Below are 72,089 nucleotides of genomic sequence, written 5' to 3' on the forward strand. Positions count from 1 at the left end.
GGTGAAAATCTGAACTGTCATTGCACGAGGGTTCAGATGAAGACATTTCAAAACAAAGCATCTTCTGTAACTTGTGTCTGCTCTGCCTCCCAGCCTCAAGCTGTTTCAGAATGGGGGTGGGGGGAGGGGAAGGGAGCAGAAGGAGTTTGGTTGGGGTTTTTTTCAGTTGGCACTGGAGGGTGGGGTGGGCATATTGGAGCCTCTCCCTCCCCCCCCCCCCCCAGGTGGCAGGGGGCTCTAATTCACCCACCCCACCCTCCAGTGCTGGCTGGGGAACCCCTAGAAGGCGCTCCCTCTGCTCCCTTTCCCTCATCCCATTCTGAAAACAGTCTGGGCTGGCAGGGATCTGGCAGGAAGGAGGGGCTTTTGCTAGGGGAAACCAGCTTTAGGCTTACAGCCAGCAGCTACATTCCCCTGTCCCCTGGAACGAACAATGAACTTCTGTTTGGTCCGTGGGATTGTTGTAACTCAGAACAGTTCTTTCAAAGCCTTCTCAGTTATAATGGGGAGCTGCACTTCTGTCTACACCCCAAATGCCAAGAAAAGCCTATATCTTGCAGGGATAAGAAGAGGTAAGGAGTTAACCCCCCAACCCTCCCACCTTAGCATCAGCTTCCCTACAAATTATGCCTAGCTCCAATCTTGGAACTGCTGATATGCCCTCATTGCCTGTCTTGCACCCAGTGCCACACCTGATACCTGAAGCCCCAACAGGGAAGGTACAGGATGCAGATGGGGAGACAGAGAGAGACAGAGAGTTAGGCACCTATCTTCCTCCATTATGTGCCCCTTAGCTCCTGGGGCTTATGCTACTATGAAAAGCTATGCTGTTTGGAGAAGCTCCATGGTCCACATGTTTGACATGGCTGCCTTAATCACCTGCTTAATTTTAAGAATCTAGGTTGTTTCAACTGGCTTCTGGAAGCTATACATTTAACAGCTTACTATAAATTTAAATTAGACTTACTGTCCATTTCTGAAAATGTAGTCCCTTAAACTATATTATTTTTAGGTTAAATAATTCTTAAATTTTTCAATCTCATAATATTTAGCAGTTTTACTTGATGGTTGTTTAGTTCATATTGTATGTACAGTATTGTAACTAGTGACTTCATGGGCAGCTACTGACTGTGTTCCAGGCAGATAGCTTGTGTGAAAAAAATTCCCACATTTTATCTTCTGGGAGATGAATGGGGGAAAGCCAATAGTTCTGTAATGTGTAATGTTAATTTATGTTCCCTACAAATGTTATTCTTACTCTTCTAGACCCAAAAAATGTGGCATAATCAAGCTTTATTTCTTTTCCATATTTGTGTGTTGATTTAAGAGGCCAATGCCCTCACTTAAAAAGAACTGTAATTTTCCCAGCTAACTTTTTGTATTTTATTTATTCATATAATGTCAGAGCCATTTATTTTTTGCTTTGGAAATATGTTGACTTTCTGTCCTTTCCTTCAACACTAACACTTTCTCTAACCTAGAAAGGATTCCACAGCTTTCAAAACATAGATAATACTACAATATGGACTTTATTTTGCTGCTTGAAGTCCTGTGTGTATGGCAGATAAACTAAAAAACTGCCATTTTAGCAACAGTTTAGCTCACCTCCTTTTTCATCTCATAATAGGATTAAGTTTTGCTCGTGGCTCTATGGTGTTTCCTAGCACCTCCAATTTCACCTTGTTCTTGAAAAAGAGGGAAATCTTTGTGGAAAATATGCAATGTGCTCATGCAGAACTCCCTTAAGAAAAAACATTTTGTCACAGCAGATTGTCCTGCTTTTGCCACCTTGAGTCCAGTGCCAATCAGGAAATGTAATACTCAAGTAAGGAGAAAGTTCAAAGAAGGCAAGTATAGCAGAAATAAAATTAAGCACGGTTGAACACATTCTATTCCATGAAAAATCCCTGTGAAGAATTAAGAATATTTTATTTTTAAAAAATGTTTCAGTACTAATGGCACGTTATGCCTCCATTTCTCTGTGTTACCCTAATAACAAAGTGTGGCCTACTCATGTTATTATAGTTTTAGAGCTGGAATAACTTTCTGACAAAGCCCCTTGTAAAAGGGCTAGCAATTCTGATGTCCAGATACCAATTAGCCTAACTAAATCATTTATTAAATATTTTGAATGTGCTATTTATGTGAAGAGTATTCTTACCCCTTACAACTTATAGCTGTGCTTCTAATGATACAAAAATCAAACAGGAAATTAAAAAAAAAAGCCCCAAAACCCTGACATGCCATCTTTATATATCATAAAAAATAAAAAAGGCTGCGACACTAATATTTATTTTCTTCTTTTCCAGGTCACCTTTAACTACCTTCATCCTGCTATAGTAGCTGACCTCTGAAATAGAGCAGTCATCCAATGACAGCCTGCTTCAGGCTAAAATTCTTTTTCTATTTGAACTGCAACGTTTTCATTAATAAACTCTTTAAGGTCACAAATCAGCAAGCAAATATGTGTGTTTGTGTCAGCTAAAAGTGCCATAAAAATGTTTAAAAAGTGCACACACTATAATCATATGAATGTAATGGCAACACTATTTTGCAGAACTACAGAATGTTGAGGGCAGAACAATGGAGGAACTATTTTGAATATCATTTTAAAATTTCTTTCTGGCTCTTTTTCTCCATCCTTCCTTGCTCTTGTGTTCAGATGCTTCATAATTCTTTGGTCCTGGCTCCTAATCATATGGAGGATAACAACATATTTCTAAGCAATGTCATGCTTATGTCTTTCATTTCCCTCCTTTCCTGGAAACATAATACAGAGGTACTTAGACTTTGTCCTTGATTCCCTCCTTAGACTTTGTCCTTGATTCCCCTTACTTAGACTTTGTCCTTGATTCTTTCAGTGATCACTAAACTATAATTAAACAAACTTGGCTAAAGAAAACCTTTTAGTACAGTCCGACTTCTAGTCAATGATAAAGTAAGTCTTTTTATATTACTTGGCTGGTTTGCCTCAGTTCAGTCCTGGAGTAACCACATCAGTAATCAGGTAAGCTGTATCTCTCTAGGCTGGCAAAGGTTCCAGTTTTGATACAATTTGGAGATATACTTACTTATTTACTAAGGGCTAGTTCCACAAACCCATTTACATGCCTAAGTCCTGTCTAACAGATGTTTTAGGTACCTAAATCCTAAATTTAGACCCTTAGAACCCCTACTTCCTAACTATGAGAGCACCAAAACTTAACCAAGCTTACATTTCCAGTCTGATGCCTAGAGGTCTGCTTTGGTCACTCCCAAAACTATCAGAGCCTCAACAATGCCAAACTGCTAGCTAACTAACTTATGCTTAAACCTTGTCCTTACCTCAATATTAGACATTCCCACCCACTATCTCACTTGCAGACAGAGCCCTTGGATGTCTTCAGGGAATTATACATTATATATTTTGGGCCTTCCACAACACTCAGCAGATCATGGTGTTCCCTTTACCCAGAAGCTCAGTGGCTAGAATGGAAAATTCAGTTCAGTTTCCTCCTCTGGTTCAGGAACTTTATCCCAGGTAAATGCTCTGACCACTAGGTTTTAGGTATCATAGCCTGAGGCTACATCTACATAAGTAGTGGACTTTACAGTTGTTATTGTGCAGTCATTTAGTACTTGCATAAGTATTTCCAATGCTACTGCCCAGCAATGCTACTGTGCAGTAGCAAGGAGCTACTGTGCGGTAGCGTCTCATGTAGACACATCCTTGTTTACTGGTTCAACTTTGCATGGAATATTTAAATAATAATTGGAGCAGAGAGAAATAGGAAAAGTCAGTGCTACTCTATGCTTTGTTGGTTAGTATAGTCATTTAGGAAAGGGGAACCTGGGTTCCATTAAATGCTTAAGTATTTTATATCAAGTATTCACTGGAGCAGGGAGTAGAATCCAAGTCTCCCTTCTCCCAAGTTACTGCTATAATGCTGGACTAGAGACTGAGGCTCCTTCGTTTTCTTTCTCTCTGACCTATGAATATTTAAATATTCTTTTCAAAGCAGAAAAGCATCAACAATGGGAGCAGAGAGACTGTTACCCTAATAACATTGAATTCTGGTGTTACAACCTTCCCCTGGGAAGTGGATGCACTCTGGCTGAGTGCTCTAATTACTAGGTACTGGATCCTCCTCTTCCTCCTACCATGTTTTACAAGAAAAGGCTGGCAGAGATGCCTAACTCCAGGAAACAGTTCAGTATTGTGAATCTCTATTGAAAGTTTTCCAGGAAAGTTTGGTATTTAAGTTGAGTTGGGCAGCTTTTAAGACACATAGGTATCAATTTGGCAATTCCTAATGGCTAGCTTAAACAATTCCTGATCCTGTGCCTGCTATTCCCAGGTGCCAAACTCTCCCCATGCATGGCATAGGGAGTCTATGCACTGTTACGTATCTAGGGCTGTTCAGTGGCAAATTGCCTAAAAGTTATGCATTGCAGTACTGAACCTAAGCCCCAAATGATTTAGACCGACTCTTTGGCCAGTCTCCAAACTCAAGAGGAGTTAGCATCTAAATGCATATGTCCTTTTGTAGATCTTGCTCTAAGAACCTAACTAAGACTTGAGATGTAATACATAATTACTGAAGTGTAATCAATATTGTTTTTTTCAATCAACATAAATTACACCAGGATCAAGAATAGGCAGGCAGTCAGCTTCACTTAGGGCACATGCAGACATTCTCTGGGCTGGATCTATGATCATGCAGCTTACTTTCAGCCACATGATCATCAGTCAGATCCCACTTGTGCACACATTTTCTGGTGTCAGGAGCCACACTGGCAGCACAATCTAAGTAAGTAAGTCAAGGTAGAGGGAGGAGTTGGTGGGATCTGTGGGAGGTGGAGCTAGCAGGCTCCCAGGGAGGTTGTCAGGTCCCGGGGCAGGGGGGTTGGTGGGATTGGAGGGACAGGTGTGTCCACAGGGAGAAGAGAGTTCATGGGTTGGGTGGGTGGGCAGAGGAGGAAAGGGAAAGCACAACCTTATAGGGGTAAGTGGTTTGGCTTTCCCATTCCCAGAGCTGCACTCCAAACATACACACACATTTAGTTACATGGGGCATGGGTTAGGTACTTAGTTAGGTTGATCTAGCTGTAATATCTACATATCCTATGTAAGGGCTATTATTATAGTGCTTCACCAGGATGTGGAATGGGAGGAGGTAACAGTTCACTTAGCTTGATATGTAGATATATGACACACACATTAATGAGACTTATGCCAGTATAATTTACCCCCACTTTTTCCCAGGATACTTTTATATTGGATATGTGCAAATTAGACTGAAAGGATATATTTTTTTCTTTTTTCACGTGAATGTGGAAAAAGTGGTCCCACTGGTGTAAATGTGTTGTGTATCCAGGGCCAAAGGCCATCAAACCCATATTATGTCTGTATGTGGGGGGAGAAGAAGGGTTCAGACTATTGGGCCAGATTCAGACAGAACTTAGAAATGTAATGTTCTATTTCTTGGTAGCAAGGCTGACTTTTTAAATTATTTTAAGTTAGAAATAAATGGATATTTCTTACGTAAATAGTTATAAGAGTTTTGTATCGTATAGAATGATTACATGAATTGGTTGTATATGTACTGGCATTTCTAGTATAAATAGGGAAGTATTAACAATTTTGTTAAAAGGCACTTGTGGGAGACCTCATCTGTAATGCTGTGTACAAGTTGGGGTCACTAGTGTTCCAGTAAGATGAGTTCAGATTGGAACCATATCAAAGAAGGACTACAAGGATGATCAAGGGATGGAAAGGCTATTTTACGTAAGGAGACTAAGAGAGCTTGGCTTGTTTAGCCTAGCAAAATGAAAGCTAAGAGGGGATATGATTGCTCTCTATAAATACATCAAGGGGATAGACACCAGGGAGAGAAAAGAACTATTTAAGCTAAAAGGCAATGTTGGCACAAGAACAAATGGGTATAAACTGTCCATGAATAAATTTAGGCTGGAAATTAGGTTTTCATCCATCAGAGAACAGTGAGGTTCTGGAACAGCCTTCAGGGATATAAAAGCAAAGAAGCCTAAACCACTTTTAGAATGGAACTGATCAGTTTATGAAAGCAATTACATGTCATTGTTGCCTGCTATATCTGGAAACTGGATTTGAGGGCCCTGAGTCCTATCTCTCTTTTTTCTATATTAGTTTAGTTTACACATAGTTAACTAAACTAATATCATTCATTTACTTAACATAAGCATCACATTCTCTAAACATGCTAGTTGACAGGTTTACCTATTCAAACGAATTAATTATGACTGGGTTCAGTGGGGCTAAGGATGTAACTTGATATGTTTCAAGTGTGTCTATAAAAATGAGGTGCACGGATACATTTGTGTGTATATATTAGAATAGACTGCTTTTCACCACTATTCAGTTTCTTTCCAAATAACTATTACATTATCGTGTGAAAGTTTAAGATTAGAGCTTTCCAGAACTGGGCCTTTTAAGAATCACATTGGAAAGGAAAGCCAGATAATATAAGCTTCAAAGTGTACTCTCCCTCTTGAGAGAAAGGGCAGACCATCTGAATACTGTGTATCATTCTGGCCTGTCTGTTCCATAGTTTGGAGCCAGACATATGGTGACTGGCTGCAGGCAAGATCCTTCAAGCTGGCAAAATGGGAGCTCTTGGCTGTCAGTTCATCTGCCCCTTTTTCTGTAAGTTCCAAGGAGAATCCGCTCTCTCTCCTTGTAGTGAAGCCTGAGAGAGGTCTTGGCTTTTTAATAATTCCTATCTGCTCCAGCAAGGAAAACCATCGGGCACTAAAAAAAGCTTTGAACCTGAGCCAAATGCAAACAAATTAAGGAGTGAAAGCAGAAGAGTTACATCTGTCAGGTCAAGCTGGGTGCAAAATGTCTTAGGATTTGCTGGAATGGAAAGGGAACTTCTCCATGCTGAACTTCTCATGAGAAAACTGACTGCCCTTCCGTATCTTCCTCTCAAGGGTCTGTGTGAATCAGCTCAAGTGGTATTTGGTTTACAGGAAGATTGCGAGAGAAAAAAATAACAAAAGGCCTGTGAATTCCAAGGAGATAAAGATGCTTATTATGTAGCTCTTGTATTACTGAGTTGTATTTTCTCCAAAGGGCAAAACATTAGCACAAGCAGTCATCATTAATAGCAATTTAAAGGCATTATTCTCTTTTCTGGGGATAGACTTTGAAAACTGACTTAATCAAAAATCCATTTCCTTTCAAGTATTTTATTGCTGCATTATTGATACCATTTCCTTTTTTAGGGCAACAGTTACACATACATACCATCCTTCCGTTTCTCCTTAATTAGCTTATGTCATCTTAGGATCTCTTCTAATTGCAGGAAAGGAGAGGCTAGATAGGGCTTTTTAATGTTTTTCCCCAATTGGAAAAACCAGGAAGTATACTTATATTGAGTATGTTTATATATATATATATATATATATATATATATATGTGTGTGTGTGTGTGTGTTCACATATAGGTAGATTCTATGCCCTCCAATATACTTAAACATAGGACCACATCCTTATCTACTGTCACTTGAACAATGACCATTTACATCACCTAAGAACCTGAATTTTTAAAAATAATTTATTTCGAGTCAATGGTCTCAAAGCTTGATTTATATTTGTAATATATGATAGGTCATTTGTGCATGCATATGTTTAGATATCAAGGTAATGCGGTGTGTGTTTGCATATATCTATATTGATATCTATGTAGTGTGTATGTATATACACACACATGCATGCACACACACCTCTTGATTTTGCACTCTTGCACTGTGTAACATTTGTATCTGTGAATTGCACCTTTGAAATGAATGGAACTATTTATAGATTAAGATGCTGTCTAATGTAAGTGTATCAGAATCTGGGTCATTAATAGGTAGACATTGCTAAGTGAATGTGCATAGCCTGTGAAGGCAGGCAAAGTTCTTTGAGTAGATGTGATATCTTTTATTAGACCAACTGAGTAGTTGGAAAAAAAATTATTGGCAAGCTTTTGGGTACAGTCACCCTTCTTAAGGCATGGGGAGTCTCTGCTGTGAAGTATCATACATCCTGTGGGAGCCTTACACTACTGTGAAATTTAAAGCAGCCCTTTCACAGTTCTCATTACCACTGACGTAGGATAGCACAGGATCAGATTGCTGCAACCTGCAAGGCTACTCTTCCCCTAGGTTGAATAAAGTTCAGACAGAGAGGAGAGTTAAGCCCTGAATACTTGCCTGAATTTGTCACAGTATTTGACACATTTTGGGAACTGTTCATGTGTTATGCATTACTGATATCATAAAGTTTTGGAAGCCAGACACAAAACGTAATGCTATTTTTACTATTCCCTTTGATAGTAAAAATATTTCTAAGATTTCTAAGGAATAAATACAAAGATATTTTTCCCCCCACAAATAACTCGTATAAAATACTTCTAGTGGAAAAGGTCGATGAGACAGATTGTTATTCTTCCCTGGGAACCTGAACAGTTTAGTTTCCTCTGTGAAGCTGTGCCAGCCTGTTCAGAGTTGCTGTTAGGGTCATCCAAGGTATATAGTCTTGCTGCAGCCTCAGCCTTCCAAGTAGCTTTTCTAATGTGGACTCCTGCTCCCCTGAAAAGTTTCAGTGAACAAAGTGCCTTGGGCAGGCATAGGGATCAGGACTAATAGCAGTTCTGATTGCAGAAAGGGGCCTCCTCAGCATCTAGGATCTCCTTACTAGCCAAATGTATGAATTGGGTGTGACAGTATTCGAGGAAGAGCTTTCCAGGAAGAGGAAGAATGATTAAGAATGGTGGGGACCTCATCAGAGGGAGCTAACTCAACTGCTTGAGTACATGAACTTTGTGAGGTAATCAGAGAAAAAGGATTGAAGAAGCTGGCGTTCCCCATCTTTCATGCTGTTTCTGGTAACTTCACTAGATTTATGCAAAGGCAACAGCATTGGACAGTATTGTAACCTTGTACTTGGTGTAATCTCTGATTAAAAAAAGGAAAAAAGAACCATTTCTATTAAGAGAAATGACCTTCTCACATTAAAAATGCTCTACTAAAATATACTGGTACAGAACTTATTCTTGAGCATGCAAACCTTGAAGCTTATGCTTTATTGAATCTTGAGGTCAGTTCACAAGGCACATGCAGGGGGTCACTTGGTTCTTGCAATTACCTCGAGGCTCAACTAAAACTTTGATCCCCTGTCCAGAAATGTACCTAGTTTTTATTTTAGATTTCTCTCCCATAGGGAGAAGTTTCTTTTTTAGGCTGTAGGAATAGGCTGTTATTAGAGACAAAATTGTTTCCGCTCTACTATTATAAAATCAGTCTCAACATCATCTTAATCTGGATTTGTCAAATATTTGCCTCAGGGAGGAGAAGTTGGTGCGGTGGGGGAGGGAGAATGCAAATGAGTGAGCGCTGTAGGACAGATAACAGATGTGTGCTTGTAGCAGCTTCTCTTTCAATCAGAGCCTGATTGACTTAATTCACTTTTGTTCACTCAGAATCTCTGCAGGGGAGAAATATACCTACATTTCCTACAAATCACAGATTCCTCTATCCAATCCTTTCAGTCGAATCTATACAGATCTCTCAAACCTTCGTTAGGTACTGGGGACATCTGTGGAGGTTGAAGGTCTCTGTGTTCCAGGACTGGGGAATGGCGGCAGGATTGTTCCATGTGGAATACTCCAACTCAAGATAAGGATAACTTTGTAACTTATAATATCTTCCCTCTTCCAAGGTACTGCATCTAGGAAAAAGGAACCAGCAACACACCTATAGGCTGAGGAACACCTCTCTTGTCAAAACAGTGGCAGAAAGGGATCTTGGAGTCATTGTTGACTCCAGAATGAACATGAGCCATCAATGTGAGGAAGCAGTCAGTAAGGCTAACCACACCTTGTTGCGCATCTACAGATGCATCACAAGCAGGTCCATGGAGGTGATCCTTCCCGTCTATGCATCTGGTCAGGCCACAGTTGGAGTACTGTGTCCAGTTCTGGGCGCTGCATTTCAGGAGGGATGTGGCTAACATTGAGAGGGTCCAGAGGAGAGCCACTCACATGGTCAAAGGGCAGTGGGGCAGGCCCTACGAAGAGAGGCTAAAGGGCCTGAATCTATTCAGCCTTTACAAGAGAAGGCTGAGAAGGGATCTGGTGGCCATTTACAAACTCACCAAGGAGGACCAGCGGAAATTGGGTGAGGCTCTGTTCCCCCAGACACCACCAGGGGTTACTAGGAATAATGGCCACAAATTGTTAGAGAGAAGGTTCAGGCTGGACATCAGGAGACATTACTTTACAGTTAGGGCTGCCAGGCTCTGGAATGGGCTCCCAAGTGAGGTGGTGCTCTCTCCTACCTTGGGGGTCTCCAAGAGGAGGCTGGACAGATATTTGGCTGGGGTGTTATGACCCCTGCACTCGTTCCTGCCCAGGGCAGGGGGTCGGACCTGATGATCTGTTTAGGTCCCTTCCGACCCTAAGCACTATGAGACTATGAGACTGGATTCAGGATTGGCAGGTCTATGAAAATGGGCTTCATGTAATCTCTCATAAACTCAGTAATACCTTTCCCTTCCCTGCTCCTGATAGCTGAACAGTAAAGGTGGTGTATCCTGGGTCACTCCATATCCCTATGAAAAGTGAGGTCAACTCCTTTTGTCATTGGAGATCTGTAAGGATGGTAACAAGGGAGAAATTCTTAGCAAAAAACAAAAGCAAGCAAACCAACCCCAAAAGGAAATGGAAATATATATGAATATTGTTTTGCACCCGCTGTGCATTTTTCTAAGGCCAATATCATCCAGCTCAGTTGAAGGTCTACTTCAAGAATCCCTCAATATTACATATACATTGTAATTTATTGTAAAGCTTGTTGAAATCTTTAGGTACTTTGAAGGAAAAGCAATATCAGCTATGATTCAGCCACAATCTCCAAGTAAGGAAGAGTGTATAAGTTTTATTGCCTCAGGAATAATGGGGTTCAGATTGTGATGGAGACACAAAGGGTTACACTGTTTCACTTGAAGTGCTAAAAGACAGTACTCATCTGTATATCTTCAGTTTTGGTACTTAAGTGAAGGTTGCAATTCAGCATGTGCATGGCTACTGGACATGTTCCATAGGGCTGTGCTTTGGCCAGGTAGGTGCATGATGTCTCAGATATGCACATAAGGCCAGGCAGTCCCCAAATTGTAGTCAGACAAAAACCACAGCTGGGAGGTTTTGTTCCAGCTACAATGTAGCCATCCCATGTTTTAGCCTAGAGCTGTTCATCACTGGAACACACATGGCACCTGCCTGTTGAATCCAGGTTAAACATTATGTGGGCTGCATGCTGCAGGGTTGGACCCCCAGGTTCTCCCTGCTGTATGGGCTGCAATAACAGCAGCATGGAGCCATCCCCATATCCTCAGTGGATGGCATTTAGCTCTTGTACAGGCTGTGGCGGCAACACATGGCTTCCTACTCCCTTCTTGTTATGTATGCTGTGCAGGATGCAGCATGTAACCTCATGTGGCCTGCACAGCCATGTGGCAGGGGGAGAGCTGGCTGCTGGGGGCCCATGGATGCTAGTTGGACAGCCCTATTTTAGTCCAATAGCCTAGTAGTTAGGGTAACTGTCTACACCCCACCTGCACTTTTACTCAGAGGGGACTATAACCTGTATGTTTTTCTTCCCAGGAAAGCTAACCATCAGGCTACACATTAGGCATTATCCAAACTTCTCTCTATCTACTATGAAACTATCCCTCCTTTTGAAGCTGGCCTTTAATATTCATCAAAGGAAAAGCACTGGTAAAGTTCCTGCCCCTTGCAGATACTTGATTGTGATCTCTTCCTCATACAATCATAGAACTGGAAGGGACCTGTACAATCATCAAGCCTGGTCCCCTGCTGTAGGCAGGAAGTATTGGGCTCAGATGAGCTCAGTAAGTTGCCTGTCCAGCCTTGTCTTGAACATCTCCAAGGAGGGTGAGTTTACCACCTCTGCTGGGAGCATGTTCCAGATTCTGGTGACCCTTACACAGAAGAAGTCTTTCCTTATATCCAACCTGAGTTTACCCTCTATTAATTTATTTGTCCTCATCCTCCCTTGAGGATACTCCTCACCCTCCTGAATAGTTGATCTCCTAGTTCTTGATTCTCCCCCCTGAGGTACTTGTAGGCTGCTATCATGTCACCTCTCAGCCTTCTCTTCCTCAGGCTGAACAGGCCCAGTTCCTGGAGTCTCTCCTCATAAGGCCTACCCTCTATGCCCTTAATCAAATGTGTGGCCCTTCTTTGTACTCTCTCAAGATTATCTATGTCCCTCTTGAAGTGCGGTGCACATAACTGGGCAGAGTACTCCAGCTGAGACTTCACCAACTCTGAATAGAGGGAGGAGTACCTCCCTGGACCTATTGACCACATAGCGGCTGATGCACACCAGAGTTTTATTTGCCCTTTTGGCAGCCTCATCACACTGTTGAGTCATATTCATCTTCCAGTCGATCGTGACCCCCAGGTCCCAGTCAGATGTTGTGTCAACCAGTAGGCCACCACCTATTTTATAGTTGTGGTTAAGGGTTCTTCCTACCCAGATGCAGGACCTTGTAATTCTCCCTGTTAAACCTCATCTGATTTCATTCTGTCCATACATCCAGTCTGTCAAAGTCCTTCTGGATCTTTTCCCTACACTCTGGTGTGCTCACATTTCGCCACAGCTTGGTATCATCTGCAAACTTAATCATTGTGCTTTGTACCCCTTCATCCAAATTATTAATGAATGTATTGAATAACATGGGTCTAAGCACTGATCCACTGGAGATGGCCCTCCCTCTCTGGGAGTGGCTTCTGAGCCAGTTGTCCACTCACCTCACTGTAAACTAGTCCATCCCAGTACTCTCCAGTTTGTTAGAGAGAATCTCATGGGAGACCGAGTCAAAGGTTTACTGAAGTTTAAGTAGATGACATCAACCTCATGTCCCTCATCCAGATGGTAAGCAACCTGGTTGTAGAATGACACAAGGTTTGTCAGGCATGATCTGCCCTCCACAAAGTCATGCTGGTTGCTGTTTACCACCCCATCTGTTACCAGCTTGTAGTTGATGGCCTCCTTAACCAACTTTTCAAAGATTTTACCCAGGACCGAGGTCAGACTGACTGACCTGTAGTTTGTGGGGTCATCCCTCTTCCCTTTCTTAAAGATGGGCACCACATTGGCCTTTTTCCAGTCATCTGGGACCACACCTGACTTCCATGAGCCTACAAATAATTTGGCCAATGGTGCTGCTATAAGCTCATGCTATAGTCTGCAATGTGGGTAGTTGTATGGGGGGTAGAAACTGAGTAATCTTATATCTCTTCACTCACTTCCCTGAAATTGCATATACAGTGAGACACAATTTGCCTCTGAATTAGTATTTCTTTTGTTGCAGTACATGAATCATCACAGCCTTTGTAGCACATCTATAGTTTTAAGCAAGCCCTCTTTTCAAGTAGCCACCCTTTCTTCAAGAAGGGTAGGGAAGTTTGAAGTATGCAATTCTAAGCATTATTAGCAGGAAATAGTTTCCAGAATATTTTCTCCTCCTGCCCCTTCGGATGATTAAGTAAACCTTGTCTCTGTTCCTCGTGTATTTAATTGATTCAAGGTGGTCTGTCTTGAATAAACATGTACAGAGGGGGGAAACTGAAAAAGAAAAAAATAATGACTTTGCTAGAGTGTGTGGAAATTACATGATGAAAATGAAAGTCAAAACGAGAGTTAAAATATATTGCTTTCAGAAAGCTGCCTTTCAAGTTGGCTTTCATTGCCTGAATCAGAATATTTCCAAAAAGGAGCATGAACAATTATTGAGACTTAAACTACATGCTTAAACTTCTTTCTTCACTGTCTGTGCTCTTGCTCTGTTAGCCTTGTGCAATGTTACATGCTTCCAGAAACAGAAAAGCATAACAGCTGGTCCCAATTATTCTAAGTACAGTGTGACTACATGCACAAATGGCAAGCTTTTCTATTTAGTTCCATGGTTTAATGAATGAGTTATTTTAAAAATTGACTGAGATGTTTCTATTCTGCTTAGACATTTGTTTCTGTTTAGTCTTATCAGTAAAAGCTCTGCTCACATGATCTGTGTGATCAAATGGCCAGAACGCCTGAGCTGAAAGAAATGTCTTTGCAGACATAAACAGGCACAACAGAATAGGTTGTAGCTGATACAAAATAACAAAAGCCAGCCAGACAAAGTTCTTCCTGAAACTAGACCAACATAGTTTAATAACATTACAAATTAGGACATCTGCACAGTAAAAATACACTTTTTGTTTCAAGTGAAGGCAGCTGAAACATCCAGCATTTTGGACCCAAACGACCTATATCAAAGTCAAAGACTCCTGGCTACAACACTTTATTAGGGCAAAAACTGTATGCTCTGTATTGTCCTTGATAAAGGTCACGTGGGACTAAATGTCAGACCTTTTCAATCTGTTCACGTGAAGTAAAAACCCTGATTTCTGTACCAAAGCTGTCTCAATTCATTTAGTGTTTTAAGGAATTTATTTGGGTCCAGTGTGCCCAGAGGAGCTTTGTGCTAGCTTGTAACAAATGAGATACCAAGTTTGGAGCAGCCAGCGCCCGGGAGCACCTGGTTTATTCGTTAGGGAATACAGTCACATTATTATTCTACTTCTGTTTAGTAGTCACCTTGCCCTTTAAGAAGAAGTCAGGTGAAAGGTACGAGGACAGCTTTGAGAGGAAGTCAGGCACGGAGATATTGTGGTGAGGAGCATGTCATTAAAGCATATATAGTGCTTTTTAGACTGTCCTTTATACATAGGTTAGCTTTCCTCGGAGACCAATTTGCTTTTACACATGACACTCACTGAAGCCCTATGCAGGAACTCTCCCTCTCTGCAGGAATGGCCTCCTGTGCACTTTCTCCCTATGGCTCTACCTGCCTTTCTGACTTCTCACGCCCTTATTCACAGAGTACTTTACTTCTGAGCTTCTGTGGTTTCTGTTCATCTCTCTAACAACAACTGTTGCTATCTCTGTATGATGAGATTGCCTCAAATCCAAGAGGTGCATATCTTTTTTACCTGCTTTTTAGAGTCCCAGCCTTAGCCCCACTTCAGATCTATGGTAAAAAAAAACCCCCAACACAACAAGCTGACCTACCTACTAGACAGTTATCTGGAATTGCATGAAAGATTCAGATGGGAAGAACTCTTTATCATTTATATAAATGTAAATAACATATTTTATTTAGTTTTCTGCCTCTTGTCATCACTCACCCGTGATTTTGTCCCTAGTATGCAATGCCAGAAGGGTGAAGTGGGTATATCCTCAGGTATTCAGTGAATGTATCTTTTCTGTGTAGCCCCCAAAACAGTGGATGCTAGAAATAAGCCACATTTTTAAGCTTGTAGATGCTATAGCAGACAATTTTTGCTGCTTTCTGGTTTTGATAAGGACTTGTTAAAGCTTCTCTTTAAACTTTAAACTGCAGGGCTTATTGGCCCAGAGTTTATCGCTCCCAAGCACTGAATCAACATGTGTGCCTGTGAGCATCACATGTTGAGCTGGGCCAGAGCAACCCCAGCTGGCAGAGGGCCCTGGGGATCTGGGATATTTCAAGTATTCTTCTGTTGCAGAGTAAATGTATTTCCTCTAGCCTAATAAAGGCACACGTGTAGATGAAGAGATGTTTGCTGCACACCTAATTAGTCAACTGTGCAGTAAACATCGCATGTAGCTGTGCCCTCTGGGTTTGTATCTAATTGAAACAATTTAGTATCCCCAGGACCAAATTCTAGTGAAAAAGGAAAGAAAAATTCCTACCCAAATCAATGTAGGGCTGATCACCTACATTCCTGTCCAAATCAATGTAGGGCTGATCACCTGCTCAACCTCTGTTTAAAACAAATCAAGAGAGCACAGTTTCTGGCACCTAACAAGCCCTTGAGCTTTAGCTGTATGACAAAGCAGGATGACTGCATCCGTAAAGAATGCTGGCAGAGGTAAGTTCTTGTTAGCTATTGTTTTACAAGATAAAAGATTTTAAAAGATTTAAAGAGCTATCTTTTAGAAATCCTCTGTGCAGTCAGGGAAAATAAAGTGGGGGGCCAGATTTGAGTCTGCTCTTATTAAACAAGTTATTGGTAACACTTACATTCAAGTTCAAGCAAGGCTGACTTTCCCTCCACTCACAAACTCTAACCAAAAAAAGGTTCGGTTCAGCTTTGATTCAACAGATGAGTGAAGAGTTAGAATGAGCAATTATTATTTTGATCAAGCTAATGTGCCTAATTTGGACTTGCAAATTGGCAGTCTCTTAGTACAACAAAATTCATTGCCTGCAGCTCTGATGCACATTTACCAGCTACCATAATTTCAATAAGGCAGCCAACAATTCTCTTGTTATGGAGTGTAAAGTGGATTGACATGTTGTAGTAGCAACATAATAGGTCTCCCGATCATAAGCAATGCCCATAAATAAGATCTCTAAAGAGGGCCAAAATGGTTTTGATTAGAAGTCAAGGAAGCAGTGCAAGTTTGGAAGAAAATGATAATGGGCTTTGAAGTTCCTACTATTAGCTCTGCTAATTAATCACTTTAGCTAATCACTTCATTTCTCTTTATTCCTTCTTCCCCCTTTCCTTTAGGAATGATTACTTACTTTACAAGGGTGGTGTGAAGATGAATTACCGAATAGCTAACACCATTTTATGCTCATTGTATGATTTTCAAAAATGATCCATGCCAATCTAACTTGGCTTTCATAGGGAATTGGGTGAGGTGTCATTAATTATGTTTTAAAAGACTGAATAATCATCAGTAAGATGAAGGGCACAAAACCCTTTTAACCATTTTAGTGAGTATCAATTTTTTAGAGAAGAAATGTCTGAAAAGTAAAAAGGATTGCTAATGAAATATAATTGACTTTTTGGTAGTCTTTCAGAGAAAATCTTAAATCTCCCTTTTTTTAGAGGGGACCTTCCTAGTCTGGTTTCTCTGTGCCTTCCTGTTTAAACATAGATGCTTAAATAAAAGTTTTTTTGGGCCCTAGTCATTGCTGGTGTAGTTTGAACTGATATACACCAGCCAGATTGTAGGGTTTTTTTCTTAGAAAGAATAAGAGTATAAAAGCTGCATTTTTTTCTCTTGCAACAGGATGTGACCTCTTCCCTTCAATCTCCATGAAGACAGCCTGTCTGAGGGAAACAGTCAGCATGACAACTTGTCACTCACTGAGGCAGAAATCTTGTTTGAGAATTGGGCCAAGATCATCTAACCTTCAGGCCAGATCCTAACTGAGCAACTATGAAAGTATGTGTTAGATTTTTTGCATTTAAGAGGGAATTTTTGCTACATAAACCAAGTTCATGCTAGCATTTTCTGTGATAATAAAAGAAGGCTACTGTATGACAAGGCATTTGATACTTAAAAAAGTGGCCACACAAAAGCGCATTGTGAGCGTATCTGATAGTGCAGCCTTCAATAAGGATATTTCCTTTACAAAAAGTTCTTTTTTCTAATAACATAAGAGAGTGAACATTGATTCTCTGTTAAACACATAGTTACACATATTTTCAAGTCAATTAAGAAATTCCTAACATTTTACATTTGCGTGCACTAGATATGGCTGGCTGCCTAAGGTCATAGTTATGTGACAAGTGCTAATATTTAATACTCTCATGGTCTTCTATATCACATTCCAAATAAAAAATCCACTATATCTGAGAATCATAAATAACTGTCCAATATAAGTATATGTTTCCTAGTGTGGAAGGTTAGTACTTGTATTTACACAAGTACTAACCTTCCACACTAGGAAACATATACTTTCCTAGTATAGTGCTGCAGGTTTATTAGTTTACTCCAGCCTAATAGCTCTGCATGTGTAGACATTTACTCTGCAGCTAATTAGTCTACTCTGAAGTAAATGTCTAGTGTAGATGTGCCCGCAGTGTCCAAACACTTTTCTTTGATATTGTTAAGCAGTAGACTTAAATGCAACCATTTTCAATGGTAACATTATAAAAAAGGCCATTTTTCTCAGGCTGTACATCCATTTATGGTAAATTAACATGATTTAAGAGGCTTTTCAGTGTGGATTTTTCAAAAGTTGTCAACATTAGCCTTTCTCTACTCCATAAAAGACAGTGGAAGTCTTACCACTAATTTCTGGAGGAACATTTAGGGCAGTTCTGAGCAGTATTGAAAAATCCCACCCGAAATACAGTATAATCTAACCTACAGTTTATTGCCCTTTTTTTCTACATTGCCTCTTATCTTACAATAAGATTGCAAACTAAGTTAATCAATGGGGATCAAATGCCCACAGTTTTGTGACTTCAACTGGAAACTTGTGTGTATATATCATTGGTTGTCCAAATAACTTTACAATTTGATTCTATGTTAAAAAAAAAAATTAGTCTTTTTTTCTAAGGACATAGGCACAAAAATAAGCTATCCATGAAGCAAAGAAGGGCAGAGATTTATAGAATGTTATCTTCTCCAAAGTTACTTCCCTTATGTATACTTTAATCCCATGGTAAATGAAAGCTACCCTTTTTCATTAAGAGCACCAACTTGCAGCCTTCTACTGCGTAGTAGTGTGCAGAGCAAAAGCCGTGTTAATACGCTACTGTGCAATAGTATTAAGCTACTGTGCAGTTAGTGTCTCATGTAGATGCGCCCACTGTGAGTTAGTTTTGATTTACCTAGTGGCGGCATCATGCATGCAAAAAATTACTGTGGACTAGCTAACATGCTGTGAATCCTCACCCTTATTTCTGTTGTAGTCACTTTTCCATGCGCCCTTGCCTTAAGTCAGTTAGAGGCTCTGGACTATATTATCCCTTGCCCATTTATTTCGGTGCATCAGAGGGATACGATTTGGTTGCAATGCTTCAGCCCCAGAGTTCCTGTAGTTTAGAAGTATTTTCATCTTGGGCATTCATTTGGGCTTGGTTAGCCACATATGTTTTTGTGTGTGACAAAACTCTTAACATATCTGGTATAAAACAGTACTTATTCTTATTGCTTTAAAATGTAGAAATGGTTAAATTTAGGTCTGATTCTTTTGCTATGAGCTAATGCCTGAATGAAGAGGACATTCTGTAAACCTATACAAACTGACTGATGAACTGATTTTTTTTTTTTTTTTTTTTTTTTTATATTCTGATCCAAAGCCTACTGAAATTCATGGAAAGACTCCCATAAAAATTGGTGGGTGTTGGGTTAGGACTTAAAATCACCATGTAGTTGGGTAACAAATTCTGCTGCAGTGGATCCTGGCTGTAGTTAGCCAGTCAGTTTTGTAAAGATTCCTTTAATAATATTACTTTTGGCTATGGTCTCAATCACCTATTCTCTGTTCCCCTTTTTATAACACTCTTTCTGGCAGAAAACAGAAGATTCCTGGCTTCTGAAATACCGCACACCACTATAAATCTCTTCAGAAGTTGTGAGACAATGAACAACCGTAGAAAGGGTTTAACAAATATTACATTTTTCTTCAGGTATTGATGATATCCAAACTGTCTTGCAATAAAACAAGGTGAAGTCTAGAAACATACTAGCCATAGTAACACTCAGAATAATTATCTTCCTATAATAAAAAGAGTCCATCCTAGAGAATTTTTACTACACATTTTCAGTTCCAGTAAGAAGAAATCCCCAAATGGTTTTTAAAACAGAACAATGCTTAGAAGTATTACAGCACCATGAAAAGAGCACTCTAAGCTTGGAACTTTGTAGTAGTTTTAAATAACTTCTGATTGAACATGTGTGTGTGTATATAAACACCAGTGTGATAAATATAAGGAAAATTAAAAAAAGATTTTTTAAAAATAAGTTAAACATGATAAATGATTCACAGAGCAAGACACAATTAAAGATTCTATATGATTTTATTGCTCTAATGTACCTTGTACATTAATGAAATTTGCACCTATACAGCATAATACACAGTGGGCACATCTGCATGTACATTTGCTGCTGCAGCAGTTAACTCGTGAATAAATTACTTATGAGTAAATGGTGCCAGGCAGGTGTCTACATATGCTGGGAAGCGGGCGCATTTTTGTTGCCAATCTGGTCCTGCTTCCTGGGGTAGGGGGGCGTGGGTGCTCTAGGCTGTGGCATGACCCCCAGTTGGGACAAGGAGCTGCCTGCACCCCTACCCTTCCCACAGGGGTCCTCTTTGGGAAGGCACCCCAGGGCCATCCCCCCTTGCACCACTGCTGTACCCCCAGCATGTCCCTGCTGCATGTGCCCCTGGTAGTGCACAAGAAGCTGTTTGCATGGACCAAGGGGTGCCTGACCCACTACATCCTGCTGCTGCTGCTGATCCTCATGATGCTCCAGGTGCACCTGCACACTTGGTATGGAACCTTGAGCTATGGCATGGAGGGCAAACTTGGGCTGCCCCACAACCTTTACCATTGCTTGGAGGACTACATGCAGCTGTGCTACATGTCCCTGCCCCCCGCTGCTGAGAAGGACATCGCCACTATCATATGCCCTCCTCAGCATATGAGAGGGCCACGCCCACCTAGCTGCAGGGGCAGAGGCTTCTTAACAAAGTTTTGCACTGTCTGCTGCTTCCCTGCATACTGTGGGGGGTTGGTAACCTGGGGCCAGGTGGTTGCAGGCTGGCTGGGCAGGGAGTGGGGGCAGAAGCAAGGGCCAGGGCAGAGGGAGAGAAAGAATTGGGCTGGGGAGTGCTGAGCACATGTGTCCCCTCCAGGTGGGGACATCTGTGGGGGGCGGGGGGGGCGGGAGGAAGGGGAAAGGGTCATGGTGAGGGGAGGGAAGGGGGCCTGTGACCAAGCAGGGATTGGGAAGGAGCTGAACTGAGCTGGGCCGAGGATTGGGTTTGTGGCCAGGGCCCATTGTATCTGTGCGACTGCACCTTCCCCCGTACTTGGAGTCATTGCCCAGTGCCCAGTGCCAGTCCCCGCACCAATGAATCCACCGCCCCCCAGCCCTGGCTGTTTTCCCACATCAGCCCTGGCCCCAGTCCCTGCTCTGCGTTGCCTGGGTATGGGTGGGAGGAGCTGGGGGCCAGAGCAGGGCCAGCCTTGGCTGTGCCACTGGGTTGAAGGGGACAGAAACCCTGGGACCTCTGCACCTGTCCCACCCCAGTCATCATTGTTCATAATAAATAATAATGATTATAAACAACACTAATGCTGCTGCTGCTCCTGGGGCTGGTACTGCCCACCTGGGGCAGAGCAGGGCGTGTGATGAAGCTGCAGCTTGTCCAGGGGGCATGGGGAGGGGGTGCTAGCTCCTGCTGCTGCACATGTCCTAGAACCACAAGGGGCGAGGCGGGGCAGGGTGGGTGCCACCAGATCTGCGTGGGGCAGGGGAGGATGCCAAAATGGGCTGGGGCCAGGGTGGTGCCAGGCTTCTCTGGTTGGGGGGGAGGGGGCTGCACTCAGGGTGTATGCAGTGGAGCTGGGTGGGCTACGGTGAATTTTGGGGTACCTGCAGCCCCCCCATATTCCCTTCTGAGCACTGCCACCACCCACCCTCAGCGCAGCCCAGTGCCCCCTCCACTGGGAGGAGCCCAGAGTAGCCCTGGCCCCAGCCCGCAGCAGCAGCCTGCCCTGTTCTGTGCATATCTGGGGGCACATGCTCTCCATGCCTCCTGGGGTGCACATAGCAGCAGGAGCCGTGCCCCTCCAAATGAGGTGCTCGTGGCTTAGTCTTGAATCCTGCCAGCTGTGCGGTGCCTGCCCCGCCCCTAGCTCCAGTCCCTCATCATCCCTGCTGCAGCCACCAGAAGCCCTTGGCCAGGCTGCCTTGCCTTGCAGCTACCCCTGCCCTGCATTTGGGTGGGGATTAAGCCACATCAGCCCCCTCCTTCCATTGCTTATGTGCCAGGGTTGGCATGGCTGGAAGCTCCATGCAGTCCCAGCTGTCAGCAACAGTTGTGGCTCTGGGTGGTGTCTTTAGATGGTGGGATGCGGTAAGCAGGTGCCTATCTGGGAGCCCCCATCTCCCCTCCTCCCCCCCCCCCCGGCACTTCTGACAGACAGCATGTTCATAGCTGGCTGCGCTTCATGGTAGGGGCTTCCCAAATTGCTGGTGGAGGGTACAGCGAGGGAACTCTGTGGGACAGGCTCCTGGACACTCAAGGGGCCATCATTTGGTCATGTGATGCTGCGGGTGGTAGGCCAGGACAGGGGCTCAGGCAAGGTGTGGCCTGGGTCCTGGGGCATGACGATGTCATCAGTTGCTGCATAAAGAGCATGGACTTTCAGGCACTCCACAACCTACTATTGTAATTGGTGTGCCCACAAGGCCTTGACCTTTATGTGGCACTACCATGCTGACTGGTCATGCCCGTGTTTTAGCTTCTTGGCTGACAGCCCCTCATAGACATGGACATTTGACTACATGCCCCACTTGAACTGGTGCAGCAACCTCTGCATCACCCCACAGTGCCACAAGATTGCCAATTTCCTCCTGTGACCAATTGGGCCCCAGGTAGCGGGTATGGGTATGACTGCAGATGAGGAAGACACCATTATGGGTCCCCCACCATCTCTCTGGGCATTCACATGGCTGTCCCTGTGCTGCCAGGCCTGGGAAGCTGCCCGCAGTGCCCAGCACAGGGTCCTGAGGTGGTCCTGGTAGCTGTATGGCAGAGGCAATGCCCTACAGCACCTGCAAGATCAGGGCAGGCTGCTGAGGATGGGCTGCAGGTAGGTGGAACTGGCCTCAGCAGCCAGACACTGCCTGCAGCTGGGCCTGGGGGCTGACAGGCCTGGCTGGAGCCTGCAGCAGCCTGGAGCAGCCTGCAGGCCTGGATGGCATGGGCCTAGCCAGAGCACAGCAGTGCAGTGCCAGGCAGCAGGCCGGGGTGCAGGCAGGCTAGTGAAGCTGACCTACCACCTTCCCAGGGAAACACAGGGGCTGGAGTGGCTTCAGGCTCCCTGCTGGTATGCCCCAGGGCTCTGAGTGCCTGCAGGCTTTTAAAGATCTGATGCAGGGGCTGCCATAGAGGCAGCCCAGCCCTGGGGCAGGAAAGGCTCCAAGCCTAGAGCCCTGGGTGTAGCCTCAGGCCAACCCCCTAGTAGCAGGGCTGACCCATGAGCAAACTTGCTCCCGTGTCACATCTACACATGCATAACTGCACAGTAATTAACTGTGAGTAAATTTGCTACCTGCGCATTTACTTGTTATTGTTTTTACAGTAAGTCTGCACACGTGTAGACGTGCACTTACTGCACAGTAAACTATGGTATCGTGCAGTTAAGCATCTTGTGTAGACACGCTCAGTATGACACCCCTACACATATAGGTAATTGAATGGACATGGTAATGGACAGTATAGTGGTGTATATGTCAGATTTAAATTACCTAGAATTCCTCAAACCACAAAGCAAAAGAAAACACAGAAAATGTTTAAACTATTTTACAAAATGCTTCCAACAATGTAATAGCATAAGATCTGCCAAAGCAGGAGCAGTCCAATGGATTCCACAATGAAGTTTTGATTCATTAAAGTGTTTAAACATATGTCTACACTAAGAAGAATCTGAGTGAATCACTGTGAATTACTCATGAGGTAATGGTTAACAGTGTGCTTAAGTGTTTTACTGATATGGTGATTTCACAAATATTCATGTATTATGCAGGTGCATGTAGGATGCTCATAGCTTAGAAATATTTATTAGGATTTGGAAAACTTCAGAGAAAGGTTAGATTCAGCTGGAAGAGAAAAACACAGAAAGGTTATTATCGATCCATCCTTTTATCCAGTAAAGTGTTACCATGTGTTATTTTCATTTCTTGGGTTCCTGTGTCCTAAGATCAAGTATAGTAGTATATATACCTGGCAGGGGAGATCCCATGATCACACAGATCATTTTTCCAGGGTGAGGCCTGTCCACTGCACTCCAAGCAGCTAGACCCCTGCAAATTTCCCCAAATGCGAGAAACTCGACTGCACAATTTTTTGGCAATGCAGAACTGCTTTCTTGCTTTTCCCCTGGCTTGCTTCTTGGCCTTTAGGCTCAGAGCACATGAGACTAGGGGGCACCTGAACCCCAGGGTCTCTGGGTCTTGGGCTTGCACATAGGATGCCTTCCACAGATTTGGAGAGTATTGGAATACCCAGATTGATGGGTCTGGGAGGAAGGATACTTGCCCCGTGTTACAGCCATATAGCTTGAACAATTGAGCTCTGCTCAGTTGAAATTTGGAACTTGACTCTTGGGATTTACCTAAATGAATTCAGAACTGATCTGGCCCTTGAAACACTGATATTGTATATATATAATTGTAGTTTTGTTTCTATTTTCAGTATTATTCAGCTTTCTATTTTTGACCTTTAGCCCTCAACAGTCACCAGTTATGTGATGCCACCTTGTGGTCTTTCAAGATGGAAGATACTATAAAAATGTTATTATTATATATTTTTAAAGGGGATTTTCTTCCTCATAAGAGACATTCAGAATGCTATATTATCTTATGCTGTCCTAGGTTTGGTTCTGACATATGGAAAAAGATGAGAGAATGAAAGGGGCATATCTTAATACATACTATAGGAGCATAATTAGCTACACATTTCAGCCGGAGATGTGAATTTTCAGTTCACAACTGTGCCTCATTCAGATGACCAATAGCAAGGGAACCATGTAATATAAATACTTCTACAAGGTGAGGAAACACAGTCCTAAAAGTAGCTAAATTTGTCTTTTTTCTCCACTATGCCTGTTGGAAAGCTTTTTACTTCTCTGATAGTCAACAACTTTAATCTAATTTCCAGCTGAATATTTATTCACGGGCAGTTTATACTCATTTGTTATTGTGCCAACATTGTCCTTTAGTTTAAATAGATCTTTCTCTTGGGTTATTTACTCCTTTAATTTATTTATTTTACTAGTCTAAAGAAGCCAAGTTCTTTTAATCTCCTTTCATACAATAGGCCTTCCATTCCCTTGAAAGCCCCAGTAGCCACTCTATACTAGTAGCATTTTGAAGAATCATTTTTTAAACCTGTACAACCAAACTTGTACAAAGTGTTCCAGATGAGGTGTTATTAGAGCTCAGTATAATGACATTAATATTATTTTTTTAAATACCTCTCCTAATGCATTTTAGGATTGCATCTACCTGGATGCATCTACACATGCAATTAATGTGCCCTGATAAACCCTGGTGCAGTTTGCGCCCAAGTCAGCTGCTCCCAGGTGCAGCATCTACATGTGCACCTGGACCACAGCACTTTGAGCTGGGGTGGACCAGCCCCAGGCTGGAATGGGGCCCTAGGCTCCGGATGGCAGCATTGGGTAGTGAAGATGCTGGCTGGGGCACAAGGGTGCTACAGTGTGAGGCTAAGTGGCAGGCAATTCCTGCATTTTAGCACCCTAGTTCCCCAGCCAGCCCCTGTCACAGACTACATGTGTGCTTGATCACATGCAATTACTCTGCTGTAAGATAGTACTTATCCCAAACAGTATTATCTTATCTTAATTAATGTACTGTGCCCTAATAGTGGCACACATGTAGACTGTGACACTTTACTGTAGAGCTAATTAGTCGACTTTGAAATAAAGTGCATATGTAGATGCACCTCTTTTTCACAACTGTATCACATTGATGGTTAAGTCATTCCTTGATCAGCTAATGCACCCAGTTCTTTCTCTTTTTCTTTTATTTCAATCTGACAAGTTCCATGATTATAAGGATGGTGCTACATGTTACCTTTCAGACACGCTAAAAGCTCTTAAAACAGGAGTGTCCGTACATCAGGGCAGGAAAACATGAGCTAGGTGCCCTCTGAGAGTCTCAGAGAAAGTTTGTTTCCGGCAAAGATTATCTCTAGTTCATCTTGGGCAGCTTGTGTTGCAGCCTACAGGGCCAAGACAAGTTATGATCCCAAGATCCCAGGATGTATCACTCCCAGCCTTCTCCGGCTGGACACTTTATCTTGCTCCAGCATGACAGTAGGAAGAGCCAGCAGCTGGGGGAGCCCTCTGTCCTTCCCTTCTGCTCCCATTTGGGCTCACCCCTGCTCTAGGGCTCCTTCTCACACCCAGTCCCTTGCTATCTAGCCCAATCCCTGCCCCAAGTCCATTGGGGCTCACCGGCCAACCACCGGTCTCTTTCAGATCACCCCCACTTCTGCCCCACAGCTCCCCCACCTCCCTGGCCTCTAACAGCTCATCTTTCATCTCCTTGGACTTTTGTGGCTTACCTCCCACGCCCCCAGTCCCTTAGGGTTCACCATGCCCCTCTGGTCCTTCAGGGTGCAGCCCTTACCCACTGGTCCTTCAGAGCTCCTTCCCCATCCTTCAAGGCTCACCCTCCAGATCCCTGACCCCTTTGGCTTACGCCCCACTCCAGCCATTTCCTTTGGCTCCTCACTTACCTGCCTTGCCAGCATTGTCTTGGGGGAGCAGGCAGGGAAGAATAACCCATCTTCTCACAACCACAGCTGCTTTCTGGGCTGAGCCCAGGTGCTTTATTGAAGTCTACGTAGATGTGATTTACTGCATTTAATTTGTATAGAAAGTCAGTTATGAGACATCTCCAATTAGTCTGAATGCTCTAATCTTGATAGTGAGTAAATGTTCTTGCTACCATGCACACACATCACTTGTCAGACTATTTGCTGAGATATCCCTCTGTATTTCACAAAGCAATTTATATTGTTGTAAATCTATTGAAGCTCTTCTGGCTCCTGACTGGAGAGGAATTAATGCAGAAGGAAGGGAGGTGCCAAAGCAGTTTGGAGGGACTAAGGGCAGACACAATAAAGACAGCTGCTTCCAGCTAGTTCTAGTACTGGTTCAGATGACTTACATTGAATAAATTAATAAATGGTACCCTACCTGATCCTGTGACTTCAGTTGCTCTGCAACAGTAGAAAAAAACCTGCTTGGAAGTCTCAAAATTGATCATAACTGAGCCAACGGTTTATCTTTTGGGTTTCTACGCCATTTTCCATAGTAGAAAGATAGCTTTCTACTGTTTTGCCTAATGAACCACTGTGGCACAGGAAGTCAGAATTAAATAACTCTGAAAATGTCAAGCTACTATCAACTGCAATAATCAGGAAGAAAGCGATTTCAGGTCCTTTGGAGTTATCCTTAATTATTTTGGAAAAAGTTCTAAGTGAATGGTAAAGAAGGTCTAGTCTAATAACTGCTTGATCATGCTCTCAAGGGCACAACTCCAACCAACTTAACATGGGGGCAGGATTAGGCCATATATCCTTACAATATTACAAATTCTTTGTTGTTTTCCTTAGTCTATCAGTTAAATGCTTTAATCCATTATAGTTTATTTTCCCAATTCCAAACAATGTAAAGATTTCGTATTTCTTTCATGTATGCTCATCTTCCTTGGGACAATTATCTCACTTCAAGAATGATTTCTCACTGATTTTGGTATACGATGCTAAAGGTCTCAGCTAGTCTGTGTTACTGTACAAATAAAAAGAGCTAAATCCAGTGTGTGCCCTTTCATTCTTTGTTTCCCATTCTTTCTGTGTAACGATTCTTTGAAGAATCCAAGGAATTTGGCATTGGCAAAGGTCATATTGCAAGTTATCAATTCAGTCTTAAGGGCAGTTAAAATCTCAGTCTGTCTGTCTCTCTCTCTGATCACCCACAATCTTTCAAATGTGGATCTCATATTGGACATCTGGTCTGAAAGTGTTTGGGGTGTATATGTTATTAAAAATAGGAGTCCAGTCTCACAAAGTGGGTAGACATTATTTCACAATTGTGCCTTTTATACTTTGACATCAGATATATTTGATGTGCATTTTAACATGCATATTATTGGGACATGCAGGTCACAAAATATTTGTGAATCCAAACATAACATTGTGGATAGAAATAAACAGGGATGCTGGCAATTTTAATGTCATATGCAACTAGGTTGCTGCCTACTGCCATCTATATCTATCTTATTTTGATGGGCTGAAAGTGTATGTTGGTACACAGTTAGCTCCTGGGACTAACAAAAATGATTTTTCTTCCAATGATAAAATAGAAATTGGCTAGAACCCTAATCAACATTGTTAGCTGACAGGCATTCAAAACTTTTTATTAGTTTTGGATTAGTTTTGGATCAGTCTGTCCGTCCTATCATTGCCAAAATCCCAATTAGGTCCCAATAGGTGTCTCAGTCTCTGTTGGACTGGGTAAACTTTTAAAATCCTACACATTTTGGAATTCCACAGGGTCAGTCAGGCAAGGGACATTATGTACAGAGACTTCTGGAGATCCTTGGAGTTGAAGAAATCTGAGTGCAACAGTTAGCCCAAGTCTGGAAAAAAAAGTAATGTGGCCTTCTGTTGATCAAAAATTTGTCTCGAGTTGAGGTCTATGGAATTAATGTTGTAAGGGATTTTCAATCCAAGTAAATCTTTTTCCTTAAATCAATCCAAGTAAACCCTGCTCCTTTAATAACATTTCCATTGATTTTAGGAGGAGTTGTCTTCTAGTATGGATTATAAGATGCATGCTTGGGTCTTAGAAAAAAACAAATTAACTGCTACCTCATGGTATATCTGGTAAAATATAAATAATTTACATAGTCGAGTTGCATATTCTGTTCCAGATGTTGACTGAATGTTGATAAGTCTTTAGGAAAGTGGTTGATTTTTAGATGTTAAGTATTTCAAGGGCTAGCAAGTTTTCTAAGGTTGGAATATGCTGCCATATGAATCAGAGAAGGTTCATTGTTGTTGTCCACTGTTATTGCAGTATATAGAGGAGAAAGTATATAGAAGTGAAAGGAAACAGAGCCACTGTGGGAAATGGAAAGAGTCATTCCTTATCAATTGTCTTAATTTCCCTTAGGACTTACTTAAAGGTTTAAAAATATTTTTTCCTGGATGATGTAAGTGCATATGGTATGTATTGATCTGCATTTGTGACTCTGAATCTACTATATTTTCTGAGGAAATAAATTTATATCTTTTAATAAATTGCCAGTGGGACTGACATGCCTGCTTGCACATTAACATATATAAGGATCCTCTCTCTCTCTTTCTCTCTCTCTCTCTCTCTCTCTCTCTCCAGCAGTTAATTGTAAGCTAAGATTCCCTGCCAGTAATGAGTTGAAAACTTGTTACTGAAATGCTGACACAGTTTAAGCCCTGTACATTTACAGCACAGAAAACTGTTTTAGAGAGTTTATTTTCTGACAAGATTTGCTTTTAGTCAAGGACATGAAACATTATAGAGACAGCGATCATATGGGTACACGTTGAAAACTCAGCTATTTTCCCTTTGCAGAGCTATAGCACAAATCATAAACAACCTAAGTGGAAACAAAGGTGGAATACAGGGCACTTCTCAAATAATATGTCTTAGTTCAGCTTTTTTGTTCCCCTTTGCCCAGATTTTACTTTGACAGCAAACTCATTCTGACAAGCACACTCCTGTGCCATAGAAGTATGGGTCTGAGATTTGTGCAAGATTACGCTTTGCTGTCTGAGAGTCCATGTCATTAAGGAAAAAAAAGTGACTTTTGTTATCATTGCAGTTTTCCTTGCATTAACTCTTGGGGTTTAGTGATAAAATTAGTAATGCTTGCCTGACACCATCGCATGTTGAGAACAGGCTGTCTCCAGGAACTAATCCTCTGCCACCCACATGCAGCCCAGGAATGCTCAACACTTCCCAGTTCAAAGCAGCATCAAACTTCATTTCCACACTTTTACTTGAACTTGGCTTGCTCCATGAGTGCCTAAGAATGGTTTGACTGTAACACAGAATTTGCAATAATGTTGCTATTGAGCGGGTTGCAACTACAATGCTACAAGATAGAAATGAGGCCTGGAAAAGCAGCTACTAAAAACATGCGGAAACTAGGGGTTACTGAAATGCTTCAAAGTGAAAAGGTACGGTTCTATTTTCCCTGTTGCTAAAAGAGATGAAGACATAAATGTCTACAAAATAAAAGCCATACCCAAATCTGACAATTGCCACTTTCCCCTGCCTTGAGATTAAGCATCTTCAATCACTTCAAATTGTACCCTGTGCCAACTAGATTATTAGGAGAAAATAACATTTTCTTTGTTGTGGGGATCATTTTCACAAATATTTTGTACTTCATGGAAGTCCTAAGGCCATCCACAGGTTACTGGAAAGCATTCTTCAGTCACCCACCTAAAATACTGCAACACACTGGATTATACAGTGGTCGGACAAAACAGCAGCATTTTCCTCTGGTTGTTAAAGGAAAGGGAACTGGTGACTAAACGTGCCATATGTGAAAGATATAGAAATTAAGGACAAGTATGTAGGTATTACCTCAGAAATCTGACCATTAATTAGCCAAGTACAGACCTTAAAACCTTGTCCTGCCTTATAACACTAAATAGCAAGTTATTGTATTCATGGGGCTTGTAGATTGCTCTGATGTTTTGCACCAGAGTTCATTATAGTAGCCTTGCTAGCAGGCTTTGTAAAGAACACATCCCATAAGGAAGTTCACTTAACATCAGCCTGTGAAAAGCCTTTCTAGTCTCTTATGCTAAGTACAGCGGTTCAAAAAGCCCACGGTGGAAGCACTCTAAGTTTTACACCTTCCTTTAAATGCCCTAGATTGGGTCAGGAGGAAACAAAACATAAATCCCCCCTTCCATGAGTGGGGGAAGCAGTTTGCCTACACTGGCTGATGCCAGCAAGTTGGAGGTACTCAAACACACCTCCCAGCAGGTGGGCCACCACTGATTGGCCAGTCCAGCGCTCTCCCCAGCTCCACTCCCTCAGCAGCCAGCATCTGGGCAGGCCCCTGCACCTATGCTGCCTGACCCATGTGGGGAGGGATGGGGTTGGGCCTGCACAGTGGAGGCATCTGCTCCCTCCCAGTGTACCATGCCCAGAGAAAATCCTCTGAGCCCTAGGGATTGCAGCAGCCATGGTCCCCAGGGTCTGGGGGTTCCATGAGCCTCTGAGCCCTAGGGAACAAGTCTGCTACAATCCCTAGGATTTGGGGGTGAGTCAAACCCCCAAGCCCTAAGGAACATGGCTGCCACAATCTCTAAATCTTTGGGGGGTTTCACTGGGCATGGTGGGGAAGCAGATGCCCCCATCATGCAGGCCCAGCACCACCCCTCCCCACCAGAGCCAGGGAGTTGAACTACAGCTGATGACTGGCTCAGGCAAGAGCCTATCAGTGGTGTTGGGCAGTGGCTGGGGTAGGGGGGGAGAGCAGGTGCCCCCACCACATGAGTCTGACCCCACTGTGCAGATGCAGCTGGGAGGGCTGAGGTGGGGCTCTATTTGCCCCCCCTCCACCCCCATGGCTGAGAAACAGGGATGGTGGGGCAGCAGGGCTGGGGCAAGCAGCTCCACAGCCTGGCTGAGCCATACAGTGACAGGGGAAAACCCCTTCCACAAGAGCCTGGCTCTCACTGTGCAGACTCCAGCTAGGAGGGTCCAGGTCTGGGGTGGGAGCTCAGTTCCCCCCCCTCACCTGCCCCTGTGCTGATGCCAGTGAGGCTGGGGAACAGAGGCTTTTGCTGCCTTGGCTCTGTGACAGCCTGTGGGTGGGGTTGGTCCAGCTCACCCAGAGCAGATGAGGTGGGGAAGAGGCTACCCACCAGCCCTGCAAGGGTCAGTTAGCAGGGGCCACAAAGCATCCTAGGGTATTGGTGGACTATGACTTAAGTTGAGTCAGGAGGGGATCTGGGACAGAAGTTCAATAGAGTGGTCTAACCTAAACTGATTCATTCTGATACTACATCCATTCAGGTTCATCTTAAACAGGGTTTGGCCTTTTTGAAAATGGTCTATGTGCACTTAACTTCTCTTCTGTTACAGGTTTAGACTTATTTCCAATCACTTTTACTGGTTTATGTATAATTTTTGTCCCTAGCCTTAAGGACTACATTGACAGTGTTTTTGTTTGTACATATGTATTTCTTCAATAAGGAATTCTTAGTACAAACAGAAATTTCTTGAAGAAAAATTAGACATTGTTTCAGCCCAACATATCAATGGTGAGAAGTGTCTACTTCCTTCAGATGAAAATGGAAATAGAAGGGAAAATGACCTTCAAGGGAAAATGATTTTTTGGAGCCTGAGGGGGCAATGCTTAGCTCTTGAAAAAGGTGTGACCTTTCCTCTGTTTCAGAAACCAGTTGTGGTCTAGGACTCAAATGGATAATTGTCCAGAAGAAAAATAAATACCTGATAAGGCTGTGGTACTTAGCCTCTCAGTTCTACTGCTATAGGTGCAGTGAGGAATTGGAGTATTATTTTTCTTCCATAAAAAGGAAGTGGGGGCTTGATGTAGTGGAATTTGGTTTTGCCAGGTGAACCAAAGACCTCATTTGTAGAAGGTAGTTATTTGAAGTTGTTTATAATCCAAGAGTAGGGCAGAGCAGGAAACAATTACTATTCTGAATTTACAATAGCTATTGTCTATGCCTAAACCTTCCAGAAGTACCAAGCCCCAAGAGAGGTGCTTGTGAGAAAAGATAATCAAGAAGCAGGAAGAAATAAATGGAAGGGAGAAAGCTTCTAAAAGGTGCTCTTCTGGCAAAGAATAGATACATTTTCTTGGGGCTTTGAAGGGGGCAAGGTTCATAAAACTTCAAGACTACAGTTGGCCAAAAGGAATGGAAGTCAGTGAGATATGTCTAACTCAGGGGCAGGCAAAATATGGCCTGAGGGTCAGATCCGACCCACCAGCCATTTTCATTCGGCCTGTGGGTGGGTGCCCACCAATTAGTTGTATCCAGGCCAGCCTATGGCTGCCCCTGCTGCACTCCATATGGGGCTGAGCCGCAGCCACTCCCACTGGGACAATACACTGTGCTCCCACCTTTGCTTGTGGGAAGGTCCTGGCCCCAGCTCTGGTCTTGGCCAGTGCACGCAGCTTCAGGATGGGGCTGTGGCTGCTGCTGCAGGCACCTGGGGAACTGCACAACTCCCCTGGCCTCCAGTGACTTTTCTTTCTGTCCCTGCTGCAGCACTCCAGGCAGTGGGTAGGGAAACAGAAGTAGGCAGGGAGAAAGCTGCAGCTGAGTGGGAGTGCAGGACTCACACGGGCTGGGGTGGGGCAGTGGGAGCATGAAACCCAAGCCAGTGGAAGTGCAGGGTTCCCTGCAACTCACTTGCAGCTCGCATAACTCAGCCAAAGCCATGTACCACCAGGGGGAGCCCTGCGTAATGGACCCGGAGACCTGGCTCTCTCCCTGCTGCCAAGTGGAGCTCCTGGAACTTGGCTGAAAGCAACAGGGAACCCCACATGATAGAGCCAGCTGGCTTGGCCCCACTCCTTGCCATCATGTATAGCTCCCGAGACTTGGTTGGAGCTGTGCACCACCAGGGGGCTCTGTGTGCCATGGGCTGTGAACTCTCTGAAGGCCTGCTGCCTGCTGTTGCTGCTGCAGGGGGCTTGTGGGGGGGAGTCCCCATGCACACCTCACCATAGTTAAATCCCCCCTACACCCTCTCCCACAGCCCCCTACATCCTCTCCTACACTCACACCCCCCTCCAAAACCCCCACACAAACCCCCACACCTCCACAAACCCCACAACCATGCACACCCCCCAACCACACCCTCCCCACACAATATACAAAAGTAAAGCTAGTTTGAGCTATTATGCAATTTCCTCTATATACACTATGCAAACACACATAAATCAGGACAAAAATATTTCTTGAAATAAAATTTAAATATGTTATTGTAGATGTTTGATTTTTAGTACTTTTTTTTGTGGTTCCTAGATGGCAAACCCCCATCCCAAAAGTAGTATTTTTGGGGGCAAGAGGAAGGACTTCCAGTGGCAAGGGTCAGGGGTTAGGGATGGGACTCCTGGTCCCAAGATGGCCACCAGGGGGTGGGGCACCTGTTAAGGGACAGAGTTCTTTTGAGGCTCTTGTCAGCTCACCAAAACTCATTAAGTCACCCTCCAGCCATAATAATTACCCAACCTTGGTCTAACTTCTACCTGTGCCTTTGAAAATCTTCTTTCCTACTGGATACCCCAAATTATTCACTCATTGTATTTAATTTTTTGAGGTGCTTGTGATTTACGAGTTTGGCTGAAAATTGTCTATTCATGTGATCAAGTGACATGGCTACAAGGGAGAATAGTTATCAGTTTTGGAATACAAAATTAAATTATTTCACTAATATATAAATTATTTTTAAAAGGGTGGGGGAGAGGGGGAAGTTATCGGCTATTGGAACAATTTACTCCTAAATATGTATACTAGGGCAGATTTAGTACCTAGCTTTTACAAAGGGAGGGGTTGGTTGGAGCATTGTTTATTTGGTCCAAGCTGCACCCTGCCTCACGCCTTGTTACTGCTATTTTTGGGACAGAAGATAAGGATTTTGCAAAACAGTAGGATACAAGACAGAGCTGCTGAACACACATCTCCTCAATAAAAAGAACTGATTGGCTCAAGTATATCAGAACTACATGTGGCCCAATGTTTTATCCAATCTACAATTAATCTAAAAGGACCAATATGTTCTTTTCAGTCTTATCAACATTCTTTTTTAATATCAGTTTTATTCTTGACATAGCATGAGCCCATTGTTATTTTTCCTTGAAAAATCCTAAATAATTCTCAACAATTCCATAAAATTGTTCCCTTCAAAAATTTGCAGTTGCACACCAAGTACATTTTATTGTCTTTTTCTAAGCCATATGTATACAGAACTTCTCTTTCTTTTATCCCTTGTTCATCCCACTCATACCTTTCTGTTTCTCCTTGGTCTTCTCTTGTTGTAGATTCATGGCTTCATTCATTTTCCCTTAAACCTTAAAAATCTTTTTGCTTTTATACAAATTTATGCTTAATTTTAAATTTTCTTCTCATTTCTCTCACCTTATCCCTTTTACTTCTGTATGCCATTCCCTTCTTTCTTGTCTTCACTTGTTTTTCTGCCTTTCTGCTTTCTTCTTCATTGTTTCAGTTGCTATTGTTGGAAAGTTGGAATGTTGAGTGGAAAAAATGAGTAAAATGAGTTTGATATTTCTGTCTGAAGTAGTGACAGAACTTGGCTGCAATGTCTCTGTACACCTATCAAGAATTTTAAAGACTTTTGCAAAAAGCTGTGCATTTCTGCATCTGAGAGTGAACTGCTGTGTTCATAGGGAAAGCAAAGTGCCCTGTAATGAAATGAAAGGCACTATAATCCATTACATGTGCCATGTAATAAAAAATATCGCACCATCATGATTAATGCATGTCAATGGCAGGAAGTAGAAAAAAATAATTATGTAATAATTATCTTTTGCTTGATCTGAATTACATAATTACAATGGAATGTTTTATCCATCAATGTTATATTTTTCAATATAAAGTATTAAGTATAACGTATAAGTCATGGAGATAGCAGAAAGAGAGATCCATACTAATACTTATATGGATCTCTTCATTTTGACTTTTAAGGCTAAGGAATAAAGCAAGTATAGAAAATATTTGAACTTAATCTGGATCTTGTAAGTGGAGATATAGGGCTCGTCATGTGAGATATTAAGTGTCTACTGCAAGGGGTTGGGTGTCCTCCATTGCCAACCAAATATTCAGAGCATGGCTGGAGATAGCAGCACCTTTCAGTAATGGCCCTTAAAGTAATGGTTTCTTTAGCTAGCTTTGCTTACGCTGTGTACTCATAATAATTTGCTCACAGAGACAGATGAACCCTTCTCTAGCCTTTGTATGTTCACCCTTCTATACAAAAAGGGGGCTATTCTCTAAACCAGTGGTTTTCAACCCATGACCCGCAGGTCACATGTGGTCCAATCAGCACACTGCTGCAGCCCATGTGTCAGCCCATTTAAAAAAAAAAAAAAAAAGTAAAGATTGCCACCTATGGTTTGTTAGAGTCAGGGATTCAGGTTTTCCTTTTGCCATGAAAAAACACAGAAAAACATGGATTTTCCCCTTTCAAAGGGATTTTCACAGATTTTCTACTTTAATGGAGAAAAACACGGGAAATGGTTGGTCTCCCCTTGCAGGCTGGCAGAGTTCCAGCCTGCAAGGGGTTGCTTGGGGCTGGGAGGAGTGGGAAGAGGGCAACTGGATGCACATGGCAGTGAGGCAGTGTGAAGAGCATCTCCTGCAGCTCCCTCCAGGTAAATCTATGCAGGGAAGAAGTTGAGGCAGATTGAGGCCCCACTGTGAGAGAGGGAGTAGAGTACGGCAGTGCAAAGAGTGGCATGGCAGGGCAGTGCTGGGGGTACTGCCCAGCCAAGGAGGTGCATGGTAGCTTGGATGAAAATGTGCAGCTATGGGGTCTGGCTGCGGAGTGAGATGGAGCCACAGGCTGCTTATCCAGGTGGCAGCAGGTGGGCTGGCTCTCTGCCACTGTACACGCTCAAGGGGAGGGAGGCATGTGCCTCCCAGAATTGGGAACAGGGTGGGGGCATATGCAGGCTGCCCACTGTGGGCTCAAGGCTTTCTGCCCTGCTGCCCTCCCCTTATAGGCCTCTGTGGCACAGCAGAGTGGGGAAGCTCAGTGCTGCTGCTGGGAGCCTCACACCAGCCATGCCACCATGGCAAAGTACCCCCTGCTCATCTGGCAGCAGTGGGTGGAAAACTCCATGCCACTGCTGCTGTCAGGTAGGCAAGGGGTGCCTCGCCATGATGGTGCACCTGGGGTGGGGGTCCCATCATTGAGCCTCCCCACCTGCCAGCACCAGGTCCCATCTGCTGGGCTGCACAGGCAGCAGGGCAGGGGGTCCTGAGCCTGCAGTAAGCAGCCCACATCCACTCCCTGCTCATGGGCTCTGCTCCAACTATGCTGCCTGTAGGGAAGGGGGGAAGTTGGGCTCCATGCTCCACTCCATCCACAGCAACTGCTACCTCCAGTGGGTGGCAGACACAGTTCAGGCACTGATTCAGGGGCAGGGGGCTGTGAGCCCTGGCCTTCGTCCTGGTCCCATAGCCCGGGGTGGGGCTCAGCTGTGGAGTGCAGCCCATATAACACATTGAACGCTGTAAGTGTGGCCCACTATGGCAAACAGGTTGAGAAACACCGCTCTAAACATTACTAAGATGCACATGGCATGGGAAGGAACAGATCTATTATGTAAGAGATGTGACTGAACTATCTGTTCAGTACATATTTGGAAGGAGACAAAACTATGTTGTTTATATAATTGTTGGCTGTTCTGACCTTGAATCACAGTAGCTTAAATGAGATTTCAGAGAGAATAAGCTCTAAATTTGAATAAATCCAACTTTACACAATCTGACCTTTTAGTTATTTTGAGTAACGTTTTTACAGAATACTTATTTGTAATCTATTTTTAGCATACATCCTTCCATGTTTTAGTGTAAGCACTCATATATTTATATATCTGGTTTGTTTTATATAATATTTTATATACAAATATAAGGTTATATATAAAAACACACTATATAGGTATGTAGGGAGCGCCACAAAGGTACACCTCTTTCCATCAAAATATTCAAAGTTAATGGGAACCAGCATGAAGAAAATCGTATTTTCATCCATTGGTGAAATTGTAACCTCATAAATAAACCTAAGGTGACCAAGTTGTGGATCTTCAGGAAAAAGACTGAGGTATCAGCTAAAACTAATTCCTAGTTCTAAGTCAGGGGAATGAGACAGATCACTAAAGGAGGGAGGAAAGGAGACACCAGACCACAAAGTTGATGGTGAAAACTTGATTGCGTTGGAAAGAAAAACCAGGCATGGAGCAAGGCAAGATGAGATCAGAAAATGCAAATACCTTCAGATGAGCTTCTTAAAAGCACCAGGATATTTGTAGCCTTTTCCAGGCCAAACTGTTTACTTGTTCACTTCACTTTACTACTAACACTTAGTTTTTATTCCCTTATCAGGATATAACATTTACTATTTCACTTTAAAAAGTCAAGAATAGTTTTGTGTTTTCTCCATCTGCTCCTTATTTGTATCTCTAAAGGAGAAGCAGCAGACCTACGAGCATTTGTGGTTCTGAAAGCATTCAATTCTAAATGTCCAGGGAACATCAGAAAATGCTTTTTGTTTATAAATATGGTTTTAATAAGTTGACTGAACTTCAGATTGAGAGCCAGGCTGTCAAGAGGGACCCTTTTAATTGCCTATACATTCAGAGCTGGTATGTGGTTTTGCTTATGACAGGAAGCAGAGGCTTAAGGACTAAAATAAAAAGAGTACTGTGATTCTGGATGAGCTTTTGTTTAAGCAAAACCCTAAATAAAGTTCCAAACATTTTCTCCTACTCTCGGCTTCTTGCCTCATTATGATCGTTTACAGATGGCTCATGTGGGACTATTATGAGATCCAAGAACTAACCTTATTCAGACTTCCAAGGCACTTCATGCTAAGGTCTTACTACAGCCCAGTTAATCCAAACAATAAGTAGTATGTCAGCTATTTCATGCTATTCAGCTAACACTCTACAGAAGGTAACTCTACCCTCTGGGACCAAACTTGAAAACTGAGGCTTTGCAGAGAATACAAAAAAAGTCCAAGCAGTGTAACTGCATGAGATCATTGCTCTGAAGATTAATAGTTAAAAGTTAAGGTTTCTTGGTTCTTTGACCTTATTGTAATCCACATAGCTGCTGTGCTTTAAATCCCAGTGTCTTGCCTGAAGTTCAAATATCTATAGTTTTCAAGTCTGTAACACAGCTCAGAAGGCAAAAAGTAGTGTCTTTTTGTTTAGAGTCAAGAGTGTTTCTAGGCAGGAACCTACATATTAGAGAAAAAGATTTTATGTTTTAAATCTGATGAGTGTAAATTGAAAACTGCTATGCTGAGTGCTCTTTAACTATGGAATCCAGTATGTAGCATTTTTCAGGGATATATAAGAAAATTAAAAAGACTCTCCAAGATAGTGTAGCCCATTAGAGATGGAATGTTTATTGCTTTTATAAATGCAAACTGCTTTATATTATATCTGGCTATGCTAGGAGCTTGACTTCTATAAAGTGGGATTGAAAGTGTTTTATTTCCTTTCACATAAAAGTGTAGACAGTTCCATTTTCTGGTTTTTCATACTCTAAAGGGGTGTATTTAAGTCTGAGAAGAATACAACAAAATATGCAGAACCTCTAGTTCTTACCTCACTGATTTTTAGTATATTAACAAACCTACAAAGTCAATCTGTTTATAATTTAAGGAAAGGTATCACTAGACATTACTCATATATATTTTTCAACACTCAAGACATGGTCCTGCTGCCTTTACTCATTCAGTAGCTCTTACCCATGCAAAAAGAGACAGCTTACTCACTGAGAACGGTCATGTGAGTAAGGACTATTTTGATGAATAAAAGTTGCAGAATTAGGCCTATATTTCCTAGCCTCTTTATTTGTGCTGACATAAGGCTTTTATTCAATGCTCCTGAATCCAGACTGACTACTTACTTTTTCATCATAAGCTATACAATATGTAATTTTTAAATTTTCCGTTTAGTAAGTATGATTATCTGAAATGTCATAAGCCACAACTCTCTTCCTGTTTTATGTGGATGCCTCAATACTCAGCAGACAATTATTATCAAGGTTTTCAGTGGGAGTTATTTCATCTAGTTTGGCAAAAAGACTGCAGAATATCAAAGGGATGTTAATATTTCAGTTTGCCAAGAGTGCCAGATCTGATTCAAAGCTAGCCCAGAAGACTGCAAATGATAGCCTGTTAAGGAAAAGTGACAGATTATTTTATGCTGCATTTTATGTGCAGCATCACAACATACTATAAGCATTTTTACACATGCAAGCACTGCACTGCCGGGTGCTTTTGGCGTTGCATCACTTGCAGTTGTATAAGCAGTGAAATGCATGTCACTGCTGAGAAAATGGCAGCGACATGCTTTTGAAGTAAAACACAAAGAAGGTGCTTTAGTTCAAAAGTGCACCACAGCCATTTCTGCGTGCTGATGCACATTTTGCCGCTTATATAATTGCATATGGCACAGAGTGGTGTGGGTCAGCTTGCGTGTGAAGCAGACTCGATTAATCAAGTCCGCTCCAAAGTGGCGGCTCTCCAGCACACTGTAGGATGAAAAGGTATGTGTAAAAATTCCCTGTGAGACCAGGCTAAAGTCTAATGAGGAAAGTATGAAATCAGCTCTAATAGAGTGACACAGAAATCACAGTTCATTCTTTAATCATAGCTTCTGTAGGTGAGATATTATTTATTTATTAATTTTTCTTTTTTGCTCATAAGGCATTGTAATCACACCATAGTGACTTTGAACTTGTTTTTTTCAAAATTATTAAAATTTCAAAATTATTTGTGGATTGTTGCTTGTTCATGAGCAACAACTCATTCTGAGTGGCTGGGATCTGACATTCAAGCTATTTAGTTTGAACACTTTAAGTCGCATCGTATTTTTCTGGTTTCTGATCCAATTAGAATTGAATGTAGTTGAACATAGTTTAGTGTAGGATGTGGTCAGTGTAGTTAAGTTTCATTTTTAATGCATGTGTTTGTTATAAGCAGAGAAATAAAGAACAACAAGCAAAATCAAAGCAGTATATACTATATTTACTCAAATAAAAGACAAGGTTTCCCTCCCCCCGATCAGCATGGGCAAAAAAGTCCTTTGTCTTATACTCACCTACAAGGAAACCTCATTAAATCCACTGTCGTTAAACTGCTGCAAAAGCAGCATGTGTTCAGTAATAGAAACCAACTATGAAGTTGATTGAACACCAACACTGAACATGACTATAAAACATACAGCTCTTATTGGGCAAACAGAGTGATGGGAACCTATCACAAAAACAGATAGGTTGGTATCCATTACTTGTAGTTCCCCTCAGTGTCAACGCTTTTTCAAATCATAATGAGCCACTACATTGAATACATTTCGACCTACTTTTCATTCCCACAGCTGAGCGTCACCTTTCTTTCCTGTTTCCAGTTATTCCTGTTTCCACACCAGCCTTAAATGTCTGGCAAATATCACCAATAGGGTCTCAAATAGTTCACACAGAATCCCTCTGTCGCCTTCTCTCTCAGCCTGTCACTTTGATTAGTGTGGCCCCATCCTCCACAAGGTAGAACCGGACCAGGTTGCGCTGTACCTCATCTGCATATACATTTTTAAAGAATTCCAGGACTTGTGATAAGAGAATCCCATTATAGTTATGAGAGGGGGTGGCAGGGTAATTATCACATGGATCCTCTGCTTTAACAGAGGGGACCTTCATAGTACCTATGATGGAATGAAAGAGGCATTTAGTTTAACTTGTAAAAAACTGCAAACCTGAAAGCAAAAGATGGTACCATCCTCACTTACAGGCAGGAACAACTTGACCGATGGACTGAGCATTACAAAGAACTCTAGTCAAAGGATGCCATTATCTATGATACTGGCTTAGCTGCAATTTCCCAGCTTCCAATGATGCAAGGGCTAGACCAAATACTAACTCTCAAAGATGTAAAGAAAACTATCAAAGTTGTGCCTGGGAAATCAGCAGGCAATGATCAGATATCTCTGGAGCTTCTAAAGGCAGGGGGAGAAAGCTTGCAAGCAACTGTCACACATCTCTGTGCCTGACGGGAAGACATATACCCCAGGATATGGAAGATGCAAAGATAATTACTCTATACAAAAATTAAGGTGACAGAGCAGACTGCAACAACTACTGAGAGATATCTCTGTTCAGCATGGTTGTAAGGTGCTTTCAAGGGTTCTGCTGAAAAGACTCTAAGTCCTTGCTGAGGGAGTTTACTCTGAGAGCCAGTATGCATTCAGAGCTGGACACTTCAAGACTGACACGTCCTTCACACTACTTTTGTTGCAAGAAAAAAGCCATGAACAACAGATACCTAGCTATGCAGCATTCCGTGACCTACAAAAAGCCTTTGACATGGTTAGCAGGAATGGTATCTACAAGATCCTGTCAAAAATTGGCTATCCACAAAAGGTGCTCTCCCTATTCAAGGAGTTCAATGAGAGAACCAACCATCCGATATAAAAATGAAACGTCATCTGAGTTTAGCCTTGATACTGGCATGATGCAAGGCTGTGGTTTAGTGCCTACTGGCTTTGGTATCTCCTTCTCTATCATTCTCAAGTATGCTTTTGGAAATGATCAATCTGGCGTACTAAATGAATCGAGAATGGACAGCAGCTTGTTCAACATCAGATGATTTCAGAACAAAAGGCACATCACTGAGCTCACTATTCAGGATATGCTCTTCACAGATGATGTTGTATTTGCCTGTAACTCACCTGATGAATTGCAGGTCATGATGAACGAGTTCTCTGCTGCATGCACCAAGTTTGGTATGGCAATCAGTATCAAGAAAACAACTGTCTTGTCTCAGGGTACCAACATCCCACCTAAAATTTACATCAATAATGAAGCTCTGAATAGTGCAAATCACTTCTGCTATCTTGGCTCAACTCTTACCAGCTCACTTAGCCTTGGAGAACTTGATATGATAATTGGCAAACCCTCTGTCACCTTTGGCAAACTTACCTCATATGTCTGGAAAAGCAAGCTACTAACCCTGAACATAAAGGTGCTCATCTCCCAGGCTTGTGTCCTCAGTGCCCTCCTTTATGGTTGTGAAAGCTGGATCATGTACTCCAAGCAGGTATGGAGATTGAACAGCTTCCACCTTCGCTGTCTCAGAAAATTCCTTGGAGCCACTTGGGACCAACAGATCACCAACAATGAGACCCTTGAAAGGACTGGCCTATAGTCTATGCAGACTCCACTGGATGCTTGCAGGCTTTTCTGGCTGGGACACATGGAGCACATGCCTTAAGATCATCTGTCAAGGCTGTGTTCTACGGCCAACTCAAGAACTACCCACAACACAGAGAAAGGCCAAAGCTCCGATACAGTGCAAAGGTCAAGTAAGGTCTCAAGAAATTCAACATTCCCACTGGCAACTCAGAGAACCTTGCCCACAACCACCACTCAGTCTGGAGAAGTTGGATCAAGACTAGTGTAGTCACTGTGGAGAACCAGAGAGTCCATGCTAAGGCCTGCAGGTGAGACATGAAGTGAAGCATGCTTCAACCTCCATCTCACAAATGGACCTGTAGCCACTGTGGGAAGGCTTGCTGCTTGTGCACCGGGCTTTTCTCCCACACCACTGTGAAGCACCACAGACTGACTTTGTTACATCATTGGATTATTTAGTTATTTGATAATATTGTTCATGGTATATTTTTTTAAATCTGCTATTTAAATTATAATTGAAATACCTAAACAGTTTCTAGGAGTGTAGGTTGTAGCCGTGTTGGTCTAAGGACATAGGCAGACAAGGTTCCTTGGGTGAATTTGATAACTTTTTAGACCAACCCAAATAGTTGGAGAATAGTTATTAAGCAAGCTTTCGAGTTTGAAAACCCTTCGTCAGGCTAAGGAAGTTTTAGCACTTGGTGTGTGCTCTTCCTGGATGGAATGAAAATCCATCCAGGAGTTTAATAGCAGCCTTCAACTACCTGAAGTGAGGTTTGAAAGAGGATGGAACTAGACTGTTTTCAGTGGTGGCAGATGACAGAACAAGGAGCAACGGTCTCAAGTTGCAGCAAGGGAAGTTTAGGTTAGATATTTGGAAGAATTTTCTCACCAGGAGGGTAGTAAAACACTGAAACAGGTTACCCAGAGAGGTGGTGGAATCTCCATCCTTGGAGGTTTTTAAGACCAGGCTAGACAAAGCCTTGGTTGAGATGATCTAGTTGGAGATGATCCTGCTCTATGCAGGGAGTTGGACTAGATGCCCTCCTGATGTCCCTTCCAATCATAATATTCTATGATTCTATGATTCAAAAAAGGCTGATTGCCTTAATCTGCTACATATAAAGTGTTCCTGGCAAAGAAGTTGCTTAGAGAAGATGTTGGGAACACCTTCCTTCCTCTGGCTACATCATAGGTGTCTTATTTATAAGCATCACGTTGCAGTGGGGTTATGTGCACTTGACTGTGCTACTGGAGTTTCTTCAGGCATCAGAGAAATCTTTTCTTTATTTTGTATATTGGATAAATTATTGTTTCTATTTTTGTAAACGTATGTCAGATAGGTTCTACTCTTAGTCAAATTTCTTTTTCAGGAGCATGTGGTTCCTTTAGGGTATAGTTTCTCAGCAACTCCAATTTTTACGTGGACCTGAAAGAAGCTTTCAGATAAAATAGATGTGTAAGTTTTGGGAAGGGTTTCTATTTGGTTTGTTTTCAGAATCTGGGGATACGCAAAGTGGCCACACAGACTTAACAAAAGACAGCATTTGGTGTGCTGAATATCTCTGACATGCTTAATAACTGTTGATAAAGACTTAAGCTTGATTCAGGTCCCTGGCTGAATTTATGGGGTGGCTTGCAGCACATGATACCTAGATACTGCCTCACATTAAGAGCACTGAATATGATACTTCCCCAGAGGGATTCATACTCAGTGATGTACCCTTTACATGGTACTGGGTCCTCTCCTATATAAAACACATAAAACATAAAAAGCGGGGACTTGGCTCTTCATTTTCCTATATCCCTTTAGGTTATTTTACATTTTGCATTCTGCTCAAAGACCAGAGATGTTCCACTGCTTCTCAGAAGTCAGGGAGAAAAGGAATCATGCCTTTCTCTCCCTTCCTACTCCCATGAACTTGTGGTACATGTGGGAATGCTCTTGATGAAAATGAGTAAAATTAGATGTCAAAGACACACTGACATGAAAGTAAAACTGGATAATGCCATATTTAGAGTCCTTTCTCAAACTATACTAGCACTTAACCAAAGTGACGTGAGTATGCACATGGGCATTCTGGGATTGCACTGAAGCTTACACAGGGCATTTATAGACATGCTCTGGGAGGCGGAGGGGGTGTGGGGAATGTGTTGTAATTACAGTGCGTCAGAGCAGCCTCAGTTTATGTGTATAGGTGCCCATATTGAACTACAAGAACAATATTATAGAATAACTTGGTATGTGCTCATGAGTCAAATTAACATTAATGGGACTTATGTGTGCATTTCAATAGGAGGTCAGAGTCCTAATTCTCAAGTGTGGTATGCAGCCTGCCTGCTAGTGAATGCATTTCTGTGTACTGTTCTAAGAGGTTGCTGGAGAATTTGGTTGCCATAGTAATATTGAAAAATCTTAAACGGCTAATACTTCCTACACAGCTTTCGGAATACAGTATGATGAATAAAGGAATCCACATTTTTCCTTCTTATCAAGTCTATTTTAAAAATACTAGTATTTTTTTATGCAGCACTTTTCATACTATAAGATCTGAAAGCATGGTACAAGTGTAATGTATAATGTTGGATAGTAACATTCAAATTCAGAGATAGTAGGAGCTGGCCTAGAAGTAGGGCAATCTAGTACAAAATCTGCTATAGTGATTTTAATACCCTTGAAGAGCAGAGTAGAACTTAGACTGTGAGGACTCGTTCCCTAGACACCCTCACATTAAGCAACATGTGACTTTATCTTCTAAATGAAGAAGTAACCTTATAATGACGTGAACTTATGGTTCTAATGGACCTTTTTAGCTCTCACTGAAAACTGATCCGTTAAACGACCCTCTATTATTCACTCACGGACAATATTATTTCTTTTTTCATTTAACATTTTATTTGTCAACTGGACCTAAGTCCCAAACAATTCATTCATCTTCGGGAAAAGTGCTGAAATACATTCTCATATAAAACAAAACCCTGTTTCAAGTCCACAGAGCAACTGGTAGGCTTTAGAGATTTTTCATACTATATTATCATCTCTTGGGGAATGAAGCTGCTTTTCATAAGAGTTTTGTGGTTTTCCATTATAATTAGAGATTTGCCCAAGTAATCATATCCAAACGTCCTGAAAACTTTGGATAGGTCAGGTTTTGGAATTTAATTCTTGCTTTTTCTATAGCCATGACTGAGAGCATTAGAGTATTCATAGAGGAGGATGTCAAAGATGCAGTTCTTACGACAACAGAATTAGCAGGCTCAAGAGCCTCACAATAAATGCTTTGTCTTGAAGTAGTTAGCTACCCAATCTGTTACAAAACCACCCTGTCTTTAACACTGACAAAGGCTATTTCATTTTTTGCTGAATATTGTGTAAAGTAATGAATCTATCTATCGACTTGCAACGTTACATTATACAGTCACCCAAGGGGTTTCTCCTTGTCCTTTCTGTACATGATGAAATGTGCAGTCAGCCAAATCCTGTCAAGGAAATCATACGTGGCTGCATATTTTATTTCTCTCTGAACATTGTGCTGTCAAAATATATCTGTCTTTTCATAGGGAGGATTTGTATATCGTATTTATTGTTAAATTCCTCAGAGAAAGATTAATTATGTCCTAAATGCTGTCCCCCCCCTCCCCCCCCCCCCAAAAATGCAATCTTTTCCTGAGTTTCAGGTGAGTTTTGCTTGGTATATATTATATGTACTGAAGTAATATTACTTTCCACAACCTTCAAATACAGTTAGATTCATGGTTAGATAGTCTCCTATGTAGTGACTTAGCATTTACATATCAACATACATGTATAACTATGCTTGAAGACTGGAATCTTTCAAGAAAGAGGTTGATGCATACAACACCTCTATGTCTTCTTGTTTTCATTTCTTGTTCTCAATTGCCTTCATAGTTTTCATTTCTACTGTTATAATTATGGTTCCTTGAGAAAGCGATGCAGTGACACAAAACAAATATTGCTTTATACATCACATGAGTCTCTTTGTCTTGTTAATTACTCCCCTGATAGTGCAGAATGAAGAGGAAACAAAGTGTAAAATATTTGGGAAACTATTTTTCATTGCGGTCATTGCGGGACCCCTGGCACGGCTTTACGAGCACTTGTGGTGCTCTGGTGTTGTGCCTGAGGACTAGAAATGGGCCAATGTGGTTCCCATTTTCAAAAAAGGGAGGAGGGAGGGCCCAGGGAACTATAGGCCAATTAGTCTTACCTTGATCCTGGGTAAGCTTTTTGAGAGAATTATCCTGGCACATGTCCACAAAGCGCCAGCAGGGGAGTGTATGCTTAGGGGCAACCAACATGGGTTCATTAGAGGCAGGTCCTGTCAGACCAACGTGGTGGCCTTCTATGACCAGGTCACAAAATCCTTAGATGCAACGGTAGCAGTAGACGTAGTCTTTCTGGACTTCAGGAAGGCCTTGACACTGTCTCTCACCTCATTCTCATTAAAAAATTAGGGGACTGTGGCGTCAACACCTACATGGTCAAATGGGCCGGTAACTGGCTGGAGGGCTGCACTCAGAGAGTGGTGGTGGATGGGTCATTTTTGACCTGGAGGGATGTGGGCAGTGGGGTCCCCCAGGGCTCGGTCCTCAGGCCCGCACTGTTCAACATCTTCATCAGTGACTTGGACGAGGGGGTAAAAAGCACCCTTTTCAAATTTGCTGATGACACTAAGATGTGGGGGGATGTGGGCATGCTAGAAGGGAGGAATAGGGTGCAATTGGACCTAGACAGGTTACAGGGGTGGGCAGATGAGAACAGGATGGGTTTCCACATTGACAAGTGCAGGGTACGGGTACTGCACCTGGGGGGGGAAGAACCAGCAGCATACCTACAGGCTGGGGAACTCCCTTCTTGTCAGTGCAGAGGCAGAAAAGGATCTTGGAATCATTATTGATGCCAAAATGAACATGGGCCGGCAGTGTGGGGACACAGTCAGGAAGGCCAACCACACCTTGTCATGGATCCACAGATGCATCTCAAGCAGGTGCAAGGAGGTGATCTTCCCCCTCTATGCGGCACTGGTCAGGCCACAGTTGGAGTACTGCGTCCAGTTCTGGGTGCTGCACTTCAGAAGAGATGTGGACAACATGGAGAGGGTCCAGAGGAGGGCCACTCGCATGATCAGGGGGCAGCAGGGCAGGCCCTATGAGGAGAGGCTAAGGGACCTGAACCTGTTCAGCCTCCACAAGAGAAGGCTGAGGGGGGATCTAGTGGCCATTTACAAGCTAGTCAGGGGGGACCAGCAGGTATTGGGGGAGTCCCTGTTCCCCTGAGCACTACCAGGAGTGACTAGAAATAACAGTCACAAGCTGGCAGAGGGTAGATTCAGACTAGACATCAGGAGGCACTACTTCACAGTCAGGTCGGCTAGGATCTGGAACCAACTTCCAAGCGAAGTGGTGCTGGCTCCTACCCTGGGGGGTCTTTAAGAGGAGGTTGGATGAACACCTCGCTGGGGTTGTTTGACTCCAGTACTTTTTCCTGCCATGGCAGGGGGTCGGACTTGATGATCTGCTCAGGTCCCTTCTGACCCTACCAACTATGAAACTATGAAACTATAAAATATTTGAAAACTCTGCAGTGATCAGAAGCTCATGATCTTCATTCTTACTTTATTTATGGGATTTTCCAGAATTTAGCTATTATCAGTGTGTTACAACATAAGTATTCTATAGAAAGTAATAGCAGAGTATAGTAACAAGCCAAGAGGTCTGAATTTGACCTGTGATTCAGCTGATCCAAATTTTTTCACATGAACCGAAACTGAATGAATGATACTATGAATTACCTTACACTATGAAAAAAATGTATGTAGTTACTGTTAATATTTTCAAGAAGTTTTAAATAGCGTGGGAGCCTAAATCCTGTTGCCTTTTAATGAGACTTATGTTTTAAACAGATTCACGACACTTACCTTTAGCTTCCACTTCAATTCACAAACAAAACCCTCCCGTCCAAGTTCCATGATGGCAGCTAGCTTATCTACTCATATAGATTAGTGTCTGGGCTCTGGTTTCACTAGCATTTGTAATTTACCCACACTGCACTGTGAATCAATGCAAAATAATTAAGTGCTGATAGTTTTTAGTTTCTTACTATAAATTCCCCCTGGATATCCAGAAGGAGAAAGAAACTCTGCAAAAATCCACTGAGAAATAACCACAGAATTTCCCCCCAGAAGTTCTAGTATGGTATACCAGTAAGTAGAGTAAGTGTTACCATACATCTGGGGTTTCCCAGACGTGTCCTCTTTTTGGGTCCTAGATCTGCATCTGAGCGGTTTTTTAAAATATCCACAAATGTCCAGGAGTCTACTCTGCTCAGCATCAAAGTTTTTCCTGGCACTTCTCAGCTTGCCCCAGCAAGTAGCTGCTTGGTGTGGGGGAGTGGGTGAGGGCAATTGGAAGCAGGGGGCATCACATGTATCTGCATGTGCACCCTGGAAGCAGCAGGCTGATAAGTCTGTGGAGGCAGGGATTGGATGGCCAGGGCTTCAGAACTGTGCGTGTGCATGCGTGTGCATGAGGGGTGTGCGAATGGATGGGTGTGTTGGGGGTGGGTGCCTGCCAGCACTGGGGCTGTAGCAGGGTGGGGAGGTGCCTGCCCCTCCAGTAGGAAAAGGAGGTGGGGTGGGGGTTTCTTTGGGGGCAGCAGGGAGCTGCATGGGGACCAATGCTGGGAGGGATAGGGAGCTGTGTATTGGGAATGAGGGGCACCAGCAGGGCTGTGGAGGCTGTGGCTTGGGAGTGAAGGGCAGGGGCAGGGCACAGACATATCACTGCCCCCCCCACAAGCCTATGACCCCTCCCCCCGACAAGTGTCCTCTTTTTTAAACTGGAAATATGGTAACCCTAGTACAACACTGGTAAGAACACAGTGATTCTTTAGTGGGATGCTTACATCACAACTAATTTATCATCCATAATCAGATTCCAAATACCCAGAATAACCAAAGCTAACTCTCCAGAAAAAACACAAACTAAGTATGGGACTTTGACTCCAGTCACATAGAAGCAGTCAAAACCATGACTTCTCATCTTAAGACAGTAACTCAAACTCATTTCTAGTAGAACTTTCATGGAGGAATGAAATTCAAAATGTCTTTTATTTTCTTTTTTAGGAAAAATGCAGCAAGAACATTGTACTTTAGCACTATTTCATCAGGTTAATTGATGTGATTTCAGAATTTAGGTCAGCTACAAAGGCAGAAGGCCCCAGACTACCCCTCTTAGAAAAGCATGCTTTACAAATTTCTTGAATATGGAGGGAAACCAATAGTTTTTGAAGTCTCTTTGAAACTCTTCCCCAAATTACCTCTTTTTTAAATGATCGTGAGTGCCACAACTTCCTACAATATTTTTATACATTTCAATAACTTTAAATGTGAATATACAACAGAAAGGTGCAAAAGAATACATAGTATTATGTTTCTCTCTCTCTCTCTCTCTCTCTCTCTCACACACACACACACACACACACCCCCCCTAATTTTTAAGGCATTTTTACAATCTTAAATTTTTGCTTTTTTGTCCAAATTGAGAAATCTAAGTATAAACCCATATTACCATAATTATTTGCATACTACATATACCTCCCCACCCCAAATAAGCCATCCATAATTTGGGTGTATGTCTTTAACAAGAAAGTTGATTTCTGTGCTGGAATGGAGGCAGGGGAATGCTGGAATGGTTACAAAGGGCTCTACACCCTTTCCAACTGTCCATTCTCTAACGCCACTTGCCCTCCCTATGCCACTCAGCCAGAAGTCAGATATTTCTCTCTCATATGGCAGCTGCCAAATTTTTAATAGCTTTTGGCTGAGCAGCAAGTGGAGGGCAAATGACACTGGTGAGCAGACTGTCCCATCCAAGTTCAGCATTTAGCCATAACTGTGGAAAAAAATATTTTTTTTCTTTTCATTGTTTTCCCAAAACAAGGGGTGTGTCTTATCTGGGGGCATGCAGTATACAAGACAATGTGGTATGTGTTCACTACAGTCTTCACTTGATTATAAACTTGACATATGTGCTGCTTAAAGCCTGAACAAATTTAACACTGCTCATTTCTTTACACTGTTAAAAAAATAAAACACTAGATATTTAGCTGTGATCTGTGAAGTCCGCCGCACTACAGGAAATACAGGTTAAAGTTTATATTGAAGCCGTTATAAGAATTTGATTACAGAGACAGTTATTTATGGAAGAATGCAACATGCTGAGATTTGGGCATGTTTTTTTTTCCAATGCCTTAAGCCCCTTTGCCATGCTCATACTATTCTTTGTTAGTCAATTTGGGTTATTGGAGGTCCCTAAAAATTAAACACACTGTAGAATGATCGAGGGAGTGAGAGAAGTTCCCTGTGAACCTTATCCTGAAAAAAACTGGTTGTAAAATTAGTCTAAGACATATTTCAGGAAATGACAGGCAGTATTAAAAGTTGTCCCCACAGAGTTAGTATGGGTTTCAGCTTCTCACATGTGAATCTTTCTATGAGAACCCACACAGACAAGATGCCTTCTAAGAACATGATTGGCACAGTTTCTGTGGAAATTAATATAAAGAAAAAAGTCTATGTTAAAAAAAAAATCTCCTATTCTCTTGCCACCACAAACAGAAATTCAGGGAAAAGAGGGCAGAGGGAAAAGAATTTGAGATGTGAGGATCCTTCTACAAACACTTTCAAGAAAGAAAATAACACATTTATATTTTATAACACAGTCCACCATCACTAAAGAAAAGCAAAAAATTAAACTATCCCCTATAGACGCTCTGTATGATAGCTTTGCCTGAATAATTAAAACAGAGGATTTTTTTTTTTAAGGAACTTGATGTGCAACTCTTTCATCCTTTCATAAAGCATTCGTCCGACTGAGATAGTTCCATATAAACAGTTTGATGACATAGGATATTTTTTAGTGTTATCTCATGTCCCTTCCTCTTTTCCCTTATTTCCCTGGACTTCACAAGATAACCTGATTAATTGTATTTAAAAGTCACACTCCAAATAATACAGGTTTTTTTTGGAAATACACAGACAAGGGAATGGGAAGTCAAGCAAAAGTACCCAGACCGTCGCAATTTTCCTATATTTTCTTTTTAATGATCCTTCAGGTCACATGGAAAATTGGGCTCCTGAATGGCCATTTTTTTGTGTATTAATGCTAAAAAAATCTCATAGATCCAGCATCCCGTTTATGAAGTATTTCCCTTACTAGCCAATTTGACTTTTGTTACATGAGCTAAAATGAAAGGAATGGGATTACTAATTACATTTCTACAAATGAAAACACTGGTTTGGGACCTTATAGATCACTTAACAATTCCTTGTCAAAACAGTTATAAAAATGTATTTATGTATTACCAAATATCAATAGTTACTGCATTTGCTTGAATCTAAGAGAAACGCCCTCCCCCTGCCCCAATAATTAGATTCTATATATGGCAAATTTATAAATTTGTTATAATTTTCCAGGTATAGAATCTAAGTATCTTGATTCTTGAATTTGTCTTGAACTAAAGGGTTGTCTTGAATTTGTTTACCACAACTGCTATAGCAGGAAACAGTGGCTGTGGGAGGTCAGGTGGCTGGGAGAATCAGGCAGCCCCTTCTGCCCCTCCTGCTTCCTTCCTCTGCAGCTTTCCTGCCCCCCTGCCACCTGCAACCCACACATCCTCAGCTCCCTACCGTCTCTGCCTCTGCTCCACCACTCTTCAATCTCTCCCTCTTCCCCCAGCTCCTCGGTTTCTGCCTTTTCCCCCACAACTTCCCAGTCTCTGCCTTGCCCCATAACCTCCACTCATTACAGTCTCTGTTTCTGTTCCCCTCTCTCCCTTACTGTCAGAAGCTGTTTGGACTCGATTCCTTCCCTGGAGCACAACATGTGGAAACTTAGACCTTGCCAGGCTGTACAGTGGTGGTGGTGTTGCTGATTGGCAAGGCAGGGCATGGAGTTTCCATGTGTTCTGTGCCCAGGGGGGGAATCAAGTCCAAGCTGAAGTCAAGCTGTGCCTGACAGTAAGAGGGGGGCAGGGGCAGAGGCTGCAAAAGGAAAGTGGAGGTGGGGCAGGAGGTTGCTGTGAGTCTGGTTTTGGGTACAGGATCATGGCCAGAGTCAAAGCTACAGCAGCCACTTGCTTTGTATGCAAATCTAAGATGAAGGGTTCCTTCACTATGCTGATGTCAGGGGGGAGGGGGAGGGAGAGGACCTCATCTTAGATTCAAGTAAATAGTTACACCTGAGCTGCTTTCTTAGCTAGGATTGAAAAAATCAGTGCATAGCCCACACAGTTGAGCTGGAATACTTCCCTCAAATTATCAAGCATCTGCTGGACTACTTTTGCAGCTGTCAGGGTCCTCATTATGTGGACAGTAGCTCCATAAAATGGTAAATAGACCTCTCTTGGCTAATTTTGACAAGTTTTCAGTGCTCTACACATTACCCACCATATCACTCCCAATCAAACCCTTTTATCAAGTGGAACTACTCTGAGCCCTTCACTGTCTTGTGCATCTTGCCAGGAGTAAGATTGGAGAATCAGAGCACGAGCTAATACTTATCAGTAAGAAAAGAGGCAGATGCAGCCAGCTGCAAAATGTTTAATTTGAGTTAGGTCTCTGCTAAATTTAAAGGGCTAGCATCCAGAAAGGCACACTGGGAGAAGAATATTAGCATAAGGTATCAAAGCTATGTTAAAGAGGGGAAGTAAGCGGAAAAAAACCCACAAGAAGCTGGCAAGTTTCTTTTCTGTATTTGTTTTCTCTTTTTGCTTTTAAGTAAGTGAGCAATCACAGTTAAATCAGAAATCCTGTGTTTGTATTGGAACAAAAATATCCCACTGTAACTGTAAATCATTCTTTGCAATATCCAGGATAAACTGTTACTACCTTTTATCTGGGAATCTTTTTTAGAATTTATCCCAGGACAATGGACTTAGGCATCTGTATGATTGTACTTTGTCCTGGGATAAAATAGTTTATCTTGGGATAAATGCAATGTCTGTTTGCAATGACAGTGAATATGTTCTTTGAGCTGATTTTGTAAGCCATCCTCCTTTGAATGATTACCATATTTACTCAAATAGAAGATGACCCCCTAATATATTAGATTCTATATATGGAAAAAATAGACCTGATTATAATTTCCCAAGTATAGAATCTAATTATTGGAGACTTGCCTTGAATTTGCCCCTTTTCCATTGCTACAGCAGGGAAAATAAATCTGGGCGGGGTCAGATAGCCCTTTGGTCTTTGCTTCCCCTCAGTGTTTCCCCCTGACAGCCCCTTTCTCCTCTCCTTACTGGCATACCCTGCTCTCCCTGAGCACATAGAAGTGGGGAGTAAATTTTAACACAATGACCTTGAAATTAAACATAGCTGTAGCAATTTGCATATAGTACTCATGAATTTAGTTTATCCAGGATTGATGCATGTTACCTTCTTTTGAAACTGATGCAAGTTTTAGCACACTTCATAAACACACTTTTGAACAGCACTTTGGCACCTACTTATATATATAGAACAAACTCTCTTTTATTTCACGGGCCAAATCAGCTCCAGATTCAGTTGGGCAAACCCAATAGTCAAGTTCCAAAATTCAACTGAGCAGAGCTCAGTTGTCAAGTCAATGTAGCTCTACCCCCAGACAAATATCCTTCCTCCTAGACCCATTGGTCTGTGGTTTTGGATATTCCCCAAATCCAGGCAGGAATCCTAAGTACAAGGCCTGGGCCTCAAGAGCTTGAAGTTCAGATGCCCTCAGTCTTGCTTGCTCTTAGCTAAAAGGCTGAGAAGCAGTGATATTAATTCAAAGCCAAAGGCACATGATTTACCACAATGTTTATTGGGCTGGGCCCCATCAGTCAACAGTATTTCAAGCCATGGTGATGCCAAAGCTCAATACTGCACAGTCTGTGTCAGTACTCCAGATATCCCTGACAAAGGATCCATGTGCTGATTAGACACCACTCATGTCTGGAACCAGGTGTTCTTATCCCAAATCTTAAGATGCTCCAAAAATTTATATACAGGGCTACCTGGTCTGGCTTCAAATTATGGAGGACATGGCCACACTAATCACATGTGCCAGACTGAGAAAGAGGCCAAGAAATAAATTCTGGGTATGCTGTATTGTGCTCACCAGGACTTGAAAATGAGTTGGTGGTGAGGGGAACTGTGCTTAATGGGCACTGCCATATGTCTTACTCAGATAGACTGTACTAACCTATCCTTGTGGTAGGTTCCCATCAGTGGCATAGATTCTTGGCCACTCCTTGGTGAAGATTAAGTGTTGTAGCCAGGCAGAGGCCTGGTTTTACTGCCTTGATTGATGCCAGGAGCACCAGGGGGATAGAGGGTAGATGAAGGTGGGGAAGAGGGGATGAAAGAAGTTAGGAGAGAAAGGTGTTGTGGGAGTGGCAGTTTTGGAAGAGGCTTTACTGAGGGAAGCAATGAGGTAAGTATCCAGGTGGTAGGAAGAACAGAAGAAGAGGAGGAGATGGGGTCCAGAGAGAGAAATGAGGGAGGAAACAGTAATTGAAGGGAAGAGGAAGACTAGTAGGAGGAATAATCCAGACCTGCAAAGAGAAAGAACATGGGAGGAAGCAAGAGAGAGAGTGGCAGGTAATCTATGCCTAAGAATAAGAGCAGTATTAACAGGGGGAAGAGAACAGAGAATTCATATGATGAATAGATATGAATTTATAGAGAAAATATTCTTTGAAGTTTTGGATGTTAAGTGGAACATTTGAATAGCCTGGTCACTTTTCCTAACCAGAAGTCTTGGGAATTTTCATATTGTAGCCAAGAAGTTTATGAGGATTTTTAGAAGACCAATGCAGTGGTAGGAGAGAGAAGAACTGAAGACGGTAAGATTTACTGAAGGAGAAAAGACAAGAAAAAGGACAATCATGTTAATGTATATGGATATGCTTGAGATGGAGGAGATAGAGAAATGGTTGGAGAATTATGTACAAAAAGCTATGTATGTTAAGAAGATACATGATGAATATGGTATATGGACAGGATCATGGAGAGCTCAGGTGGTAATGAGGATGGATTAAAGGAGTCCTCAAGGGATTGTGCACTTATTGTCAGCTATCCAAGTAGGGCCGCACTGAGAGTTTACAATTTATTTTGGACAGTCTAAGCTCTGTAGCAAGTGTGGGCAAGAAAGACATCTGGCTGCATACTGTCAGTACACATTATGCTACAGATGTGAAGGGAAAAAGCACAGGGCAGCAGAGTACCAAGAAGCACCGAGGTGTATTATTTTTGTGGTGCTTCTCAAAGCTAGAGCTACAAAGGAGCAGCAGAGACAGGAAAGGGAAAGTGGGGAAGAAGATGTTGATTCAGAATGCAGGGCAGTGGCAAAGATGCCACAAGAGACAAGAGTTGGGGAGGAAGAGAATGAAATTTCAGTAGTCAAAATGGCATAGCTGGCAACAGAGGAGGGAAAAGAAGAAAATATAAGTAGAACAAGTGATTTTGAGACAGAGGAAAGAAAAGGGAAAGAGGAGAGAATGCTATAGGACTAGGAAGGAGGAATAAGGACAGAGCAGTAGAAAGAAGAAGAGAGCCAAATTGGGAAAATAAATAAAAATCACACCCTATGAAGTGTAGAAGGAAGGAGGAGGACATAGAGAGAGAAGGAGAGGGAGACAGGTTGACCAAAAACTCCTTGGAGCTAATGTGGTCTGGGACTAATGAAGAGGGGAAAGGAGAAGGGGGAAAGCAGAAACATGAGAGAAAGGGGAAAGGGGAACCTTTATTGAACATGAAAGCAACAAAAACACATAAAACACTATGTGGATACAAAAAAGGAGAGAATTGGAGTTGACTGTGTCAAGTAGCAGCATAGAAGACTTAGAAAGTGGTAAAGATGTAAAATTTAAATGCACAAGGTTGACTTTGTGTATTGCATCTATAAATGTCAGAAGTATGTTAATGTTGAAGAGGTGGGCTAAGATTATGCCAAGATTGAGCAGGGTTAAAGTGGACAAAATATGTTTACAGGAATGTGGAATCTCATGGGAAAGGGATTTACAAGTGTTTTGGAAATAGGTGGGAATGGGGACCATCACGGTGGGTAGGGTCAGATGTAAACAAAGTGGCTGAAGTCAAGACTTGGCTCAAGAATAAGGAAGTGGAAGTGTGGTAAGAGCAAGTTATTGTGAGAGAGAGATTGCAATGGATGGTGGTGGAGTTTGAAAAGAAAGTGTTAGAGATTTTTAATGTATACACACCAGTAGAAAGAGAAGGAAGGATAGACCACTTTAAGAAATTAGAAGTCTATGTAGGCAGAGGTAGGCAGCAAATTTTGGTGGGGGATTACAATTGTATTATTGTGAAGACGGACAGGAGAGGGGACCTAGGGGAGGGAGAGAGAGAGAGCCTGTCAAAAGTAATAATTAATATAGTAAGAGAAGGAGGCTTAAAATATATATGGGTTGGTGAGAAAGTGATTATGTGGATGCAACCAAGCAGGAGACGGGTGTTGAGGACTGATTTTGTATTAATGGCAAATGGGCTAGGGATTGAAAAGAAGGAGATCATAGACGTGACCTTCAGCAATCATCAGATGTTGAGAATGGAAGTGAGTTTAGATAAAAATGAAGGTAGGGGCAAAGGGATGTGGAAGTTAAATGTTCAATTATTACAAAATGAGTAGACCTATCAGGAATATGTGAAACTGGAAGGAGGAGGAAGGAGGGCACTGAAGACATACTACAAGAGTCTGGAGTGGTGGACAATGATCACGAGAAGAAAAATATTTTTTTAGAAATATTGGTCAAAGAGAAGTGAAGAAAAGGGTGGAAGAGCTAGAATTACAGGCAAGGAAAGAGGAATTATTAACGTTGGTAGTAACAAGAGTACAAGTGAAAGAAGAATTGGAAGACATAAAGCAGTAGACTGAAGAGTGGTTCAACAGGAAAACAGATGAGAAAATCTTTCTGACTAGAGCACCTTGGGTGGAGAAGGGGAAAGGATGATGTAAGTACTTTTTTTTGGCAAGGTTGAGGAAAAGAAGGAAGGAACTGAAAGCAGTTAAAACTGAGGGGGAAAGTTTTGGACATGGTGGCAGAGTTTTGTAAAGAGCTGCACAAAAGAAGATGAGTGGATGGAAGAAAATTAAGGTGTTCCTTGAAGGGATAAAGGAAATAATAGAGGATGGAAAGAAACAAAAATTTGAGGAGAAGTTAAATATGAGAGAGGTGGAGGACTGCTTAAAAGCTTGCAAGAGAAGGAAGGCACCAAGAAGAGATGGACTTCTGGTGGAACTCTATGAAAAAAATTGGCAATGGCTGGGGACAGATATAATAGAGGCATACAGAGAAATAATGGAGGTTGAGGAGCTAGGGGAGGATTTGCAGAAGGTGTGCTAATTTTGACATTCAAGCAAAGAAAGGAAGATGCTTTAGGCAACTGGAAACCAACAGCCCTTTAAACATAGACTACAAATTGATGGCAAAAGTATTGGCCAAAAGAACGCATGACTATGTAGCAGATGTGTAGAACAAATGTGTGGTGTTCCTGATAGGAGGATGCCTAGACCCTATGATTAATGAAAGATGAAAGATGAACTGGTTGTGCAAGAGAGGAAAAGAAATGTGGTAATAATAAATTTAGACCTGGAAAAAGTTTATGATAGGGTGGAACAAGATTTGTTGTCTGAAGTATTGTGGAGGGTGAGGTTTCCTGTGAAGACAATTAGATGGGTTAAAGCGTCATACAGTAAAGCAGGAAGTTAAGTACTGATGAATGGCTACTTAAGCAAAGCATATGCCATACAAACAAGGGTAAGGCACGGATGTCTGCTTTCCCCCAATCTTTTTATTTGCATGATACAGTCATTGGCACTGAGAATTCATGATAAGCTGATAAGTAGTGTGAAGATACCAGGAGGAGAAGTTAAGTGTACATTATATATGCTTGAGGTGAACATAGGACAACATATCAATCCAGAGGGTATTGAAACATACTGAGTACTATGGTGAAGTGTCAGGGATGAAATTAAATAAGATAAAAATTACATTGATGGGAAAGGGGAATTGGGAGAATTTACAGAAGTTCAGGCTGCTGGTGGTAGAGGGTGTAATCAAGATCTTGGAAATCCTAATGGATGCTGAAGAGAATGGAACAAAGTGTGAGAGAAGTTAGAGGTAAGAGTGAGGCAGATCTTGGGTTTGTGGAGCAACATAATTTATCTTTAAAGGGTAAAGTGGCTGCAGTGAAAATGGTACTCGTGTCAGTCATCCTTTACCTGGGGATGGTGTATCCACTGTCATGACAGCAGATAAAGAGGGTACAGAGGCATATATGGAGGACGGGGGGTTGGTGGGGAGAACTAAAAGACAAAGGGAGACAGAATGGAGCTATAGAAAGCCAGGAAATTAGGAGGTTGGTTGGGGAGTGGTGGATTTGGAAAGCTTTACGTATGCTTACTTTATAATTATATTCTGTAAGGAGGCAATGGAGGGGATGGGGAAGACTGCATGTTTCTGCTGTTACCTGGCAGGAAGAACATTAAGAAATTGGGGCACATAGGGGGGAATTGGAAAAAAAAACCTGTGAGCATGGCAGCCCACTATGTGAGGATGGAGAGTTTCTTAAGGGTAAATAAACCGGAGGGAGTGGGATTAGAGTGTTCAAAAGACTGTAAGAAGGTAATTAATATGATAAAAAAGAAAGACATGATAAAAATAATTGGGGATTTGACGGGAGGACAGATGGCAAAAGTGTGGAAAGAAATGACAGATAATAGATTGAAAGGGGAACATATGGTTATCATATGGGTGATGATACGGGATATTCTTTGTGTGAGGGGCATTCAGCATAAATGCAGTTTGATAAGATTGGCAGCATGCCCAACAGAGACATGTGGGGATGAAGAATCTGTATCACATGTATTTTGGGACTGCCTTTTTGTGCAAGGGGTACGGGAGGGGGGTGCATCATTTTTTGAAGGGTGCTTAATTTGAACTGTGACTTAACATATGAAATGGTATTATATGGGTTAATGTCCAAAGTCCTGGAGACACAGAGACTGAGAATCATACTACTTGTGCAACAGTAGCGATGGAAGGGGAGAAACCTACTTTTGGTCATGGGACTGGCTTTTAACAGAAGAAAATGTTTTTTGGAGGTGGCAATATATGATCTGAAATACTATGTGGATCAAGGTGTGGATGAGATGGGAAAGGAGAAGGCAGAGAAGTGATGAAGTGTGGTGAAGAATGAAGTGATTGGAGAATGGTGGTATTTCATCCAAAAGGACAGAATGAAAGTTCTTGCTTCCTCCTGGGTTGGGGATGGTGTATGAGAGGGTAATGTGTTAATGGCAGAAAGAGGTGTAATAAGAACAAGGTATTGTTGTAGAGGAGGTTGTCAAGTTTTATGTTAGTGCAATTTCTTTGAGTTGTTTTGTAATAGTACAGTAATAAGAAAAGGTTCCCATCAGCATGTTTGCTCAATGTGGGCCATGTGCTTTATAGTCATGCTCAGTGTTGGCTGTATTTAATCACCTTTTTAGTTGGCTTCCATTGATGAGCACATGCTGCTTTTGAAAACAGCTTAATGATAGACAATGTATTTAGTGAGATTTCCTTTTATGTGATTAAAAGAGGAGAGATGTTTTTCCCCGTGTTAGCTGGGGGCAAAGACGTCATCTTGTATTCTAGTAAATACAGTATTTGTCTTTCCCCTTAACAATTTAAAATAGAGCGCTGCATGCCTTTAACGTTTCATGGACCAAAATAGATAGGAACACATAATATAAACTGATAACCAACCAGTGCCTTTTCTGATATACCAAACTGAAACTAGTTCTAGTTTATAGCCACTCAAGACAAATATGGTCATAAAATGTTGCAAACGATACGTAACATTTTAATGGATTGCAGTTCCCAATAACAGAAATAAAATGTGTTATGTTAAACTGTGCCTTTAAGTCTTCAGGCATTGTGACAAGAATTTAAAAGCAAACACTACATTTCTAAACAAGCTGCTGTGCAATAGGTAAAGAAAAGTAACTTTGGGTACATGTTCCTCTTTGGTATTAGGTGTGGACAGAAGCAAAATGAGATAGATGCCTTCCTTAAGCCTGAGGAGAGTAGAGAATCATGTATACTGCATGCTTCCCCCCCACCCCCCCACATACCTCATCTCAAAATAGCAAGGTACTTGATACACATTAACTTCGATCTTCCAGAATTTGAGAGGGTTAGACACCTACTGAGGATTAGACACCCTGCCTCTAAAGACAGAATGCAGAAATACAAGTTAGAGTACTACTACTGCCTTTTATATGAATCCCTATCAAAAGTGGGTATATTTGGGCTGTATGGTTATATATGGAGCTGTTCTGGTACAATGGCTCTCAGACCCACATAGGAGGGCAATGCCTCCTGACGAGAGTTGGCAGTTGCACATTAAGTCCTGTATGGTCTTTCCCATAACAAGTAGTCATATTTACCACTTCCTTTTTCTCATCTATAATGGCCTATTTCAGGGAATGTGTTCCAAACTCTTCAAAAATCAGATATCTGTTCATAGTTTTCTGATTCCTTGGCATGGTACCAACAGAACCACTTTCCTCTGCCATCTACCACCAGTTAATTGTATGAGTTATATAACAAAGAAAGAGCTGAACAAATCTGTAGCAGTTTTTTTTTAAGAGTTCTTCTTCTTGCGTGACTTTTTCTTAAGATCAGACTCTTGCTCCTTCAGAAAGTGACACATGGTTCAGAGATAAAAAAACATTTACATGAAGTAATTTGAAAATACTAGCACGCAGCATCACAGCTACTTTTATTATGTATTATTTAACATTTCATTCACTTCTGCCTTGACCTTCTCAAATTGTCCTGATTATGCTTGGAAAAATAAAAAATCACATTGTTCCATCTGGTGAATGAACAAATGAGGGAAGGGAAAGCCACATGAAAGTTCCTAGAACAACTTTTTCACTTTGCTGGGTTTTCTATCAAGTAATTTGTTGGGTCACATGGAAAACTAGGCACCTAAATTTAAATGTTCAGTGCATGAAACTTTATGCACACAAATCTCATTATCGAGTAATGGGATTTGTATGCATATCTCCAGTGCTCTGTTAAGAAAATTTACCCCCTGTGGCCTGAACTAAAACTGAATGAATAGTGGTACTATTGGCTTCATCCCCAGCCCCATCATGTGACCTCTCTATAATGGCCCAAGAGTGCTGGCAAGCATAATCATTTGACACACATTGCCCCCTTTCAAAATTATGGCAAGAATAGCTTCTCTTGCATATGGATTTTTTTTTAAAGAAAAGCAAAACCCAGAGAATTCTGAACTCTTTGGGTTATATGTTTGTTTCCTGCTGTTTGTTTTTAAACCTAAGAGTCTCAGGGCTACTATTGTTGAATGTAAGATCACTATAGTAGTTGTATGACTCTTTATTATTTCTATTTGTGGACAGGGCAGCAAAGTTTTATTTAATTTTTCTTTTGTTTCTATTCCTCATGTACATATGCTCTGCACTTAGGCACCTTCCAAATACTTAAGAAAGATAGCTCCTGCTCCCCAGAATTTGCAACCTAAAGTCATATTTATACAACAAACTTACAGTTCCTGACAATGATACTTGTGTCATGCTGCCTGCTGAACCAGAAACAGGTAGCTAAGGGTACGTCCAGGCATTATATTTAATTGACCAAACCAGGGTTAGGTTTGACCTAAATGCCTAGTTTTGCAGGTGTTTGAAGGCCTTAAACTGCCCAACAAATGGCACACCTGATTTAAGTTAGTTCACCTGAGGAGGTGAACTAAGTTAGATCAAAATTAGGTTAATCTGATCTAAGAAAAAGCTAACCATTTGCACATATTTGCAGCACAGCACCAGGTCTGGAAAAGCCCAGCCACTCAACCGAGTCCCAGGGTTGTGTTATTCCCACCTCCTGACCCTGATATGGCTATTTTAGTCCCCTAACCCTCCCTCCTACCTGTGGACGTGCCAATGGCCCCCAATCTCACCAACCTTCTTCCTCCAGACCCCCTCCCACCCCCCACCATGGAACCAGTAGCCTCTCCTGATTCCACTTGACCCTGCCCCAACCCTGAGTTACTTGCACAGCTCCCAGGAGTGGCAAATGGCTACTTGCGGCACTCCCAATCTACATTTAAGCAACTTAAAGTAAGCCAATGTGGAGCGTGTGCTGCGAATGACTGTATTCATAATGTACCTGAATGTTGCTATGTACTAATTAGTTCAACTTCAGCACTGCACAAACATGGCTAGTCTGCTTCTGTCTCTTGAGGCAATCCATGCAGAAAGGACCATGGCATGTTTGAAGCTGTTGCTGCCTTACCCACCAGACCAGTGATGCAGGCATGCCCAAAGTTACAAATTGTTGATGCGATTTATACAGTCGTAGCAGGACTAATCCTAGTATTTGTGTTAAAAATGGTAAAGACCTATTTGACAGCAGCTTGTAGCATTTAGTCCCCTGGTGGAAAATGTACTACAGGGTGAGATACCTGTTTTGCAAGCTTGGGAGGCACCTACATTCAAAATTCAGATCTGTAACACCTACTTACTGATCAGTTAGGCACACAGGTTTTTGGCATGAAAGTTCCTAAGTGCCCAAAGGTGCACCCCTGGGCTTGAGTGTTAAAAGGGTAGATGTATAGCTTATAATAAAGTTTGAGTTGAGATTCACAATTAGGCATTCCTCCTTTGAATCAGGTCTATTATCACCTGGTTGTAGGGTACTCTGAGGTGGGTTGTTCTCCATCCTTTCTGTTGCATCTGTTCTACTTTGCATGGAAAGATTAACAGTCATAATTAACAGTTATTGGGTCAGAGAGTGAGTGCGAGTGTAAGGGCCCCTCTAGACATTCAGTTTAAGGCATGATAGGATCTAATGCATGATTCACATTATTGTGCCTCCTGCTATGCTATGTGCATGGCAAAAGGCATGACTGTGGGGTTGTGCATCAGATCCTTCTATACTTTATTGCTCGTGCCAGGGGGAGCCCTGGATTGGCGTGGGGCTCCTTGTGGGGGGGTGGGCAGTGTGGGGAACACTGCCGCCACTGCGAGTGTGTCTGCTGTGGGGATGGCAGCAGGTGGTGCACTCCTGTGGCTGAGAGCCTCTCAGTTGATCAGGCTCTGAGTCACAGAGGAGAACATGGCCACACGTGCAGTTAATGGTGTGATAAGAACAGGCCACAAAGTTATTATATATTTTATGTGGAATAACTGTGTGTCTTACTGCTTGTTTTATCACACCATTTAATAACTGAACTTGTTAGAATATTCATCCAGCAGAGGGGAGGTTTGTTCTAAACTCTTCTTCACTGGATACTTACTATAAAATATTAAAAATGGTCATTAGAGTAGTGACTAGAATTCAGATCTCCTCTTCTGTCTCCTGCCAAGCATCAGTCTTGCTCTTTTTTTCTCGTTCACACAAAGTAGAACAGCCTCAGAAGGAGAAAGAAGTACATATCAGAATATCATATAGCCTGGTAGTTATGTGGGAGATGTGGCTTAAAAACTTGCGACACATAGGGAACCACACCTAGATATTCCATAAAGTAGAGCTTTAGGCAAGTGCTGCAACCACTGAGCTCTTTTTTCAGAGACTCAAGTGACAACACTACCTTCTCCTTTGGCTGTATGGCGTGAAAAAGCTAGCTTGAGTGATCAGTTCCAGGAAAGGGATCAAGGTTCTGAATCCCAGTGGGTCATATATGCCTCAACAATAGTCCACAGTGATGCCCTTATAAGCAAGGCTTAAACCACAGCTCCCCTCTCCTCAGCATTTCTTACTGGCTGCAGGTAGGTCCCTGCTTTATCAATCCCATTCTCAGAAGACTTTTCCCCTAAAATTTATAGGGAGCCTAAGTAGCCATTTCTGCAATGTGGATGCCACATGGTGCCCAGGACTGTGAAAGCTAAGTCCCCTATTTGGATCTAGTCCTCTGTATTACCCTGTGGAGTTTTCTTTCAATGAACAGAACAATAGAGCCTTAACAGTGACCCTTCAGAGCTACTGCAGTATAAATGTTGAAAAAAATAATGTTTGTTTTGCAAATCCTGCAGGAAAATGTTGCAACATGCATAAGCTTAATATGTTTTAGGCCAGCCAGCACCACTTTCCAATAAGATGTTAAACAATGCTATTTCTGTTATTGCTTTGCCTTATCTAAAGCATTTATCTATATGCCATTTACATGACTGAAAATAGATTGGTAGAATGCAAGACAAAAAAAAAAGAAAAAAAAAAGGAGACCAACACAGACATGACCACAGACACAGGTACAGGCAGAGTTTAAAGCATCAATCCACCCTCTTTTTCTTTCTATTTCTGGTACAATCGTTCCTAACTTTTTTATGGGATAAAATTCAATGCATCTTTTCCCGCTTTTATTATTGAACACCAACATTCACCTTTTGCACTATGAGGTAAGTAATATAATATCTAGAAACAGTTCTTTCCAAACAATCTGTATACTTCAATACCTCTGCCAAATTCTAAAACTTACACAGTTTGCATACCAAGGATATTGCAATTATTTGGTTTTTTTTTCTTTTTTGCTGAAGACAAACAGTTATCTACGGACTGCTCTGTCAGTCTTTCAGCTCAGTCTTGTGAAAATTTATTAGCACTTTCAAAATCATTGGAGAAAAATTATTAACAAATTTATTAAATGAAATCACCTCCCATGGTACACATTTACTTTGGAATCAAAGGGTGATCAGTTCTTACCATAATCAACTGCATGAACTCCTACTACAATGAAAGATTCAATGACAAATTGATGCATGGAAGGGAACTGAATAAAAGGGAATCAATTTTCCATATACACATGATCCAATACATGGAGTAAAGGACCAGATGGCTCAAGGCAGGGGTTTTCAATCTTTTTTAACAAATGTACCCCTTCTGCCTCAAAGTTTCACCTCATGTATCCCTTTATTTTTTTCTCGTTTTTAAGGAGTGGTGGGGAGGGGGAGGGCAGATCGAGGTCCCCACGGTGAGGGAGGGAGGGAGTGGGGCTGGGGCAGGGGTAGGCGCTGCACAGCTGGGCTGGAGTGCGAGATGGAGCCACAAGAGCGGTTTGTCCGAGGGGCATGTTGGGAAGGGGCAGCTGCCACGTGCACCCTGACAAAGGCCCAGGAGGTATGTGTCCCCCAGATCTGTGCATGAGGCAGAGGCAGCTGCTGCTGCAGACTGGACTCAGCACCCCACTGCTGCTGCTCCAAGAGCTGCATGATGCCATGTGCCTGCTGCTGCCAGGTGAGCAGGGGACAGGGACAGCAGGGGACAGACACAGACACACACAAAGATGCAGACACAGGTGCAGACACAGCCACACATGCAGACACACACAGATGCAGACACACACACACACACACACACACACACACACAAAGACTCAGACACAGGCACAAAGACACACATGCAGAAACACACACACAGATGCAAACACAGACGTACACATGTACACACACAGATGCAGACAGACACATGCAGATGCAGAAACACAGACACACATACCCCACCCCCATCAGGTAAGTGTGGGGGGAGGGAAGGGGTGGGATGGGGCCAGATCGAGAATGGTGGGGTGGGGGGGAGTGTGTCTGTGCCCGCTTCTAGCAGCAGGACTGGGTGGGGGGCAAGGGCAGCGGTGCCCCTCTGCGGGCCACACACATGCCACCCAGATGGCCAGACAGGGAGGGCTTGCATGCGGCAGTGGCCACCACCACCACCCCGCGCCACTTTCTCTTGGCTGGTCACACGTGCAGCTCTGCAGGCTCCTGATGGGCCTTGTGCCTGGCTAACTGCATGTCACCCATCACCAGCCTGTGGAGCTGCATATGCAACCAGATATGAGAAAGTGGTATGGGGTGCGGCAGCGGTGGTGGTGGAGGGTGGTGGTGGTGATGGTGGTGGCTGCATGCGAGCACCCCCCACAGCCCCCCTTCTGGCCATCCAGGCAGCGTGTGTGCAGCCTGCAGAGAGGCACCGCTGCTCTTGCCTCCCCGGCCCTGTTCCTGGGAGTAGGCACAGAAGGCGAGCTGAGGTGGGGGGCAGGGAGGCACTACAGTGTACTGTGTGGGGCTGGTGGCACCAGGCATGCCTCTCCTCCTCCCCCTCTCCGAGGTAAGAAGCAAAGTATGGGAAGGCACATGGGGAGATACAGCTGCCACACCCTGGGGCATGCTTCGTCTCCATTTGCCTGCCTGCCCCTGCGTACTCCCTACAGCTTTTCTAAGTACCCCTGGGGGTACACATACCCCCAGTTGACAACCGCTGGCTCAAGGGATTAGTAACAAGATAGTCTTTCACCCTATACTGAAGATTTATATACAATCCATGTAAGTAGCAGATATCCCAAAGGTGCTTTACTTACAGTACATATAATTGTAGTCAAAAGTCAAAAATTGCCACCAGCTCTGGTGGCTCTTCAGTGCTTTGGTGAATAGAGCTGCATAAATAATTGAGCCTAGTCAAATAAAATAATTCAGTCTGGGTCAAATGAAATGCACCATTTGACCCAAAATGTTTCATTTAATTTTGTGTTCTGTAACTGCTTATTATTAAATGAAGGTATATTTCAAACTGAAATGCCATTCTGAAATGAAGCAACAAATGTTTATTTTTCACAAATGTTGAAATGAAAATGTTTCTTGTTATTTTAGCTATCTTTCTGAGGTTGTGTGGGTTTTTTTCCCCCTGTAACAGGAATTTGAAAAAAAATAACATGGATTTGCTAGTAGTTTCAATTGACCTCCAGCTGCAACTTTCAGGAAAGGAAAATTAATTTTTTTTGCCGAGCTTTATTTTTGTCTTCAGTAATATCTTAGCGAAACACATGTTCGTATCATATAAGCATGACCACAATTTTCATTAAGTGACAGCCTTTTTGGAAATCTCACTGGAGAGGCCACATGGTGACTGAACAACTTTGTCAGTCTTCACCAACTGCAGTCAGGACTGATTTACATTAGTAAGGAAATGTTGAGAAGCCTGCATTTTTCCTGTCCATGCAGAATCTTTCTGCTGATAAATAAAGGACTTCAATAGTGGCTGCAAATATATGGATTTGACACACTTCCAAAGCAGTATATCTACTTTGATGGGGTTACGTGCAATACAATGTAAAGGTTATGGTCCACAGTAAAACAATAATTAAAATCGCTAATCCTGCATGACATTTGATTATATAAAAGAAAAAAGTCAGAAAGAAAAACAAACAGTGAAAGTTAAAAACGAGTCCTGTCTCTAACTACCAAAGATATTGTACAATTTATTCTTAGATAACACCATTTCCATTCTAAAAACTTACCTGCAGTTTGGAATTACAGTTTGCTACAACCTGACTTACTTTATACAATAAACCTTAATTCTTCCACCTCTCTTGTTCAATGAAAACAACATTTTGTCCTCTCTGCAAGACAAAAGCAAAAGAGAAAATGCTAGAGTTGAGTTTAATGATCTGATTTTTTTCTACAATCCCATGCTTTTTTCCCTTGCTCCATTACTTGCCTTGTGGTGTCTAACAATGGAAGACAGTTGCAGTATGGTATATGATTTATACAGTAGATACTAAAATATTTCATTTTCTCTTATGTTTTAAGTCAGACTCTTGAGGTTACCGTGGCAGGAGACTTGGTGTTCCTGCCACTGTAAGAAGCAGGCAGGCTAGTGCGGGGGCAGCCTGCAAGTATGTCCAGGGTTGATTATGGAGTCATTTGACCCTGAAGAAAGGCTAGGCTGAGGTAAGATATAAGCCCAGACCTGCATGCAGCTAGCACTAGCATCTTAGAGCCTGCTGAGAGAACACCACCTCAGCAGGATGGCTTCAGTTCCAGAAGGTCAGCTTGGAAAGTACAGCAAGAAACAGTCTGGAGGTTTGGGGAGAAACTAAGGGGAGAAGAAGGTTCCTAGGGACTCAGGGATGGGTCCAGAGTCCAGATTGAGGGGCTGGGAGTGTGGGACCAATGAGGGTCCAAGAGCCTATTGAGACGGGGCTAAGCGAAAGAGAACATCAATGAGGATGCCATCTGCAAGGCATGGGGCATGGTGTATGGAAGGAACAGACATGCAATTAGCCCCTAAGGCAGTGACCATGAGCACCTGGTGGTCATTTGAGAGAACAATTTGGAAAGCCCTGGGAGCCTTCCTCATAAAAGTACAGACATCAAGGCACAGCAGGAAACTGAAGGGGTGATTTCCCACAAAGTAAGGGCTGCAGGGACTCCAGGGGCTTCATGGCCACCCCTGGAGAGCCACCCTGCCACAGTTATGAGAAACGTTTGCTTTGTAAATCTCACACTTTTAATTTGAAAACCTTGTCCATTGAAGTCAATGGAAAAAATCCTAAAGATGTCACCCTTATTTTTAGATACCACCAATGATCCTGAAGACCCATACATTCAGAATCTGTATACCACAACATTAAATGAAGAATTGTTGGTCTTTCCCAAATGTGTGCTGCTTATTTATTCATAATATTTCAGATAACAGCTGCTACTACCATATACAATGTAATATTTGGTTTTAACTGTTTAAGTCAGTGGTCTCCCACCTTTTTATGGTGAAGATCACTTTTTGTAAGTAAAGGGTACCCCAGAAACTACTGCCTCCGCCCCACTATCCCCTTCCTTCCCTCCCCTGCCTCCCTCCTGGCTTCCACCCCGATGAAGCAGGAGGCTTATCTTTGAATGTATTTGAATTTATATTTTTAATTTATTGGTTCATGTCTTAGCATAAATGCTTCTGCATAAAGCTTTGACTCGTTTATGGTTTCAGTTCCTTCCTTGTGTCACTGGCTCATACGACCTCGGGTAGGACACTTCAGGCCACACTCTGAATCAGAATGGGCTTTGGATTTCCCTGTGGTTTTGTTCCCTGGCTCCGGACCCTGGTTTGGTTCTGTTTTTGGACTTTGCCCTGTAAACTGCCCCCTAGATTAGTATTCAGCATCTGACCCCTGGATCCTGGCTCTGGATTGCGTCACAGACTCAGCTTTTGGATCTCTCTCTGGCTTTGGTGTACAGCTCTTGCCCTTTGATTGATCCTGCCCTGGGCCCAGCTTTCCTTTGGGAGCCTAAACAGTAGGCAAGACTACCTTTGTCCTGGTCCCTGACACACATCACCTTTAGGGCAATATGACCTGAAATGAGAAGCAGGGTCTAAATAGTATAATCCAGACATTAGTTAGCATTTTAAATAGTTCACAAAAATTATACTAGCCATCAAGCAAACTTATTTTTTTAAACTATTCATTTTAAAACACATTTTGCCTTTGCTACTCATGGTATTACAAGGATTTTCAAATTTTCTTAGAGTACAGTTAACTTCTCCTTGCATTTACAATGATATAATCCCACTGTGGCAACTACAGTATAACATCAGGAAAATATATAGTGAATTCGTAGTTGTCCTTTAATGCAGTTTGTCAGCTGGAAGCAAGAAGGAAGGTTCAGAACTACATGAACTGCTAGGTCTCCTCAGACAAACACTAAGCAGGCAGCAGATTAGCAGTGATTCAGAGACAACAAGAACACAGAGGTGCATACATGGCTTAATCATTTCTGCTTTTCTTCTCACCTCTTCTGTACCATTTCACCTCAATCTGGTTTTCTACCGACCTATACTTTTTAGAGAAAGAGAAACAATTTACTTTTTAAAAGCTTTTGTTTTTCTTCTCTCACGAAAAGGAATTTTTCATCATTCTATGCACAGTATGCTGTTATACCATGAAGCCAGACATGGCAATATCACAATGTGAGTATCTATACAGTTACAAATATATTAATTTATGGTATGATTATATATTGCGATTCACTTTCCCTCTATTGAGTTCGCTTCTAGTTAATACACTCATTAGGTGGATTTTCCTCAGTTGATTCATTATGCAGTCCCTGGGCATGTCTACAAAAGACACTGACTGTGCAGTAGCTTAACAATATTGTGCAATAGTGCGTCACAGCATGGACTGTACTAATACGCCACTGCATAATATTATTAGGTTGCTGTGCAGTAGTGTCATAGAATCATAGAAAATTAGAGTTGGAAGGAACCTCAGGAGGTCACCTAGTCCAACCTCCTGCTCAAAGCAGGGTCATCTCCAACTAGATCATTTTAGCCAGGGCTTTTTCAAGCCAGGCTTTAAAAGTCTCCAAGGATGCAGAATCCACCACCTCTCTAGGTAACCTGTTCCAGTGCTTCACCACCTTCCTAATGTGAAAGTTTTTTCCTAATATCCAGCTTAAACCTCCCTTGCTGCAAGTTGAGACCATTGCTCCTTGTCCTGTCATCTGCCAGCACTGAAAACAGTCTAGCTCCATCCTCTTTGGAACCACACTTCAGCTAGTTAAAGACTGCTATCAAATCCGCTCTCACTCTTCTCTTCTGCAAACTAAGTAAACCCAATTCCCTCAACCTTTCCTCATAAATCATGTGCCCCAGCTCCTGAACCATTTTGTTACTCTCTCCTGTACTCTGTCCACATCTTTTCTACAGTGGGTGCCCAAAAGTGGCCACAGTACTTGAGATGTGGCCTCATCAGTTCAGAATACAGTAGAATAATTACTTCCCTTGATCTGCTGGCAATGCTCCTACTAATGCAGCCCAGGATGCCATTAGCCTTTTGGCAATAAGGGTACACTACTGACTCATACCTAACTTGTTGTCCACTATAACCCCCAGGTCCTTTTCTGCAGAACTGCTGCTTAGCCAGTCAGTCCCCAGGGATGTAGTGGTGTATGGGATTCTGCCATCCTAAATCCAGGACTTTGCACTTGTCCTGGTTGCACCCCATTTTTTGGTCCCAACCCTCCAATTTGTCTAGGTCACTCTGAGTACTAGCCCTACCCTCCAGTGTACCTGCTATACCCCACAGCTTGGTGTCATCCATGAACTTGTTGAAGATGCAATCCATAACATCTTCCAGATTGTTAATGAAGATATTGAACAAAACCAGCCCCAGGACCAACCCCTGGGGCACTGCACTTGAAATCTGCTGCCAGCTCCACATTGAGCCATTGATTATTATTCCGCCAATCACCAGGAGTTTTCAAAGATACTGACCAACAACTTTACAATCACATCAGTCAACTCCCTCAGCACCCTGGATACATTGCTTCTGGCCCCATCAACTGCTACACATCCAGCTTTTCTAAATAGTCCCTAACCTGTTCTTTCACCACTGAGGGCTGCTCACCTTCTCCCCAAACTGTGCCGACTGGTGCAGTAGTCTGGGAGCTGACCTTGCCTGTGTAGACTGAAGTAAAAAAGGCATTGCATACTTTAGGCTCTTCCTCATCATCTGTCACTATGTTGCTTCCCCCATTCAGGAAGAGACCCACATTTTCCCTGACCTTCCTCTTGTTGCTATCATACTTGTAGAAACTCTTCTTGTTATCCTTCATGATCCTTGCTAGCTGCAACTCCAGTTGTGCTT

At 42.4% G+C, this 72,089-nt stretch overlaps 1 non-coding gene across 1 annotated transcript; it reads left to right on the forward strand.

Annotated features, from left to right (window-relative positions):
• The first annotated feature begins 23,812 nt into the window (after nt 1-23,812).
• Nucleotides 23,813-23,978, forward strand: LOC132248962 (U1 spliceosomal RNA). The gene has a single exon (XR_009460431.1). It is a non-coding gene; the product is annotated as a U1 spliceosomal RNA (small nuclear RNA).
• The last annotated feature ends 48,111 nt before the right edge of the window (nt 23,979-72,089 follow it).

The sequence above is a fragment of the Alligator mississippiensis genome, chromosome 2 (assembly GCF_030867095.1).
Source record: "Alligator mississippiensis isolate rAllMis1 chromosome 2, rAllMis1, whole genome shotgun sequence".
Classification (NCBI taxonomy): domain Eukaryota; kingdom Metazoa; phylum Chordata; order Crocodylia; family Alligatoridae; genus Alligator; species Alligator mississippiensis.